Below are 63015 nucleotides of genomic sequence, written 5' to 3'. Positions count from 1 at the left end.
ACAGGTGCATGTAATACCACTCCCAGCAAAAGAAAAGTGGTGAATGTGTATTGTAGACATGCATACAATGGCCATTGAAATGATAATATTAATTGGATGGTCATTGACAAGTGATGTCACAAGTGGAAAGTTGTCTGGAAGATTTTTTTTTTGTGGGCGGATCCCAGTAGGTTGAAGAAGAAATATTAGAAAATCATAAAATGTATGTGACATATTTAGATATTCCTTTATTCACAAAGCGATTATCAGGACATTATAAATCACAACAAAAGCTGAAATGCATTTCCACTGCAGGAGACCTTTAACACTAGTTTTAGTGAGCAGAAATACTGATGTACAGGAGCCGTTATTACAAGAACTTGCTAAAAAAATACTGAAATGGCTTGAAATCCAGAGCGTGGCGAGCTTCTTGTGAGGGTGGTTTTCTTGAGTGCTGTCCTAGACTTGCCAGCGATGTCTGCATTCCAAGAATTTACTCAAAGCAATGTACTCAATGCAATGGCTTCATGGGATGTGCTTCCTGCAAGGCTCCAGATGAGACTGTCCGGACTCCTGGGGGCGGCTAGTTAGAACTGATCTTCAACACAAACTAGGCATCATGAAATGAGGACCCATGCACTAGGACATCAAGAAAGTCGGCATATATGATGCCCAATGTAGTGGGAAACAAGTCAATGGTGTGAAAGGCCATAGCTAGTTTCTCTTTGTCCCTAAATGTAATATCATAGAAAATGTGCAATAGATTATAATTTGCACGGGCTCGTATTAGGTGTTGTAAAAAATGCTAGTTTCAGTGTGGTTTGACTCGTCCCCATCATAAGAAAACCTTTAACATTTCTAAAGAAATTGACAAAGTTGATGAACGTATTACTCAAATAGCACCGCCGCACTGTATATCCAAGATGACAAGATGTATTGGGAGCCACTTGAAGTTCTGGAAGGCATCAGAGTATAGATCTTTTCTTCTATTTTATAGCACCCATGCCTCATCGGGATCCTTCCAGATGAATATTTCCAACATTTCTTACTATTGAATGAAGCCTCATTCATACTGCTTTCACACTCTATATCCTCTACATGTTTGAGGAAAGCTGATATATTACTTGTCTTAAACACTTCTGTTTAAGGATAGAGGAACTGTATGGTATTGTTGTAGTTCTAATGTCCACGGTTCACCGCACTACGTACATAAAGTGAAGCCCTTGTTCCATTGTGGGCAAATTCATGTTTTTACTTTGAAGATTTTAATAGTGACCTGGGTTCATTGTTCCACGGTACGCGCAGTATAGCTGCACACAGGGGCGTACGCAGGGGGGTGTTTTGGGTTCACCCCCCCCCCCCCTTTGGTATTTTAATGTATGTAAACCCCCTAAAAAAACCTAAAACCCCCCCCCCCCCCTTTGGGTTTTTTATTTTTTTTATTTTTTTTTTTTATTTAAAAAAAAAAAAAAAAAAAAAAAAAAAAAAATTATAACCCACGGCTAACCTAAATAAGGTGACCTTAACCCCCCCCCCCATACGTAAAAAAATGTCAAATTTTGAAATTTTGAGACCAAAAAAAAAAAAAAGTGTCCGCCCCCCCCCCCCCCCCCCCCCCCCCCCCCCCCCCCCCCCCCACTGAGCGACTTTTCGGCCGGCGCGATTTTCAAATTTTCGGGAGCAAAATATTTTAAAACCCCCCCCCCTTGAAAAAATCCTGCGTACGCCCCTGGCTGCACAAAGTATATCAAAAGTCTGTCTACAACAGGTCATTCCCAAATTTGAAATTTCTCTCCCTTGTGGATCACCCCTACATGACTACATGATTGTATCAACCCAGAAGGACCAAGTAGGAAAGATTTGTGAAAGGATTAGGAATGGTATTTTTGTTGTTGGTAGTGTAAAGCTTTCTAATTATGATTACATATCACCAGTTGCTCGGTTTACATTCCACAAGTCAACGCCTTCCACCATGCTAAGAATATCAGAACAAAAGAAGAGACAACTTCACTCAAAATGATTATGTTGTGAGCTATATGACTCCCTTCCATTTAATATCAGTATCCATCAGTTATTTAACATATAATTATCCACAAGGGAATTTAAAAAAAAAAGATTTCCCAAAGCGACGATGTATCCTTACTTTAAAAAAAATTAAAACAAGTTAGCAGATGTTTCTGCATTTATTGATGAATCAAATATTAAACATTCAAATAACAATATTAGTATATAATATAATTGCTTTACATGAAGAGTGAAAACTTAAATTCACACACATAAAAATGCATATATATACCGGTATATGTAATTGAAAACTTGAAAGTATGGAGGTAAGTAAAATAATCAAGATAAATGCAGAGGCCAACTATCATAAGCATGAATGCTTGAGTCGATAGCAGCCGGGAAGGGCGGGGGGGGGGGGGGGGTACATGGCGCTTTTATAGGAGTATGTAGGAGAATAGAGTGTCACGTAAACAAATTTCGTTCAGAAAGTGGCTAAATAAAAAGTGGAAAGAAAGTAAAGAAAGAAAAAAATTGCAAGTGTGTGCAAATGGGTACAAATGGAATGGAAGTTTGGAACAACAGGTCTTCATAAAAAAATCTTTAAAAAACCCTAAATACTCCCCACAGGATGATCATGAAAAATGGGCACTTTAAGGGCGTGAAGGACTTTTATGACTTTTACACGTAACATCATTTTGGTTCCAGCTCATCATGCAAACATGTATTTTATATGACATTGTATAATTTACTAACTCGTTACAGAAAGAACATAATTCATCAATTTACATGCACTCACTTCCCACTTTCATTGAAGTATTACATATTTCGTTCATCATCTTCATCTATTCAAAAGGTATGTAGGGGAAATAGCTCACAAAATAAGCCTCCAAGCATTTTTGCAAAATTTGATGATTTTCACACTCCCACATAAAACATATCTACAAACTTTAATAAGATACAGTGAGAGAGAGGGAGAGAGAGAGAGAGAGAGAGGTGGGGAGGGGGAAAGAGGTGGGGAGGGGGAAAGAGGGGGAGTTGAAGGGGTGGGAGGCAGAAAAAAGTGGGCCAGAGACTTCACAAAATGGAGAGTAAAATACATGTATGTATATTAATCACAGCTTTTTGTAAAAGTGTGTTGGATACCATGTATTTAAAGACATGGGGTGGTATTCTCATAAGTTAAGTCGGGACTAAGTCCAGACTAAACAAGAATTTTAGTTCACACTTCTATGGAATGCTAGGTTTCATCTTTCTTCTTTAATATTCATGACAAAGATAATCTAACAAAGACTTTGTTGAAATTCAGTTCATACTCATATTATCTTTTTCTTTGCATTTCATTGCAAAATTAATTTTTTGGACATTTTTCATTGGAGGATTAAAATAATTTGTACAGGATAAATGAGTTTGCAACAGGCATTCCATAAAAGTGCGAACTAACTAAGTATGCGCTAACTTAGTACGCGCTACCAGAATACCACCCATGATTACAAGTGGTAAAATAGACTCTTCTCAATTTAATTGCTCATAAAATTGGTTAATTTCTTTTTAAAATGCATTTGACTGTGTACCCATCAAAAGATGTGCAATGAAAAAATATACTGTACATGTGAAAAACTGAAAGGCACAGGTTTCTAACAATGCAATGCAAGTGTTGAAAGAACCAAGTCTTCTTTTACAATAAAAAAAACCTCACTAATGATTTACATACCACAATTACATGAACAGTTTGACATGTGTCAAATTACGTAAAGTTCATGTTATTTTATTTATACATAATAAAACCATATTGACTAGCTTCTAGAAAGTATTGTAACACAAATTCTCCATGGAAATGTTACATCATCTTAGAGCTACTTAAGGTTCTTTTTCATTAACTCCAGACATCAGCAACTGGTGGATGAAACAATAAAAAAAAAAATCATGTATGGACCTTGTCTGAGCCATAGATAGATGTGGAGTGAGATGTACTGTAATCCCTCAAGGTTATCTATTAGGAACTCTTTAGGCAACGGGGCAGAGGGGACGGATCTCCTTTACCTTAACCTTGAGGTCACCAGTCATGGGCATTGCAAGAACGGTGTGGTCAAGCGTGAATTTTTTGCCAGGCACATTTACAGCTTCTCCAGCCATAAACAGCATGTAGCGTTCCTCTGCACAGAGAAAAGAAGAATCATAAGTACATGAAAATTCATGCACTTTGTTTACTGTGAGTTTACAAGACATTAATTATTCACTATTTGAAAAATCCATGCCAAATGTCAAAGTTAGTAATACTGAGCAAGCAACTACAATGGCGTGTTTCATCGAAATGCATAATACAAGAGTTTAAAGGTATTTCCTGAATCCTTATTTATCCCATACCAACCGTGCAATATCAAATCATTCCAATCACATTGTCTGTTAAGAGCCAGAAGGGCATTAATTCTATCAAAAAACATTATACAACGTCTCGCGACGAGACCGATCACTTTTCTCTAACTTCTAACCAATCAGAAGGCCTTGTTTTTTTCTCTCCAGGAAGTGCCGGTGGACATTAAAGCGCCAAATGTGTTTCCCAAATTGCAAAAGGTCCCTAGTCTTGAAGGGGTAGGAGAAAGCAATTTGACGTCATATCACTCCAGGAAGTGCCTGAAAAATGCGCCTAATGTGGTTCTTAAATTGCAAATGCTTCCTACTCAGGGAAGGGGTTTCGCACCCATCCCAGACCCACCCCGCTTGGTCGGTCCGGTCCCTCGCCGCTGACGCCTCGCCGCTGTCGCTTCGCCCCATCGTTTTTCATATAATATTCACCCGGTGCAATTTTGTCCCCCCCCCCCCGCCACAAAAGCACTACACTGCAAACACTTCAGTCTCTAAAAATAAGCTGATGAAGTGTGATCGATTCAGATATATCTCACCTGTCAGTTCAACGTTACAGACATCGTTCCTGATGAATCCGACGATGGGACGATCATCTGCATACAGGTTTATCGAATTTGTCAAATCATTCAGAATCTTGGCTCGTCCATCTGGCCTTACCTTGACGATGAAAACTGTCAAACAAACAAACATGATGAGTTAAAAAATTTAGTACTTCATGCACATCCATAAACATACATACAAACAAAAGAAGTATGTGAGATCTTTGTATGTTTACTGATAAATAGTTACAAAATTTGAAGGGTTAAAATTGAACATCAATATGATTTAGTATCTCGTTCAAAGTGTCGTTGACAATGGTTGACCTAGTGATAAAGGTCGTACACAAAACCAATCAAGGAATTAGGAAGAAGTCAGACAAACTAATCTAGCATTTTTTGCAGCCAACAACAAATTCTGTAGAACGTTGCGGAAATTATGAATATATCGTGTATGTCCTATCTGTGAAATTTAAACGTTAGCAGTGTCCTAATATTCAAATTATGCAAGGAAACCCGATTACTTGCTAGACTTCACTAGACTAGACTCGACAACTAATTGTCGTTTTTTACCCACTTAAAGACATTTTCAAGCCCCTTTTTTTAGGGAAGTTCTAAATTAGTATTATCTTTCAAATGCCGTTGGAATTTAACCTTTTCATTTTTTTGGCCTGCAAATGGGACATAGTACCTTTAAGCCTCGCTTCCACATGATGTGGTAAACGCCATGGATAAATAAAACCATTTGAAGAAAAAATGTACAACAGGTGAGGGTGGAAAAAGTATCAGCACGTTATAAAGTTCCCTTACCCTACTTGAATATCTGGGGGTAAATGTTTAGAAATATAAAGCACACTGCATGTGCTGATGTAATTTCATTTTGTTGCAGCGTCTTTAGTTTTTATAGGGCGGTGTACCACTTTGGGTTTGAGTGATAATTTGACACTGGTATCAGAGTGAGTGAGAAATGGTGATAGTGAGTACTTACTGTTGTCAGAATCACAAATCTTCTGTTCGAGGTCATCCGGAGCAGTAACTGTAACCACTGGGCAAACTACTGTAGAGGAGAAAATAAAAATAAGAATAAGAATACTGAGGGATACAGAAGAAATCAATGGACAGAGTGCAAATATATAGAACTTAAGAGCAGTAATGAATAATGAAAAGGGGATGAGGAAAGTAAAAGAAAGAAAATACAGTGAAGAAATGAGAAAAACCAAAACAAATTTTGTATAGCAACTGTCTTTATTTAATTACAATGAAACATTGTGATATACAGAACAAATATGTCAGTGGATGGTGATGTGTTCATTGCATGTATTTGGATATGCCTCTTCCAAAAAAGCAGTGCCCTATCAAAATCCAGTGAGCAAGAAAACTGGGATGTGTCATTTCATCCTTGGCCATGCAGCTACAATAGATTGACATCAAACTTAATTCTATCGAGTAAGAAAAAAAGCATTCACCAAATTTTGCAAGTGCAAGTACATTTACATCAAATCTTAACTAAATCAACATTTAACAATGTAATTGTCAAACAAGACATTTTGTACATCTAAACAGATTCTTCCTCTGCTGGCGTTAGGGTATTGGTATAGTTGTATGTATAACGTACTGTTTACGTCAAGGTGGCAGCACACACCCACTCTTTAACAAATAGTCTAGCAGCACATTCACTTGGTCAGTTCTCTGTCTTCGCCTACAAACTAGCTCAGGCAGACCCCGGTTCGGAACTGGGTCACGTCTTTCAGATAGTAACGTTAGGTCCCAGAGGTAAATAATCATAACTGATCGATACACGTGAGTCTGTAAAAACCCAAACAAATTAAACCAACAAACACACACAGTCACACACGCGCATCCTCTAAATAATGATGCATTATAAAGACAAAGCATGACGTCGAAAAATGCAGTACAGCACTTTTTATATAAATTTTCAAATGAATGATTTTTTTTTAACATAAAAATTATAGCCTGATGGTCTTTGAACATATCAAGAGGTTAAAGTCACAATATGAGGATAACATGGCATTAAGTTGTTATTATTAAGTAAATATTATTTTCTTTTGAAGCAAACTCTTATTTTACAAATACGATGAAACCCCAAAGCGCTTAATAAATTTTACAATAGATATTTATATACCTGAATTACACAGATCTCCACTAAATCCGTGAGCACATGTACATGCATACACTGTAAAAAAGAATTTGTTCATTGGTAATTTTTACGTATTTTCTCCATGTAGAATTTACTTGAAAACATTAGTTTTGCCACTTACGCACTAAATTTAAGTCTTGCTAACTCAAACTTTCAATTTAGTAGAACATACGTGGAATATTTAAGTAAAATCAAATACATAAGAACTTTAAGTAATTTCAGCATGTATTAATTTAGTAATTTTAACTCAAAATCAGAAATTATACGTATTACTCAAACAATTTATGTTGATTATTCTTATCTTTTTAAAGTAAGGACCGATGCAGTGCGTAATAGAAATATTTACATAATTTATGAATACCATTAAGACCAAATTAAACTCTTTTTTTAAATAAAACAATTCTTTTTTGTGGTTGAATAAAAATTTAAGGACTTTAAAACATTTACTAATTCATTTAACATGGCTAAGCAAAGACAAGACAATTTTTAATTGTTACCCAGTTCAAAACAAATCAAAACTTGATATTTCAGAAAATTGTCAACCAATTTTCCTTTTAAGATGCTACGATCAAGTATATATAAAATTTGGAGCCTTTCATTATGTGTCGAATTGAAGCGTATGTAATAGTTTGTGATGGTGGTAGATTTTATATATATATATATACGGTTAAATCTTAAATAGAAGTAGTGAATGATTAGTGGATGTTACTTGTTAGATTAGATGGGTACCAAATCGTGCAATATGTAATCCTATCATAGCTTTTTTTTAATTATCTAAAATGATTACAATACTTAAATTATTTACGTTAATGTAACTCGATTTAACTGAGTAAAAATGTATTCAGCAAAATAAGTAAATTCTACTTAAGATGCCGTAGGTAATATTTACTTAATAAAAATTAGGCAATTCTTTTCCTCAATTTTATTGAGTTATTTCGACTATTATTTTTTTACAGTGTAGTTCTCACAGGTACCTCCGTTCAGACATGGGTTGCTTTCGCTACAGACAGCTTCAGAGAGCTCCGGTCTAACAGCTTGGAAATTAAGAAAGATGTGTTAAAGATTGTCAAATTAGAAAGGTAGACTAGTTATAAGTTAGAACAATGATCTCGAAATATATCAAGAGGTTAAAGTCACAATACAAGTATAACATATGGCACGGCAATCATTTTATTATTAATTTTTATAGTATGAAGACAAAATAACTTTTTATATTAATTTTCAAATGAATGAATTTTCAAATATGCTTTGTTCACCAAATTTAGAATGCAATAACTCATAAACCAGAGAAGGATTTAGCATGAGTCTAATTTATCTAGAAGATATCTCTCATGGGATTTTAAAAAAAAATAATTAATTGGCCATAGAGTTTGTACAGGCATTGGATGTTCTTGCCACATAGCGGATTTCTCCTTTCACATTCTATGAAAAATGTAATTACCGGTATGCTCTCGGCGTCCAATTTAAAAATAATTGTCATATGTCTTCTAGAATATACTCTCAGCTACAACATACTAAAATTGGGGGGGGGGGGGGAATTGGCCACGAATAACGGCGATATGGTCCAATGAAAATCAAAAAATATCTTTAAAAAAACATAGTCAAATAGAATGTAATCAATTGAAATCTATATATCTGACTTTGAAGGGCCATATGATTACGTCACAATAACAAATACGGTCATGTGAGACATGAAATCTTATCTACAACTCATATTCTATCCTAATATTAAAATAAATTTGGGAGTTCATGGACTTGATTAAGAACTTTAATCAATTATAAAACAAACATATTTTCGACTATTTTTAGATTTTGGCAAATTTAGGCGCGCATAGATTTTTATCTTTAACACGTATGTATGACATCATTTTAATTAATAACGGACTAAAATTTGGTAAAGTTGCTAAGATAAGTATCAGAAATCTGATCCATGCGAAAAAAGGAGTATTTCTATATTCTGTACATAATTTGCATACAAAAACGCTTGGGGATGCGAATAACAAAAATTTAAATGCGCCAAATGGCCAGAAATGTACTCTAAAAATTGACCATGAAGTGATTTTGAGCGTTTTATAATTTTGACCTGCACGTGATGATCGAGGCACACGCAGACACTTATATACGTTGATATTGACCCTTGACCTGAAATACATGTGTACCAAATTTTGTTCATTTTTATGGCGAGTTAGGAAGATATGATTGATAATACAATTTCACAAAATGGAACCTAGCTGATTTCACGGTTGAGTGATCACACAGAGAGGGAGAGGTTTTTCTATTTTTGACCAACGGGAATTAGTGGTGAACATTTTATGGTGATCGGGCGGAAAATCTGACCATATACAAAAATGTACAGAAAGATAGAATAAATAGATAAAGAATAAAGATTCTGACAAAATCAAGAGGGGATCTACAGATCTGCTGCAGATCTCCTAAAAGGAGCTTCCATGAACGAAATAATTAAGTCTTTTGACACCAGTCAAATGAAACTGTACATACACTGGAAATCTGCACACTGCTGGGATATGACTGAATACAAATGATTAAAAATAAATAAATTGAAAATGTGAACCTGAAAAGAACATTGACCCCTGTTTACAGAAGTGAAACTAATCTGGGATTGCTGGCATATCCTGACATCAACCTTGACACATGTACGTAAATATCACTCTTTGTCTTTCAATCTCTATTGCCTTATAAAGTTATGTACTTTACATGTTCCATTACCTCTTTGCTCTCTCTCTCTGCTTCTCTCTTTCTCTCTTTCTCCTTTCATATATCACTTTTCCTCGCTCAAAATCATACTTCCTCTCCCCATAGAGGTGTATTTTTGCTGTCCATCTTCAAAATCTCTCTCTCTCTCGATCATCCCATCCATCTCTCCATCTCTCTCTCTCTCTCGATTATCCCATCCATCTCTCCATCTCTCTCTCTCTCTCTCTCTCTCTCTCTCTTTGTGTCTCTATCTATCTATCTATCTCTCTTTCCCTCTTCATGTCTCTCTATCTATACACATAATTATATGTATTACTTCAATACTACTTCAACTCTCTCTTTCTCTCTTACTTTTTTATATGATATAGGCAGCAGAAAAGAAAAGATGGATAGAATGAATAACAAGAACATGAGTTGACAATAGACAGATACAAATAAAAGCAAATGGCAGTTTGACAGAGAAGATGGGTCAGTCCATTACTCAAGGCAGGAAATTCAAGGCCCATTGATAGCTCAAAATCAGCTGAAACTGCAGTTTGGACAAGCCACAGTCTGATTTCCTGGCTCCATTTCCTTTATGTTTTATTATTCTATCAGGGTTAATATAGTGCAATTACTGATATTCGCATCCAAACAAGACTTACTTAGTTCAAATCGGCAACAAATTTGTTTTTTTCCTTTAAAGGGTACTATTTAATAATTTATCAATTAATTTGAAAACAATTGTTAAAACATTAGTCTAGAAAGTTAAGGTGATAATGAAATGGTTTCTTTCAAAATCAATAAAGTTACAATACATGTACATACACTTTATTTATAGATATTACAATTATCAATAACATGGTACAAACATATTCATATTCATTCTCATTGATGAAAGAAAAAATTACACAGCCCCTCAGCAGCTTGCAGTCAGTAGGCTGTAAATTGGGATGTTCCTAGCCTAGATGCTGTATATAAACTAGTGCTTTTTTCAAGTCAACGCAAAGGGTAGCATCCCCTAGCCGGGTGCAAATGGCCTATATACGTCAGAACATAACACTGCTTCAGTTTTCATATTCAAGTTTCATAATTTCAGATAAAATAAAAAAAGAAGATAAAGATCTTCAGCTGTAATTCATGCAATAAAATGTTCCAGCAACTCACTTCTCACGGTGACTCTAGCCGAGGTGTCTATGGTCCCCAGCAAGCTCGTTGCCACACAGGTGTAGTTGGCGGACTCGTATATGTCCCCTAGCTTCAGGACATTGCGCCCGAGGGGGAGATTGTCCAAGTCGTCCAGGTCCATACCTGCTTTCATCCACCGTACACTAGGCATCGGGTAGCCGTAGGCCATACAGGTCAGGTTGACGCTGCCTCCTGGTACCACCTCCTGGTTCACAGGCAGGATGGTAAAGCGAGGCTCCACTCGACGATCTGAGGGTAGGACAAGAATGGTAATAAGTACAGTGTATCAAAGACAACAGGACACTTCTTAATGTAACTCAATGACACACAAAATTAAAAATCTCCATTGTTTACAAGTGCCAACTGTATTCTAAAATATCAGAAAGAGGATGATTCAATCCAGTATCTTGATTCTTATATATTTTCATATCTAAAATTTGTCATTAAAAGAAAAGAAGAAAAGATTCATCCAGTGACAGAACTTACCTCTGACATAGAATTGAGCACGCCAAGAGTAGCGTGTTCCCAGGGAGTTCTTCGCGGCACACTCATAGTGACCCTGGTCAGACAGCTGAGCTCTGGAAAACTGAAGGCCCGCTGGTAGTGGCAAAAGAAAGAGGAGGAACAACAAAATATGAAATTAGTTTCATTGATTGATTGTTCAAGATTCACATAATACTTGCTCTACAACAAAACAGGAAGATACGATTCCATAAATTATGTTGCTTTAGAATAAAGAAATTATAGGGAAAATATTAAGGCTTATAAAACCTTAAAGATACTATGTCCATTTTGCAGCCAACATCAAATTCTGTAGAACTTTGCAGGAATTATGAATATGTCATGCACTCAAACCATGCCAATGAAACCGTATGACTTGCCATGCAAAGACAGGGATTTAGGGGTGATATAAAAAGGCGTAAACTTAGAGCTTTTCATTAAAAAGAGAAGCATATAAGAAATGCCCTGCTGCAAAATCAAACATGAGTTCTGAAAGTTACTTCATGATGTCTAGTTGTCCTAACATCCAACGTAGTATTACAAAAGCATCGGGGAAGTGTTCCTTAACCTCTGGAAATCTTTGAAATCATCAAAATTGTATATTTCTACATATACCTCATGCTAGCATCACTTTGTCTTAAACTCCACATTTATATCAAGCTTTCATTCTTAAATATTGGTCACATTACAACTTACAATCCGTTATGGAGATCCTGTCATTAGTTTCGATGGGTACAAATTCCTTGAACCACAGGATCTCAGGCTCAGGGTTGCCGGTGGCTCCACATAAGATGGTCGCCGGTCGGTCTACCTGCACCACCACACTAAGTCTTGGACTGGACGTGATCTCGGGATAGCCCGCTGGACGACTGTCAGCTGCAGAAAATTAAATGAAGTAGAGAGAAAGAGAGGAGAAAGACAAAGCTATGGTCAATCAATTTTTTAAATGGACAGACAAAAAGTGACAAATATATTGATTTTGTACATATCTTTGAAATATATTACTCCTGCTAGGACTGGAGTGATGATGAACAAAAATCATGTGGAGAAATATTGTTTGGATTACGTGCACTCTGACCTTTTTAATTGCGTTTTTAAAGTAAACATGCCAGAGTTTGTGGCTATGGAAGATGAGCTCTTATGAATTCCTCAAACTCTTGACTTACTTTACCATCATTATCATCATCATCATCGCATTGAGGACCTTTGCAAGGTCGATACGTGCGCTTGTAAAGTTACTTTGAGTTTGTTTGGGAAATACAGAAAAGCAGGTTGTAAACAAAATGTTGTGTGTTAGGGACTATCGTCACTTTTGATCCTCTAAATGGTAATAATTGAGTCCAAATTTCACTATTTCATGGTTTTGAGGCATTATTAGTTTTACTTGACTGAAGCAAGAGTCAGAAACATATAAGGAGTGTCAAAATACTCACAATTTAACAGAAAATACAGAGTCCAAAATGCTTAGAATCCAATATTATTATTATTATCATAATTATCCTGCTCTTCTTCCTCCTCCTTTTCCTTCTCCTTCTCATCCTCTTCCATCTCATCATCATCACCATCACTAACACAACTACCATGAAGAAGAACAACATCATCATCATCATCCAACCACATTATTATCATCACCAACACCATCACTACTTAAACCTTCTACCGAAACCATAATATTCCTTCCACCCTCTCCAGCTGGCAAGGTGAAAACCTGAGCAAATAATCACTACAGTGGGAGCGAGACAACAGAAGGCTCTTCATTTTCCTCCAGTCCTCGTCAAACAGCAACGGCCACCAGGGAGAAGGATCGAAGGAGACCAGAACGGAAGGGAGAAATCAAATTTTGGAGATGATGCGATGGCACGATTCTCTGGAGTCTGGGGACCCAGGGAGAAAACTGGTGATATTATCTCAGGCTTCTGCTGATGGGAGAGGGATAACGGAGCTGAGAAAGAAAGCAGTTTGTCATCGCTCTAGTTAAGGTTGCTTGGGTACGTGTAATGATGAAATTACCAATGTTTGGCCATGCTTGTGAGGTGATCGATGGAGCTGATGAAACTATTACTTGCCTCTGGAATAAATCGTTTGAATGGTATGGTGTGTCTTCATGCTTTCCATGCACATACATACATATTTACCCAAAAGATTGAATAATAATCCTTGCAGGATTTACAATAACATCCAATCAGGACACCAATTATACTAAAATATGCTCCAAAGTCAACAATGATACGTGCACAGAATAAATAAAACAGAGCCTGATTAAGTCATTACAGCCTTCAAACAAAATTGCACAAATGCATGAACCGAATATGAACCAAAAGCAAAGCTAGCTTGAATTTGTCATGTTTCAAATTATCTTAGGCATGTACATTCGTACTAATGTTTTAATTATCTCTCTCACCGCCTCTCTCTTACTCTTATTCGCTTATTTTCCGTCTCTCTGTCTCTGTCTGTCTCTGCCTGTCTGTCTCTCTCTCTCTCTCTTTCTCTCTCTCTAATTTTCTCTTTTCCCAGTCTTTCCTAATGTTCCCAGGTAAGCCCAAAGTTCCATCATCGATCTTGCGTCATCTCTCTACGTGGCAAAGAGCTCAGATGAAGTAGGCCTATATACCCATGGAGGTGGATGAGGCCACCACGTAGAGGAGTTGGGCCATATCCTCTTTTATATCCTTTATTTACCTTTCCCCACGCTTTCTTTCCCTCTTTCTGCCCCCCCCCCCCACCTCCCTGCCATTTGCCTTTCGATTTGGGAGCAATGTCCCATATGAAGCCCATATAGCTACGCCAATTAGTAGACATATCCCTAGTTGACCTTCTACGCCGCGTAAAGAAGGTCAACTATCAACGGTCAACGGTCTAGTTCCGGGACGCGTTATTTTTTTATGCGGCACAGATTGGGGCATGGCGCGTGTTAAACCTATGGGAAGTACGTTCTTTCCCTTCTGAATAGTGTCTGCACGTACGTGAGACTAGTCATGTTTATAGCTAGCGCATTAGCGCTGCGAAGAAGTTTGTATATCCATCGCGAACTATTAGTTAAGTTTTATTGACTAATTATTGTGATGTTCTCCTTATTGACGTGCTGCCTCCTCTTCAGATTTCCAATTTGATTTTAATTGTTGATGTAATAATTTTCCATGCGGTAGTGGATTAAATGTAACACTATTAAAAACAGACCTCTACTACTTATACTGTCTAGTACGCACACGACCAGTATTAGTCTGTAAATCAAGACCCCTTTTAAAAAAAGCCCCAATCTGTGCCGCATAAAAAAATAACGCTTCCGGGACGCTTTCGAGAGGACACGAATCGCCTCTTCAGAAGTGAAAAGAACCAGCAGATAATAACGAATGATGATCGTAACCAATTGAAGAGCCCCCGGAAGGATATCGGATGCAGGTTTACAACCTTGAACAGATCACGCGATTGTGGTATAGTTTACTATAATAGTTTACTATAGAAAGTGGATTAACCAAAATTATTTTAACTTCAATAAATGACTGATTTAAAGGCTAAGAAACTGTACTCGCCTTGGCAGTATACGTGCCATTAATTGACATGACCCAAAGTGTTTAAGCAATAGTTGATCGAGGTGACTTTACTTACGAATGCATGCATTTAGCCATGTATTATCTTTTTTTTCTTCTTCTAAACCCTGAATCGGTACTTTCAAGTGCGCATCCACTATTAAAAATATAAGTCTGTTTTGAGTTTCCAGCTATCGGTTGTTTAAGGAAACATCCCAAAGCTCTACAGTGTCGCATTCATTGATGATTGAAGTCAATTCTTGGGGGATTAACAAATTAACCATAACGAATCCAGGGTTGGTTAAATTGAGGGTTTAACTTTGAGCATGATCCACTTGAAGGGCTGGATGTGAGAACCCGATTTTTAAAAATTGCACCACATAGTAGGAATTTTTTGCAATTGCATTTTTTACAGTACACAATAATGTAACAGTTCTTCTCATTTTTAAAAAATTTCATTTCATTTGCAAATCTAATCAAGAATGGATAACCTGTCTTTTATTTAAAAAACTCTAGAACATCCAGGAGCAAAATCTAGCGGGAAAATATTTAGGGAAGAGTTGGAGCAGGGAGATGTCCCTGGTTATGAGCAAGTGATTGTTGAAATGAAATATAAACTCAGGAATCATATCATAAATCATAATATACTACCTTGAATACCTTTCAATCTTAGCTTGGGAGTTATATATCTTCAGGTGCAGAGAGAATTCTATCTGATTTGTGAGTATGTCTCATATGCCTTCAAATGGCATCAATTTGTCATTCTTGTTTACAAGATGTGCATTGTCTATGTCAATGGCCCACAAGAGCAAACTGCGTGCGTGTGTGTGTGTGTGTGTGTGTGTGTGTGTGTGTGTGTGTTTTTTGGGGGGGTGGGGTAACAGCCCAACAAGGAAAAAGTACACCAAAAATATGGTAATCCGTGTCATGATAATGAATATGTATCAGATTATGCAAATGTGACACCTGTGACCTCAGGAGGTCAGATCGCATGTGCGCGATGTATATGCGATACGCGTGACTTGATACCCAGTGCGGGGAAAAAACACCAGACTATGGTTTATGGAATTCAACTACATTGTTAGTTTGTTTGCACTTAATATGTGACATTGGCGACGAGGATTAATGTTTCTTGGATGTTGAATCTGTGGCTACGAGCTGGAAAAGTTTCAACATGGCATTCGCTGGAGCGGAATTGTTAGCGCTTCGAGGAGTTCCACACTTCGATCCGACGGGTGGTGCAAGTATTGTCAGCGGCAAGCGGAAAGCTTGGCTTGAAGAGTTCGAGGCCTACGCCGATAGTCGCGGCCTGTTTCTGGACGGATGTACGCCGGCCCAGGAGGCTCAACGGAGAGCACTGTTGCTGTACACTGCGGGGCCTGTGGTAAGGGAGACTTTCAAAACACTTCCCAATAAAGGAGAGAGGAATGAGTATCAAAAAGCCACAGATGCCCTAAATGCTCATTATGTTGTCAAACCTAATGCTACGTTTCAAAGACATTTGTTCAGGAAAACAAAGCAGGAAGATGGTGAAACGGTTGCCCAATTTGTTACCAAATTACGACAGGTTGCTATTGGATGCAATTTCGTAGCTGGGGATGTAGAAAACCAAATTCTTGACCAAGTAGTTCAGTACTGCAGAGCTGATAAACTTCGCAGGAGAATGCTGGAGAAAGGAGGTGAGCTCAAGTTAAATGATGCATTGTCCATGGCTGCTGCTCTAGAAGCTGTTGAAGGTCAATTTAACTCCATGTCATTGAGAGAGAGAGAAAGGCCTAGAGCTGGTGGACAAGTTCAAGTGAACCAAGTATCGTATGAGAATGACAGAAAAAAGAATTTGGAATGCTACCGATGTGGGAACAAAGGACATTTTGGGAAGGATGCATCATGTCCAGCCAAAGGAAAGATCTGTCGGAAATGTGGAGGCCAAAACCACTTTGCGACGATGTGCAAAAGTAAGGCCAAGAGCACAAGTGAGGCGAGAGGAAAATTCAGAGATGGGAAGTCCAGAGATGGAAAGAAGTATAAGAATAGAGTTCGCCAAGTGGAAGGTGAACCCGGACATGATAGTGATGATGACAACAGCCGTGGCCGTGATCAGAGGTACTATCAATTTGCTGTGAATGGTGATCATGAGAAAGTCCCAATAATCATTGGAGGTGTCACAGTCCCAGTGATAGTAGATTCGGGAAGTGATTGCAATGTAATAGATCAGATATTGTGGGAGAAACTGAAGAAGGACAAAATCATCTGCAAATCTACTAAGAGTACCAAGAGGCTTTATCCGTACACATCACAGATACCATTAACAACTGTTGGATGTTTCACAGCCACCGTAGAAGTTGGCAAGATGAAGTCGACTGCAGAGTTTGTTGTCATCAAAGAAAAGGGAGAACCTTTACTGAGCAAACATACGTCTAGAGAGCTGGGAGTGCTCCAGGTGGGAATTGTACATGTAAATGCGGTACAGAGTTATGCAGGTTTAAAGCAGGAGTTTGAAGCAGTCTTCAAAGGAGTTGGGAAGTTGAAGGGCCGACAGGTGCGGTTAGCAGTGGATGAAACGGTGAAGCCAGTGGCCCAGCCTGTGCGAAGGACTCCATTTGGACTGAGAAAAAAGGTCGAGATGAAGATTGCGGAATTGATCGATCTCGACATCATTGAGCCAGTTGAACGCTCCACGCCATGGGTAAGCCCAGTTGTCATAGTTCCAAAGAGAAATGATGAGATTAGACTGTGTATCGATATGCGTAGAGTGAACGAAGCAATCATAAGAGAACGTCACCCCATTCCCACTATTGAGGAAGTCCTACAGGAGCTGTCGATTAGCAAAGTCTTTTCGAAAATAGACCTGAAGTGGGGGTACCACCAACTGGAGTTACATCCGGAGTCTAGAGAGGTGACAACCTTTGTCACTCATTGTGGGTTGTTCCGCTATAAGAGACTGTTGTTCGGAATCAATGCTGCTCCAGAGATTTATCAATATGAGATACACAGAGTGATAGCTGGGATAGAAGGAGCTGCGAACATATCAGATGACATCATTGTGCATGCATCGACCCAGAAAGAGCATGACAAGAGGTTGAAGCAGGTGCTTGGCAGACTGCGGGACGCAGGACTTACTGCAAATGCAGAAAAGTGTAAGTTTGGTGTCTCTGAGTTGGACTTCATGGGGCACAGACTGACTAGCGAGGGACTCAACCCAGGATTGGCCAAGGTGAAAGCAATTGCAGAGGCCCGTGAACCCCAGACTGCAACTGAGATGAGAAGTTTCTTGGGGCTAGTCAACTACTGCGCAAAGTTCATTCCGAACTTTGCTACATTGGCAGATCCACTGAGAAAGCTGACCAGAAAGGAGACGCCATTTCAATTTGGTCATGAACAGCGACAAGCGTTTAAGTCGCTAAAGGAAAGCTTGATGAGTGCAGAGACCCTGGGCTACTATGATCTAAATGCACCGACAAAAGTCATAGCGGATGCCAGTCCAGTTGGCTTAGGAGCAGTGCTGGTGCAGGTGCATGCTGATGGCCCGAGGATAGTAGCATATGCCAGCCGCTCGTTAAGTAACGTTGAAAGGAGATACTCTCAGACGGAGAAAGAAGCCCTTGGACTTGTGTGGGCTTGTGAAAGATTCCATGCGTACCTGTATGGAATAGAGTTTGATCTAGTGACTGATCACAAACCGCTTGAAGTCATTTATTCACCGAGATCTAAGCCATGTGCGAGAATAGAGCGGTGGGTTCTGAGGCTTCAACAGTACAAGTACAGGGTAGTCCACATCGCAGGAAAGTCCAACATAGCAGATCCATTGTCAAGATTGCTGAAGGATGATCAACCGAGAGAAACTTCTGTGTTGGAAACAGAAGCAGAGAGCTTTGTGCGTTTTGTGGCAGTCCAGTCAACGCCAGGTGCGGTGACAACGAAGGAAGTCGAAAGAGAATCTGAACATGATCCTGAACTCGAAGTTATCAGAGAGTGTATTCACAGTGGACAATGGGATGATTGTCCATATAAAGCATACATTCCCATCAAGGATGAACTCTGTATAATTGGTCAGTGTGTGCTGAGAGGTAGCAGATTGGTGATTCCACAGGCACAGAGGCCAAAGATGGTGTCATTAGCTCACGAAGGACACCTGGGCATTGTTGGCACCAAACAGAATTTGAGGACCAAGGTATGGTGGCCAGGATGTGAGAAAGATGCAGAGAAATTCGTCAAGACTTGTCATGGTTGCCAAATCACAAGCAGGGGTAATCCACCAGAACCAATTCGAAGTACTATGTTGCCAACAGGACCTTGGGTGGATGTAGCTGTTGATTTCCTAGGACCACTTCCGACAGGAGAATCTATACTTGTGGTAGTTGATTATTATAGCAGATACTACGAGTATGCAATCATGAAATCAACCACTGCAGAGAAGACAGTCAAAGCCCTAGCTGAAATCTTTGGCAGACATGGGTTACCTGTGACGTTATACTCAGACAATGGACCCCAGTTCATCTCAGAAGTTTTCGCAGAGTACATGAACATTACAGGAATTCACCACCATCGGGTGACTCCTAAATGGCCCCAAGCCAACGGCGAGGTCGAAAGACAGAACCAGAGTATAGTGAAAAGGCTTAGAATTGCACAGGCAGAAGGCAAGGATTGGAAAGAGGCCTTGCTGACTTACGTCGCAGTCTACCGGGCTAGTACTCATTCGACAACGGGAAAAAGCCCGGCAGAAGTGTTGTTCGGGAGAAAGATCCGAACTAAACTACCACAAATCCAGGACATTAGTGAGGATCAGGAACTCAGAGACAGGGACCTCCAAATGAAAAGTGGTGCAAAACACTATGCAGATCTGAAGAGGGGAGCCGTACATTCTGACATAGTGCCAGGAGATAAGGTGATAGTAAGACGTGATGAAAGGAGGAAACTAGACACGCCATACTTTAGCCAGCCATACACAGTGACAGCAAGAACAGGAAGTATGGTAACTGTGAAATCACCTGACGGAGTCCTGTATAATAGGAATGTATCAAGTGTAAAAAGATACATGTCCCGAGACACTCATAACGAAGCTGCCAATCCAGAGAGGACAGACGGCAATCCTGAGGCGGTGACCGGTATTCCTGAAGGGTCGGACGGTAATCCTGAGGCGGAGACCAGTACTCCTGAGGCGGTGACCAGAGATCCAGACTTAGAGGCAGCGAGCAACACATCAGGCGGTGACCAGAGACATCAAGATGGTGATACCCAAGCAGAGACAACAAACACCAACGTTCCTATGGCAGCTAGTAGACCACAACGCCAGAGAAGATTCCCTAAGCGATATGATGATTTTGTGTGATTCCAGATCAATATGGTGGGGATGAGCTCTTTGTAAAATAGCGACAGTGATATATGAAACTACATGTGCCAAGGAGAAATGTTTGGAAATCATTGGTTGAAGCCAAGTTATGATTTAAAGGGTGTACGCCTTGCGCTGCCCATATTTGTGAAATCGACATGTTGGAGAAATCACCATGGAAACCAAGCGTACGAGGAAGTTGTGTTATGTGCTAAAATAATAAGTTCTGATATATATGTTTCAATATTACACATACATTAATCAATGTAAAAGGGTGTACGCCGAACGCTGCCCTTATTGTATGTGATAGGTGTTGCGAAAAACACAAGTTTGAGTTGGAGCATCGATCAGTTTTCAAAAATGGATTCAATCATCGAAGAGAGTATTTCCAGAAACTTCAATTTCAGCTAGTCGCATGAACGCTTGGAGATAACAGATGATTTACACAAACTCAAAACTAGAACTCAAATAGTATCCAGTGAACAATTGAACTTTTATTTGGACCACAGACTGGATGCATGAAAGATATTGCATGAAAGATATTATATTGCATGTTATGTTTTATGTTGTTCAACAAAGTTGTTTGGAAGATAAAACATTTGGGAAAAGTTTATCGACCAGATAAATTTGTTGTTTGTTAGAAGTTGTTCTTAAAAAATAAAAAAAAAAAAAAAAAAAAAAAAGGAAGAAACAAAAGCAAATGCATCAAAGCATGTTTATTTCAGTAATTCACATATGGCTGAAACACAAGAACAAAAGAAATATTACAAGAATTTTCAGTGAAACTATAGTATAAAAATAGACCAGGATAAAGTTTCATTCTGGCAAAGGAGGGATGTCATGATAATGAATATGTATCAGATTATGCAAATGTGACACCTGTGACCTCAGGAGGTCAGATCGCATGTGCGCGATGTATATGCGATACGCGTGACTTGATACCCAGTGCGGGGAAAAAACACCAGACTATGGTTTATGGAATTCAACTACATTGTTAGTTTGTTTGCACTTAATATGTGACAATCCGCACTTTCTTTAGGATTGGGTGTAAGGCTGAACGTGATGTGAGGGTAAATATCATGAATTCATACATGATCTTTTTATAAAAAAACAAACACAGTCATGCGCTGATACGACTGTAAATCATCCATAAACTAAGTGTAGCATGAAGAGATATGGAATAGACCGCTAACTAAACAAACGTTTGGGATTTGACTACAGCTGAAGGAGGGTAGAGGTTGTATTTACAGAAGATTTGTCTTCTTTTATTCTGTTTAATATCACATGACATGTTGGTTGGGTGCGTATAGAACCAATGTGAGGTATTCTTGGTTATCATGTCATCTGTCATGGATATTAACTTTGTTGTACACACTGAAGGCCACATTATCTATCATTTTCAGCCATAACCATGCTTTTTTTAAATCCATTTATGTTCCCAAATTACTTAATAGACTAAAATGTGTATCGAATAGTGCCATGTTTCAACAACACGGTCGCAAGTATTTTGTAATCTCAATACCCTATACTGTACATCCCAAAGAAATAATGTTTGGATCATGTAACCTCGTTGTCATGTTCACACATTTCAATAGGTGATGCACAGAACTATTAAAAAATTGCCTTTGATTTTTCAAAAGAAGTTCCGATAGTGTTCAACGTAATGTAGCATTAGAATAAATATCAACAAAAAGAAATCTTCTTCAAGACAGACCAGAACATAAAGGTTAAGACCTAGGGACAATAAGTGGAAAGGAAAAAGGAATGAGGCAGTTCATAAAACCTAAGTGAAAGTAAACACTAACAGCAAGTGCTAACGAACACATACTTCGTTATATTTAATTTTTTCAATTTTGAAGAAAATAGGTAAAAAGCAGTCCATGATATGCAAGTTAAACTATATACCACGAGCAAGTGCTAACAAAACCATACCTTCATTTCTTTTTCTATTTTGTCCCTGTTTAGAACAGCTTTGCATTTGAGCCCCTTTCATCAAGGGACGTCTTTGAACATTTGCCAATTTTCTTTGGAGTGCCATCAGGCGAAAAACAATATAGGCCAGACTAAACGGGGTCTATTCGCTATTCATAAGGACCGCTATTCATAAGGTCCGCTATTCATAAGGACCGCTATTCATAACGTGCAAATTCCCGTACTTCCGGGTCCGCTATTCATAATGGCAAAAGAGGGTCACTATTCATAAAGAAATAAGGTTCGTTAATCGCTATTCATAACGTGAGATGAGGGTCGCTATTCATAATTCACACTAAGGGTCATTGATCATAAGGACCGCTATTCATAATATGAAATCAGGGTCGCTATTCATAATACGACGAGAGGGTCGCTATTCATAATACGAAATAAGGTTCATTACTTATAAGGGTCGCTATTCATAACACGGGAAGAGGGTCGCTATTCATAATACGAAATGAGGGTCGCTATTCATAATACGAAATGAGGGTCGCTATTCATAATAGGAGAAGAGGGTCGCTATTCATAATAGGAGAAGAGGGTCGCTATTCATAATAGGAAATGAGGGTCGCTATTCATAATAGGAGAAGAGGGTCGCTATTCATAATAGGAGAAGAGGGTCGCTATTCATAATAGGAGAAGAGGGTCGCTATTCATAATAGGAGAAGAGGGTCGCTATTCATAATACGAAATGAGGTTCGCTATTCATAATAGGAGTAGGGGGTCGCTATTCGTAATAAGAAATAAGGGTCGCTATTCATAATATGAAATGAGGGTCGCTATTCATAATAGGAGAAGAGGGTCGCTATTCATAATAGGAGAAGAGGGTCGCTATTCATAATAGGAGAAGAGGGTCGCTATTCATAATAGGAAATAGGGGCTGGTGACCGGAATGATGGGACACGTTCATTATTTAGGCACGCCTTTCTTTCTTCAGAAATGTGAGTTTTCAATAAATATTTTCTTCAAATGTTTGGGACCATGTGGCCTACCCCACCCCCCCCCGGCCTACGCTGTAGCCATGGGATGTCCAGTATGTCGCTTTCTTATTAACATTTAGTTTATTGCTTATGTAATTTTGACTTTTTCGGTATTATGAATAGCGACCCTCTTCTCCTATTATGAATAGCAAACCTCATTTCGTATTATGAATATCGACCCTCTACTCCTATTATGAAAAGCGACCCTCTTCTCCTATTATGAATAGCGACCCTCTTCTCCTATTATGAATAGCGAACCTCATTTCGTATTATGAATAGCGACCCTCTTCTCCTATTATGAATAGCGACCCTCTTCTCCTATTATGAATAGCGACCCTCTTCTCCTATTATGAATAGCGACCCTCTTCTCCTATTATGAATAGCGACCCTCATTTCCTATTATGAATAGCGACCCTCTTCTCCTATTATGAATAGCGACCCTCTTCTCCTATTATAAATATAGCGACCCTCTTCTCCTATTATGAATAGCGACCCTCATTTCCTATGATGAATAGCGACCCTCTTCTCCTATTATGAATAGCGACCCTCTTCTCCTATTATGAATAGCGACCCTCTCCTCCTATTATGAATAGCGACCCTCTTCTCCTATTATGAATAGCGAACCTCATTTCGTATTATGAATAGCGACCCTCTTCTTCTATTATGAATAGCGACCCTCTTCTCCTTTTATGAATAGCGACCCTCTTCTCCTATTATGAATAGCGACCCTCTTCTCCTATTATGAATAGCGACCCTCATTTCCTATTATGAATAGCGACCCTCTTCTCCTATTATGAATAGCGACCCTCTTCTCCTTTTATGAATAGCGACCCTCATTTCCTATTATGAATAGCGACCCTCTTCTCCTATTATGAATAGCGACCCTCATTTCCTATTATGAATAGCGACCCTCTTCTCATATTATTAATAGCGACCCTCTTCTCCTATTATGAATGGCGACCCTCTTCTCCTATTATGAATGGCGACCCTCATTTCGTATTATGAATAGCGACCCTCTTCTCCTATTATGAATAGCGACCCTCTTCTCCTATTATGAATAGCGACCTTCTTCTTCTATTATGAATAGCGACCCTCTTCTTCTATTATGTATAGCGACCCTCTTCTTCTATTATGAATAGCGACCCTCTTCTTCTATTATGAATAGCGACCCTCTTCTCCTTTTATGAATAGCGACCCTCATTTCTTATTATGAATAGCGACCCTCTTCTTCTATTATGAATAGCGACCCTCTTCTTCTATTATTAATAGCGACCCTCATTTCTTATTATGAATAGCGACCCTCTTCTCCTATTATGAATAGCGACCCTCTTCTTCTATTATGAATAGCGACCCTCTTCTCCTTTTATGAATAGCGACCCTCATTTCTTATTATGAATAATGACCCTTATGAATAATGACCCTTATGAATAACGACCCTCATTTTGCATTATGAATAGCGACCCTCATTTCGTATTATGAATAGCGACCCTCATTTCATATTATGAATAGCGACCCTCTTTCTGTGTTATGAATACCGACCCTTTTGTAATATTATGAATAGGGACCCTTATGAATAACGACCCCGATTTCGTATTATGAATAGCGACCCTCTTCTAATATTATGAATACCGACCCTCTTCTTTGATTATGAATAGCGGTCCTTATGAATAATGACCCTTATGAATAATGACCCTTTTCTCCAATTATGAAAAGCGGACCTTATGAATAGCGGTCCCTATGAATAATGGACCTTATGAATAGCGGACCTTATGAATAGCGGTCCTTATGAATAGCGACATTGACCCAGGTACTCTTCACTCAGACCTAGATCCTCCTCAACAAAAACAAAAATTCATCATTCTCGGATTGTCAATAGATTGAAAGAGGTGAATAATTCACGGTCGTAAACTCCAAAAGACCTAGAGCTGTCATCCCCCCTCCAAAAAAAGAAGATGTTCAAGGTTTTACCTTCCTAAAGTGAGAGAAAAAAAACCTGCCAAAATAATCCCTTTCCCCTCAATTGTGAAAAGAAAAGAAAATCTGTAATTTGATTTGAACTTAAGACCTTCCCAATTCAAATCATATTTCATAACCAAAGTTAATGTTCAAGTCATTGAAACCACTTGGGAGTGCTAGAGTAGGGTCATAACCCATGCAAAATTCATAAAAGCTTCACAATTGAGGAGAAGCAATTTTCATGAAATGCTCATTTCGGTGAAAGTGCTGAGTGCAAGCAGCATTAAAAAAAAATGTCTTTCCATTTCAAATTTGTCCATAAAACTCGAATTGCGATTGTTCCATGTCTGCAAGGTTATGTTCTGCAAAATCAGTCATTTTTGTGACATAAAAACTTAATGGAACTGTTAGAGAAGCCCCTTTTTTGTGGTGCTGAGTGATTCAACTATTTTGTAGCACGATACTTTCACAGACTAGACCTCTCACAAAGATCAAAACATTTCTTGTTTTACAGTAATCAAATTCTTTCAGTTGGCTTTCATGGGTAGAGAGTGGTTCTCCAAGAGTTTGCAAGCCAATGTTTTAGCAGCAGTATACGGGACACACCCCAAATCATGCTTGAAATATCACTGTTGGAGCTAACATTTCTCCATGCTCCATACAAATTTGGTTTGAAGAGCAATACCTTGTTCACTTCAAAACGAAACATACTGAAATATTTTCTAGAGATCAAGTCACAACTTTCAGTGTCGATTGAAAGTTTGGGTCAAGGTATAGAGACCAGAAGCAGAAGAAGAGATGTAAATACCCTGTAGCAGACAAGTATGGTCTGTTATGTACAGAGATAAACGGATGTCCCTTGCGGTATTTATTATTTACTCCTTGATAGGCCCTACTTGTTTTCCATCTTACTTCCTCTCTATCTCAGTATCATATTAATTGTTTCACTAAGTTGCTCAATGAAACGAAGAACCCGCTTCACTGGAAACAACTCTTTTGTTTTAAGACAAGTGCTCCTAAAGATTGGCTTGCCAGTCAATTTCTAACACTACACAGATTCCACACGCAAAACGTGGACCCTACCTAACCCTACTCACCATAATAAAACCCCAAAAGCTCTCAACTTGAACAAAAAAAAAGCCTAGAGTAAGAGAGTCACTGGAGCAATTAATGTCTGATTATTTTTTTCTTCTTCCAATCTCCTTGGGATAGTGGACAATAGGTGATCTAACATGTGCTCAAGCAACAAATGCTCTGACCTATATTTTGTCAAAAGATTTAGAGTTACGAAAAAAATTGCACATAATTAGGCTCCTCGTCAGGGCCGGGTCTTATAATAAAGTTGCAATTAATTACAAATAATTCGAAATTAAAATCAATGGCATCTCCTATCTCTTTATTAGTGGAGAGAGTTGCAATTGATATCAACTGCAAATTATTTGTAATCAATCACAACTCTTTCACAACGGGGCCCCAGGTGTATAGTAGGGTTATATGGTCGGGTATGATGTCTGTTAGTTAGTGTAGGGTCCTGACCATGGACGAATTGTCAGCGGAACATGTGTCATGAAACCTGTTTATAATCCCTATTCAGACTCTTACCTTGAGTGACAGTAAGCCTTGCCCGTGTCGTGGCTGTCCCATCGTCATTGCTTGCCTCACACACCACCGACTGGTCGTTGTCTCGGTCATTCCGAAGGGGCGATAACCTCAGCACTGACCCTCCCTCCGTGTCGATGATCAGGTAACGCATACCGCGCACCCTCTTATTGTTCTTGTACCATTCGAACGTTGGGGCGGGGTCGCCCGTTGCCTTGCAGTAGAACGTTGCTGCACCTTCATCTATAGCACCCTCATCTGTCAGACCAAGTGTGATGACCGGTGGTGCTGTAAGGTGAGAGAACAAGGAGATTGTCATTATTTTTGTGAACGTAAAACAATGATTTTCAGGTTTTTCATGTATAGACCACTAAGAATACAGTCATCATAAAACAATGACCATGCAGTGCGGTGGACTTCATCTGGCAAACCTTTCATCATCATTTCGTGGAGTACTTGGAGTGTTTCATCTTTCTGAGTCATTTCCTTTATCTTCTGGAGACGATTGTCCATGAGCCTCAACATTTCAGCCGGATTGATTTCTCCAATCTCTTAGATCATTTTCCTCTGCTGCTTCACCTTGAAGATCTCGTATGCAGAGACATCTTCAACTTTCTTCAGTGGCAGTGCTGATCTGGATAACATGTCTACTATATACATGAGTTTGCCTTGTTTGTATTGTACCTCTATAGGTTATACTTCTGTAGCCTTAGCTGCATTCGTTGGAGTCGTTTTGGTGCTGCTAGCAGTGGTTTAAGGAATATGCTCTGCAGAGGTTTGTGGTCCGATTCAACTGTAATCTGGTCTTTTCCGAAGAGGTATTGGTTGAAGTGTTCGCATAAAAAGACTATCGCCAAACACTATTTTTCAATTTGAGTATACCTCGTTGCTGTCTCTGTAAGCGCTCTAGATGCAAAGGCCACTGGTTGAGAACCTTGCATCAATGTTGCTCCCGTCCTGTTTCACTTGCGTCGCATTGTATCGTCACTTCTTCGTTGACATCAACGTAGCGTTGAACTGGTGTTGCTGTCACAAACTTCTTGACTCTGGTGTTTGCTGTCTCCTGGTCAGTGCCTCAAAACCATTTAACATCCTTGAATGTCAGTTTTCTGAGTGGCTCGCATTCTGCTGATAGGTTTGGCAAGAACTTTGCCAGGTAGTTCACAATGCCTTATACAATTCTGTCCCTGATTAAGTCATCTCTGAGACTCCCAAATTCGCAGGATTCTGTAAAGCCTTCTAGAACAGGCACATATTGATCTATGGACTCTCTTTGTTCTTGTTCTTTTGTATCAAACTGGTATCGTTAATAGATCACATTCACCTTGGGGTAAAAATGAGTTTTAAATGGAAGAGCTTGATTCCTTGTTTTCTTAAGAGAATTTGAGTGTGGTGGATGATTTGTAGCACTCTTTTCCTACGGCAACGAGTGACAGAAAAGTTGCAACCCTTATCTTATCTGGGGGGTGTTTCACAAAGATCCTAAGTCCAACTTAACTCTAAGTTGGACTTAAATATTATGGAGAGCCATTTGTAGCCTTAAAATAAAATATATTAAAAAGCAAAAATTTAAGAATTTTAGACTTCTCATTCATTCCACATCAAGAACATGTCATCTCCTTGAAAATAGAACATATTTATGATTTGAATCAGTGTTTTATGCCTTTAAAATAACTTTTACAAAATATTTTCAAAGATGCTAATGGCTTTCCATAACTTTTAAGTCCAACTTAGAGTTAAGTTCTACTTAGGATCTTTGTGAAACACCCCCAGGTGTATTGTCAAGCTCAGTTGCAACCTCATAATTTTCCAACTGGGACTGGAAAAATGACCAGTTTCCCTTCAAATCCCCTTTCATTTCCATTTGGCATGGTATTGGAAAGTTTATTAAGAGGTCATGACTAACCGACGAAGTACCCACACTTCCAACTTGCTTAGCAGTAATCTTCTGAGCACTTGTTCCAAACATTGGCTATCGTATATTGCTTGAAAATCCCTCTTCAAAGGTCCCACTCTGATACCATGTTTCAGGTTAGAATCAAGTGTGTCAAGATGGCTGACTGTCTGTATTCAAATTGTCCTTCTACTAAATGTCTTGTTGGAAATATGAATAAATTTGAGATTGAAATTGAATTGAAATTAAGAACAAACTCAGACCTTATTAGTTCCTTACTGGATGCAATATTTTGACAGATCACCAGTTCGGTTTTCGACAAAAACACTCAACCATACACGCTTTTTATTATTTATTGATAAATTTGCCAAGGCAATTGATAATAAGTCACACACGGTTGTTTTTATTTGGACTTCTCCAAGGTCTTTGACACTATTAATCTCGATATTTTACTCTATAAACTTGCTTATTATGGCATTCGAGGAACGGTCTTGGAGTGGTTCAAAAATTACCTTACCAACAGAACCCAATTTGTTTATATTAATGATTGTAACTCAAGTATTGGATCAATAACTTGTGGGGTACCACAAGGCTCTCTCTTGGGCCCGATTCTTTTTATTATTTATATAAATTATTTCATAAATTCATCCTTGGTTCTTTCGTTCCTACACTTTGCTGACGCATCGAGCATTTTTTGCTCACATCTCAATCCTAGAATTTTTCTTGATTCCCTGAATTTTGAATTGCTTTTTGTAGTTGAATGAATACAAGCAAACAAATTGTCCCTGAATCTGAACAAAACTAATTTTATGATTTTCAGCAATAAATATCTAAGCTACCAGGACAATTTCTGGTTAATGACTTACCCTTAACCCAGATAAACTCCACTCAATTTCTTGACCGTTTTATTGCCTGTAAACTAACATGGAATACTCAAATTGATCATTTATGCAAACTGATGTCTAGGAACGTAGGTGTAATAAATAAGTTGAAATCTTTTTTTTTCCATCTCATGTCTTAAAAATATTATATTTAACTCTTTTTTTACCTTATCTAAATTACGGGGTGCTAGCGTGGGGAAATTGTTCAAAAACAAAAATCAATTCGGGGATCCAAAAAAGAGCAATAAGAATAATAAATCTGGCAGATTTCCAGGCACACACTAACGTTTTATTTCTTGCAAATCGTTTCCTGAAAGTACCTGAACTAATACATTTATCTCCTCGCAATTTTCATGTATCAGCTAAGTAAGGATGATTTGCCTCATATATTCCCTCCCATGTTCGCTTTAAATAGTGTCATTCACTCCTATCCCACAAGACAAAGAGACAACTTCCATCTCCCCCCAATCCGGACAGTTTTTGCCCCAAAAGCAATCATATTATATACCGGTCCCTCTTTTTGGAATGGTTTGGATTCGGAGGTTAAGGAAGCACCATCGTTTAATTGCTTTAAACGCAAACGAGTTTTTCTTTTAAGTTCTTACATCTTATATAATTTGTTTGCCCTCCCCACAGTCCTTTTTTCTTCAATGTTAATCTTCATTGTTAATTAATGATGCCTGTTCCGGTGTTTTTAATGTATACATGAACAAACAAGTTACTTTGTGCTATGCTAACTAAATTGCTCGGGTGACTATTGGTATTGGTGCCAATGCATGATTTTGTATAAAAAATGTCCTTATTTCATTGTGTTTTAAATTCTCCCCTCTTAATTAGGTCTTTCTGTACTGCTAGTACTGTTTCTTTTATCTACATTACTTTTTTTCTTCCACGAACCTATATTATACAAGCCCTGCTTTTTAATAGGTTCCTCACATTCTACTTTATCTATTATATAAATTTAGAATCATTGACATGTGCTCATTTATACTACAATTGTAATGTATAATTTGTTATTTTACAATGTATGTTCATATTTTCTGTGAAATGTGGAACATTAAACTTGAAAACTTGAAACTAGTTGCTATAAAATATTATCCTATATATATATATATATATATATATGCACATCAAATGAAAAACTGTTTTGCTTGCCAATATGACAGGCTTGGCAAAGAAATAGGAATATTTTTTTTGTTCTAGGGCAAGAGGGCAAGTTGATACACCCTGTTATGATAAGATTGTCAACTTACATGCAGCAGACTGTCCAATGGTGAGAACGAGAACCGTGGCCAGCACCACCACTGCAACACAATCTATTCTCCACTGCTCCATGATTCAAATGATTAGATGTGTCAGTTCGTCACAGTGTGAATGCACCTTGTCTTGTGATCACTGAATCAAAAAAGGAAAAGTCCATTGGACTTTGGACGTAGTTTCTACTTTGACATAAGCTTTATTTATTCACTACTTTCATTCATGCATGTTCATTTCATTTAGTACATGACCAATTTTACTCCGTGCAATATCTTCGATTCTCATTTACGTCATTCTTATTCCGAGTCATTCATATTGCCTGACTTCACTTGCAAGTGTACAGTTTATACCTCAATAAAATAACGAAAAGGGAATACTATTTTTCAAGTGTTTAATTATTGTCTGTGCACAGGGGCGTCGCTAGACCTTTTCAGTGGGGGTAGGAGGGGTGTAGACAGGGCCGGCGATCGCGGGGGGACGGGGGGACACCTCCCCCCTCAATTTTTTAGAGGGGATCTTCCCTCCCTCAAAATTTGAAAAAGTGCATACAAAAAATGAAAAGCAAATACTGCTAAAGACTGCAACACACTTTTAGGATTTCGAGGGCCCAAGAGTGCTGCGTTTAGACAAATAAAAATGCAAAAATCTTCTCACTCGGTAGCTACGCTCCCTCGCATAATACCCTTCAAAATGTACAAATAAATACCGTGAAAATTGAAGTGTGAAAAAAGTATATTGCTTGTTTTTATACTATAGTTTTGCTAAGGAATGTAGTTTTTTAATACAACAAAACTTTAAAAACTTTGAGGGGGTAGTCACTTCCGTCACCTTCACCCCTCTCATTCACTATGCTCCCTCACACTTGCGTACTGATGGGGGGGGGGGGCATTGAGGGCAGTTGTCCCCCAAATGAAATTCAAATGTGGTTTATTTCTAATTCGATAACAGTGATTTACAAATCTTTTTTAAATGGCATGATTTTTCCCTGGGCTTCCGGGGACTCTGCCCCCTGTTCCCCACCAAGGGCCCTAAGGCGGGCACCTGGTTGCTCATCTGAGCGTAATCAAATGCCTGAGCTTCCAGGGGCTCTGCCGCCTGTACCCCACCAAGGGCCCTAAGGCGGCTCATCTGATCGTAATTTAATGCCTAAAACCCCTGAGCTTCTGGGGGCTCCGCCCCCTGGACCCCACGCCAATAAGTGACCTGCATGCCAGTGTCACAAATAAGGTATAAAAATATGCTCATTTGACCGTAATTAAATGCCTAAAACCCCTGAGCTTCCGGGGGCTTCGCCCCCAGGATGCTCATCTAACCTTAATAAATGCCTTAAACCGCTTAGCTTCATGAGGCTCCGTCCCTTGACACCCGCCGGGGCTTTGCCCCTGGACCCCACGCCAATTTACGCTCCACTTTGTTTTTCTTTGCTCTACCTGATCGTAAATACTTTAGCCCCCCCCCCCCCACTTTGAAAAACGTTCCTAAGGCCTGCGTAACATGTAAGAGTGGTGGTGATGCGGATTTTTTTCTCCCCCCCCCCCCCCCCCGACTACATATACGTTACATTACGGTTTATTTCGTCAAGACTAGTCAGCATCGTAGCTATATATTTGAATGCAGTAGCGTACGCAGGATTTTTTCAAGGGGGGGGGGGGGGGAGGGGTTTAACATTTTTAAATCGGGCCGAAAATTTCGCAACGACTCAGCCAGCCGCTGAATAAGCGGGGGGGGGGGGGGGGGAGGGGGTAAGAAGACACTTTTGGGGGGGGGGGGGTCCCAAAAAAATCGCAACGGCTCAACCAGCCGCTGAGGGGGGTTTGCTCCAAAATACACACAACTAGCGAGTGTTCTTTTCTTTGTTTTGAGCCACCGGTGTACTATACGTATTTGCTGAAGAATTTAACGCCACAGTTTATTTATTTATATATTTAGTTAATATCCAGGAGAATGTATTGTAACACAGACATCAGTATATATAAAGAAACAATACAAAGAAAAAGACAATGGGTACCAGCCAGTGCCTGTGGATTGCCTAAAGGGATTGGAAATCATATCGAGGGCTCTCCTCACTGGCTGGTGCCGAACATAAACATAAGACATAGAAACATAGGCACAAAATTAGAATTTTATTAACGATTAGTAAAGAACGATATAATGATCGTAATAATTTGACATGAGTCAGATTAGCCTATTCTGATTATTTTGAGATAGGGGATGATACAGATCTGGCAACATGATTTTTATTTATGAAAGTGATTGTAGATAATTGCAGACCCTTCTTTTTCAAATGATTAAGTACAACCTCGATGTATTGATTCAGTATTGAATTTGTTATCATTATATTTTATTTTCTACGCTTGTAAACCAACAAGTCATATATATTTGTTATGTTATTTTTAAAACACTTGCTCTGTCTTTTCCATTATACACACAGATTTGCAAAGTAGCCTTTCTTAGGTATGTGATAATTCGATTCAGTACATTAGAATCCAACTTATCGTTAGACACAGTCAACTGCAGGCCAAATATGAAACAGTACATACATGTACTTTATTTGACTAGATTATTGTAATTCCAGTACATTATGGTACATCTCTTAAAGATCTGAACTCCCTTCAACTCCTCCAAAATAAACAGCCCGGCTCTTTTAATTATTGTTAAACCAAACATTGACAATGTCTCCCCTCTCATCAGTGTTCTTCACTGGCTTCGTGTTACTTTATTTCATATAAAAGGAATACATGTGTAAATTCGAGACCAGGTCCATGTTCCCTTTCCGAAACCATGGCACTACATATAAAACAAATACAAACAATGATGAATTACAAATACAAATATATACCAATCATGCATAATTACAATTATATATTAATCATGCATAGCTACAACTATACATTAATCATTGAGCAATATACATTACAATCGTATATCAATCATACATAGTTACAATTATTAATCGTGCCGGCATTAATCATGACAAGGTCGACAACAAGATAAACTTTATTTTAAAAAAAGATCAATTAAGGGAATTATGATTTCCTGAGCATGTGTGTAAAGGCTTGGAGTAGGAAACGATGTAAGAAAATGTGAAAGAGGTGAGAAAGTAGAGGGTACATTATAGGATGGAGATAAAGTGTAAACTAGTGTAAACAAGTCATTTTACTTGGTAAAGACGAGTGGAAGAAAAGGGGAAAGTAGGAGGGGGATCAGGAGAGAAGAAGGGATAAAAGAACAAGCAGATGAAGTACAGGAGGAGGAGGATGGAGAGGTAGGCGAAGAGGAAAGGTTTAGGAAGAATGAGAGAGAGGGGGAGAAGAAGAGGACGAATAAGAAGAAAAAGAAGAAGAAGATGAAATAAGGCAAATAAGAAAAGGAAGAGGAAGAAGAAAGAGAGGAAATGTTGAGGAGAATGAAGTGCTAATTAAAGTTCAAGGCATTTCACATCCCTCCACTGTGATTCTTTTCTTGCATTTAATATGACAAAGGATGACACAACTGCGTACCTACTTTTTTCTGAAAGAAACTATTCGGGCGAAGAGGGGCTGAACATTTCCTGAGTACCCACTTTAGCCGGATGTGTTGTCCCTATTCGCCCCTTGCTCCTATCTCATTGTTTCTTACTTCGGTCACAAGTTCTTTGTACCGGTAGAGCTTTCTCTTGTGAACATCATTGGTATTTGTCTCAAAGGGCACTGTTAATTCGATCAATAGCATTTGTTTCATTGATTCCCAAATAACGACGAGATCTGGGCGTTGAGAAGTTACCAATGTGGGATGGGATGGTTCCGCCCGCAACGGTGAAACCCTGAATATCGTCATAAACTTGTTCGTGAGGGAGGGACTCTTTCACAGTTCGATAAATATACCTAAGAATATTATTTTGCCTCCATTCGTATATTTCAAGAAATGTTGAACAGTTTGCTAGAATGTGGTGAAGAGTGCCAGTTGTGAGTGGGCAAAAAAGGGCAATGAGTTAGTTACGAAGCTAATTAATACCCTCTTGGGTATTATTGATTTCCATGTGAGGTTTTCATCTTCAAGATGCCAAATATGACAACCATAAAGTAAAAGAATTGGACATATTTCGAAATACTGACAGCTGCAAACTGTAGTGTTTTATTATAATGAACTCCGAAATAAGACGACACACTTTCAAGTAGTAACATAAAGATTGAGTATTTCGTCAGGAAGATGCGAACTCTTTATTTTGAGTCCCATCACTTAGAAAATGATGTATAATTGTCAGGGGCGTCGCTAGACCTTTTTTAGTGGGGGGGGGGGGTGTAGAGGCCAACGATTACCGACAAAACTAGCCCCCAATTACCGACAAAATTAAATGTCCCAATATTTACAAATTTAACCCTATATACCCGGGGCCGAAGGCTAAATTGTTTTTCCTACGGACTATCTATAGTACTTTCGTATGCGCAAATGGTCATTTCCCTCGAAGACATAAATATACGAATTATTATTGTTAGTCAGCTCATAGCTATATATTTTAATGCAGGCGCGGAGCTAAGATCTCATTTTAGGGAGGGACGGTGGTGAGCAGGCAAAGCGCGCTCATTAGGGGGTGTGGGTGGTAGGCCTACCGCGCGAAGCACGGAAGGTTAGACGTTTCCTTAAATTATTAGGAAAAGAAGACGATTTATTGTACCGTTCTCGACTATTAAACCTTGTCTGAATGAATTCTCACCCCCCCCCCCCCCCTCCCGCGCGAAGCGCGAAAGCTTTGGCGTTTCATTAAATTATTATAAAAAGAAGACAATTTGCTGTACCGTTCTCGACTGTTAATCTTTGTCTGAATTCAGTTCCCGGCCCGGCCCCCCCCCCCTCCCGCGCGGAAGTTTTGGCGTTTCATTAAATTATAAGAGAAAGTAGACAATTCGTTGAACCGTGCTCGACTCATAATCCTTGTATGAATTCAGTTTTTTCCTCTCTCTCCCGCGCGAAGCGCGGAAGTTTTGACATTTCATTAAATTATTAGAGAAAGCAGACGATTTGTTAAACCGTGCTTGACTCTTAATAATCCCTATTTATCTGAATTCAGTTTCCCCCTCTCGCTCGAGGCGCGGAAGCCTTGACGTTTTCTTAAATTATTAGAGAAAGCAGACGATTGGGTGTACTGTTCTCGACTCTTAATCCTGTCTGAATTCAGTTTCCCCCTTCCCGCGCAAAGCGCGAAAAACTTAGACGTTTGATTTAATTATTATAGAAAGAAGACGATTCGTTGCACCGTTTTCGACTTTTATTAAACCCTATTTATCTGAATTCAGTTTCCCCCTTTCGCGCGAAGCGCGGAAGCTTTGACGTTTCCTTAAATTATAAGTGAAAGTAGACAATTCGTTGAACCGTGCTCGACTCTTAATCCTTGTATGAATTCAGTTTTTTCCTCTCTCTCCCGCGCGAAGCGCGGAAGTTTTGACATTTCATTAAATTATTAGAGAAAGCAGACGATTTGTTAAACCGTGCTTGACTCTTAATAATCCCTATTTATCTGAATTCAGTTTCCCCCTCTCGCTCGAGGCGCGGAAGCCTTGACGTTTTCTTAAATTATTAGAGAAAGCAGACGATTGGGTGTACTGTTCTCGACTCTTAATCCTGTCTGAATTCAGTTTCCCCCTTCCCGCGCAAAGCGCGAAAAACTTAGACGTTTGATTTAATTATTATAGAAAGAAGACGATTCGTTGCACCGTTTTCGACTTTTATTAAACCCTATTTATCTGAATTCAGTTTCCCCCTTTCGCGCGAAGCGCGGAAGCTTTGACGTTTCCTTAAATTATAAGTGAAAGTAGACAATTCGTTGAACCGTGCTCGACTCTTAATCCTTGTATGAATTCAGTTTTTTCCTCTCTCTCTCCCGCGCGAAGCGCGGAAGTTTTGACATTTCATTAAATTATTAGAGAAAGTAGACAATTTGTTAAACCGTGCTTGACTCTTAATCTTTTTCTGAATTCGGTTTACCCCTCCCGCGCAAAGCGCGGAATTTTTGACGTTTCATTAAATTATTAGAGAAAGCAGACGATTCGTTGTACCGTTTTCGACTCTTAATAATCCCTATTTATCTGAATTCAGTTTCCCCCTCTCGCTCGAGGCGCGGAAGCCTTGACATTTTCTTAAATTATTAGAGAAAGCAGACGATTGGGTGTACTGTTCTCGACTCTTAATCCTGTCTGAATTCAGTTTCCCCCTTCCCGCGCAAAGCGCGAAAAACTTAGACGTTTGATTTAATTATTATAGAAAGAAGACGATTCGTTGCACCGTTTTCGACTTTTATTAAACCCTATTTATCTGAATTCAGTTTCCCCCTTTCGCGCGAAGCGCGGAAGCTTTGACGTTTCCTTAAATTATAAGTGAAAGTAGACAATTCGTTGAACCGTGCTCGACTCTTAATCCTTGTATGAATTCAGTTTTTTCCTCTCTCTCTCCCGCGCGAAGCGCGGAAGTTTTGACATTTCATTAAATTATTAGAGAAAGTAGACAATTTGTTAAACCGTGCTTGACTCTTAATCTTTTTCTGAATTCGGTTTACCCCTCCCGCGCAAAGCGCGGAATTTTTGACGTTTCATTAAATTATTAGAGAAAGCAGACGATTCGTTGTACCGTTTTCGACTCTTAATAATCCCTATTTATCTGAATTCAGTTTCCCCCTCTCGCTCGAGGCGCGGAAGCCTTGACATTTTCTTAAATTATTAGAGAAAGCAGACGATTGGGTGTACTGTTCTCGACTCTTAATCCTGTCTGAATTCAGTTTCCCCCTTCCCGCGCAAAGCGCGAAAAACTTAGACGTTTGATTTAATTATTATAGAAAGAAGACGATTCGTTGCACCGTTTTCGACTTTTATAAAACCCTACTTATCTGAATTCAGTTTCCCCCTTTCGCGCGAAGCGCGGAAGCTTTGACGTTTCCTTAAATTATTAGAGAAAGCAGACGATTCGATGTACCGTTTTCGACTCTTATTAAGCCCTATTTATCTGAATTCAATTAAATTCATTCAATATAAACAACAAATTAATTCATTCATAGACTTACACAAACATCACATGCATAATTGCAGCCCTTAAATATCATCTCATCGTCCCTTAAGTTTTAGGTGTGAACAAATGACAACCAACGAGTAGGACTTGGGCAGTGCAACAGTTATCGTATTATTTATCACTCTCAATCAGATGCGTTCACAGTTTTCACCCCTCTTAAAAAATGTTTCTGGAATTCATATAATGATACATGACTTGTAGTGTGTATATATTAATTAAATCTAATGAATTCTTTAATTTTCTCAGCCAAATCCTTTCTCAAATATAAAAATAATAAGAATGTTTACAGGCTTACCTTGAAATAACTGAAGAGACAAACGGTCACTGTAAGTCTTGAACACGCCAGGTCTGGAACTTCAGTCTTCATCTACCCCCCCCCCCCCACACACACACACACTCCGGGGTCGGAGGGACCGCATATGCGCGTTCCTAAAATCTCCAGGAAAGGGGTACTTTTTCGCGCGACAAAATCCGGCCCGAGAATTGTAAAAAAAGGGGGTGTATTTGACTTTTCACCCGGAGATTTCTTTGAAAAGGGGGTGTGTTTTTTTCTCTCTCTCTCTCTTTGGACTCCTAAGAAATGTAAAAAGGGGGTTATAAAATATCTTGAATATCATAGAAAATTGATTAAATCCCGGGATCAAATTCCTGAAATTCCTGCTAGCTTTGAAAGCTCATTCAGGATTATTTCATTTTGAAAAGTAAAAACATTTACCCCCAGTCCCCCTCGATCGACTAGAGCTCACCTGAAATTGGGGGGGGGGTGGGTGGTACATTTAGCAGTGTTCCGGATTATTATTTTTTGTGGGGGGGGGGGTCTCCAAGGCAGGAAAAGCCAGCGAAAAGCCGGCGAAAGGGGGATTCAGAAATGTTGGCAGTCCTGAGATAGGGGGGGGGATGCTTTCAAAGGGAGGGAACGAGCATACGCGTACCCTAAATAACACTGAGTGGGGGGGGGGGGGGTATCTACTGTACATGATTGCACTTTTTAAGCGCTCGCGCGCTGGCGCACTTTACGTCTGGGCTATAATAATATCTTGCAAAATAACGAAAAATGATTCTGAAGTTTATGAAGTGCTTGTTTTTTTCACATTTTTTTCCCTTCTTCTTCTTCCTTTTTTTTTCTCTCTCTTTTTTTATGTTGTAATCTCAGGGGGGATATTTGTACAGGCCATCCCCCCTCCTTCAAGCGAGGGGGGATGCATCCCCCCCCGGGATTTACGCCCCTGTTTATGAGGCATTAACCCCCATTACTGTCAGTTATTACTTAAGTACGTAGGTCCCCTAGTTGAATAGCATAGTAGCACACACATGCATTAGCAGTCACGCAAAACAAACACTCCCCAATTGTCATTCAACAAAATCTAAGAATGCATACTATTATCTAGATCTATTAGGAATAAATCATTGTCAAAATCATTCAATAAATTGAGGTAGATATAATTATTCCACCATTATGACCAACAGTGTACATGTAATTTCATGCAAAACCGAGTTAGGTTCACGATATATCGCAATATAAAAACATTTGTCTCATTGCTTGATCAGTATCAGATATCAGATGATCAGTGAAAGCAATGATCTTTTGTCAAAATGATTGCGATTTTAAAGATACTATGTCCCTTTTGCAGCTAACCTCAAATTCTGTAGAACTTTGCAGGAATTATGAACATGTCACGTTTGTCCTATCTGTGAAATTTAAACGTTAGCAGTGTCCTAATATTCAAATTATGCAAGGAAACCCGTTTACTTGCTAGACTTCACTGTCAGACACTATTGAGTGACTGACTAGCTTTTCTTCTTCTGTGGTAACAAGATACATAAAATGAGCTGTAAAGGGTACATGAGCATTTGTCTACATCAATAACCCACTTCTTGTGATGGCCAAAATTAAACTGAATGAATCTTTGCGCAGCATAAAACGTTTGACCATTCGGTACAATGGTCTGAAAATCAAGACTATTACGTATTGGCTCTATAGATCCTAAGTCGATTTGACAACTAATAGTCATTATTTTTCCACTTGAAGACATTTTCAAGCCCCACCATTTTTAGGGAAGTTCTAAATTAGTATTATCTTTCGAATGCCGTTGGAATTTAACCTTTCATTTTTTGGCCTGCAAATGGGACATAGTACCTTTAATGTCGAATCTGTTTCAAACGATGACCATAATACGCATCCCAGTCGTGACCCTCTGTTACTCGTATTGGTGATGAGTCTCGTATGTATTAGTTTAGAAACATTTATTTAATAATCATAAAAACTTCATATTTATTCATGCCTGAAGTGCAGCGGCAGAGCCAAGTTCCATAATATGATGAGTCTCGTATGTATTAGTTTAGAAACATTTATTTAATAATAATAAAAACCTCATATTTATTCTTGCCTGAAGTGCAGCGGCAGAGCCAAGTTCCATAATATGATGAGTCTCGTATGTATTAGTTTAGAAACATTTATTTAATAATCATAAAAACTTCATATTTATTCATGCCTGAAGTGCAGCGGCAGAGCCAGGTTCCATAATATTTCAACGCTGGAAAAAATAATACCTAAAATGCCGGAAGCTAGAACTTTAAAGTACATGATTGTATCTCGTTTGTTAATGAAGGATTATTATTTATTTTGTTTAAATGATATTTTATTTCCTTCCTCATGAATTCAAATTACAAGAAATTATCACAATAAGTAATATAAAACAAGAATTTTGATACAAGACACTTCATGAATTACATCAATCAATGAACAACATAGAAAAAATCTCAGATTATACATGTTTGTACATTTTTTTTCTTTCATATAACAGTTTATAATCAAAATAACAATAGAGGAAGGTTGCAACCGGTAAATGTATTCTGCCCTCTTCAGTCTAGAAATTGTAAGAACTTCAAGGCTTGCTTGACAAGGAAATGCTTGTTGCATACAATACAATATCATTTAAAGTGGATCTACCGACTGTCCAAACACATACTATTACTCACTGGCGTACTGGTGGGGGGCTTGGGGGCGCCAGCCCCCCCCCCCCCCCAAAAAAAAAAAATTAAAACGTGGTTTATTTCTAATTGGATACCAGTGATTTACAAATGTTGCTGAAATGACATGATTTTCCGGGAATTGACCCCCCAAATAAATTTTAAACGTGGTTTATTTCACACTCGATACCAGTGATTTACAAATGTTGCTGAAATAATATGATTTTCCGGGATTTGACCCCAAAATAAAAATCAAACATCATGGTTTATTTCTTATTTGATACAAATGTTGCTGATTTTCTTTTTTTTTTTAGCAGATATTTCTGCATTTATTGATAAATCAAATATAAAACATTCAAATAACAATAATAGTATATAATATAACTGATTTACATAAAGAGTGACAACTTAAATACACACACATAAAACTGCACATATATATATATATATATAAGGGTGGCACCCTTATAAGAAGAAACATATTCTCAAAGTGGAAAAAGTTCAACGCCGTGCAACTAAACTCCTTCAACCTCTCAGAAGTCTTCAGTACAAGTTAAGGCTAGAGCAACTAAAATTGCCTTCATTATCATACAGACGTCATAGAAGTGACATGCTACAGGTCTATAAGATAATGCATGGAATCGACGACCTCCAGTCAACTAATTTCTTTCATCGTACCACTGTCACAGTAACAAGAGGTCACCAGTTTAAACTACAAAAGAAACATGTAAAATCTAAATTGAGGCAGAGCTCTTTTTCACAGAGAGAAGTAAACGAATGGAATGGTCTCCCATCATATGTAGCAGAAAGTCCATCACTCAATTCTTTCAAATCAAATCTTGACAAGTACTGGTCACTGAAGAAGGACAAGTTTAATCCTGATGAACTATTCAACTGTCCATGTTCATCCGTAACTGCACAACGCCAAATTCAAGAGTAACCCACTAGCAGACACCGAGGGGCAAATAAGTTTTGTATAACTTTATGCCTACTTCCAAGGTATGATTCCAAGGTATGATATAATTGAAATCTTGAAAGTATGGATGTAAGTAAAAATAATCAAGATAAATGCAAAAGCCAACTATCATAATCAAAATAGCCATACAAAAAAATCGCCTCGCCGCTATGCGGCTGGTGGACGAAGCTCTACATCGTCATTGGGTCAAATTGTTTAACTGTTACTTGATTTAAAAAGACGTTATCATGCCCTGCTTTTTATGGTCTCCATTGTGCTAGTAGATGCCAGGAAAACATCACTTACGGGGGTTCAAATTAGCACAAAAATTTTTTCTCGCCGCTTTGCGGCTCGTGGAAGATGCTCTGCATAGTCATTATTTTGGTCACCCCCCCCCTTAGCACAAAGCTAGATCCGCCCTTGATATGCTCATCTGATCGTAATTAAATGCCTAAAACCCCTGACCTTCAGGGGCTCTAAAGCGGCCCCTGAATGCTCATCTAACCGTTATTTATTGCCTAAAACCCCTGAGCTTCTGGGGCTTCGCCCCTGTACCCCAAGCCATTTAGTAACCTGCAGGTGTCACAAAATAATAGGGTATCAAAATATGCTCATCTGACCGTAATTGAATGCCTAAAACCCCTGAGGAAGGGGGGGAGGAACGAGGTAACAGAGTGGTGGGGATGCGGATTTTTTTTCTCCAGCCCCCCCCCCAAACGTTTTTTCTCATTACGCCACTTCTATTACTATTGCTAAGGAGCCTAACGAAACCAAAATTGTATATATATATAGAAAGTATCTTGTCAGTATTCTAAATTGTATCATGAAAGATGATAACTAAATGATAACTAAATGACCAACATTAAAACTTTCTCTCACAGAGTAGGCGTGAATGGATAGTTTCAGTATCGCACAGAACACGTACTGTTTTCTGTATTTCCGTGTTAGGTACTTAAATAATTTTTGTTCACATAATTGTCATAAGCGATCAGAACTGAGGATTCATACAAGCCTTCCTTAATATATTTTTCATTGCGTCGTGTGTCAAAGGTCGCAAAAGACGTAAACCCGTAAAATCGCTTCCTCGTTTCTAATGTCATGTTACAGACCGATTTAGAAATTCCGGATCAAGATGGAGTTTTATTATTTTATTTCTAATCTTTTGACAGGGTAGCCCATTCACCAACAAGTAGTGGTCTTCCATGCATGGGGCCCTGAATAAACATGAACATATTTACATCGTTTATAACGTTTATACAAAACAGATGTCTTCCGTTCCTGACGAAAGAACCTAATTATCCTGATATGTTTTACATAGTGCACACATTTAATCAATCATTTTTACAACTTGAAACATTTGTATAATCCAAAGACTGAGAAATAGCTTCTTTTAGAAATTACATAATGACAATGCATGATAGAAAAATTAGTGTTAACAATAATTAAGAGAGTAACAGTAATTGGTGACAGGTACTTCAAGAGAGTTAATATGAATATATATATTTGTAAAAACAAATTTTGCGTTTCTGGGGGAGGTAAGAGGCACTTTTCTCTTCTTTTTTTAATTCCATTGTTCAGGAATTATTTAGCGCCGATTCAGCTAGCCGGTGAATAAGCAAGGGGGGTGGAGGTTAAGAGGCACTTTTTTGGGGGTCCAACTTTTGAGGAAATATTTAGCTCCGACTCAGCCAGCCGGTGAATAATCGAGGGGAGGGGTAAGAGCTCTATTTTGGGGGCCCAATTCGTGAGATCCGCGCCTGTAGGGATGTACCATTCATTCAGAACAGCGTGATATAAGTACACCTATACAAACATAGCCATGATAGAGAAGACAGCTCGCTACTAATGCTATTTCTATGTTCATATTAAGGTCGTGCGTAATATTTACAATTGCATAGAGATTGTTTAGTTGTAATATTATCATACTATTTTGCGAATTTGCTATCGTGTAAAATTTATACTTTTGTATTTTTTGTTGGTACAATTCAGCCCCGGGTTATGATGCGAACTATATAGTATTATTTAAAGACATTATTTATTTTCTAGATTACAGAGTGAACATCGGATTTCCATCATCGAAAAGTACTGCACGATCATAGAGATTTTCAAGAAAAAAATGAATATCAATTGCCATGTGCATCACCCTTTGAATTGAGCGAACATTACAATGGCATGTTATATTATTCTAACAAGATTTCTGCAGGGGCGGTCGAGCGACTTCCAAAGTGGGGGGGCACCAACAAAAAAGGGCACTTTCTGAAGAAAAAAGGGCACCTACAGTGGGAAATCTCAAAGCGAAAATATAATTTTTTTTAGACATTGGTACATACCCCTGCATTGTGATTACATTATCAGGGATGATTTCAATATTTGTTTCTCTTCATACATCATACAAGATATCGCTTAAGCATCATACTTTACAGTTGGGTGGGATGTCTGAATATGCATTTACGAGCGAGCGAAGCGAGCGAGACAAATTTTAAAGATCTGCGAGGTCGCAGTGCGAAAAATTACATCTTATAAAGAGGAAAAAAGCCAATCGTGATGGCGTTATAAGCACATTCTCATAATGGAAGACTGAAAAGACCTTTGATAACTAACATAATTATATCATCTTTAAATGCGAGCGAGCGCAGCGAGCGAACTTTGGGGGAAATTGCTCTTAGTCGCTTTAAATAAGGGGCATGTTTAATGATTTCATGAAAAGGGGACAATTATCGAAAGGGATAAGACACTTATTAGAAAAGAAAAGGAGCACGTGTCAAAGTACAAAGGATAATTATAAGAGGTGAACATGAGGCATTTTTTTCACCTGAAAAGAGGCACTCACCTGATGAAAAAGAGGCGTTTACGAAAATGGGAAATAGGCATTTGTTGACGGAAAAAGGGCACCCATCAGATTTTGATAGGGGCATTTATAAGAGGTGAAAAGGGGACAGGTCCCTTATTAGAAAGGAAAAGGGGCACGTATCATTATTAAAAAGGGAATTATCAGAGGTGAAAAGAGGCACTGACCAGATATGAAAAGGGGCACTTATGAAAATGTAAAAGGGGCACTTATAATAAAGGAAAATGTGCATTTGTTGAATGAAAAGGGGGCACCGTTCAAATTGTAAAAAAGGGCCGTTATGAGAAGGGGAGGGAGCTTTTTCTTTTTAATGGGGGCACTTATCATAAGGAAAAGGGGCACTTATTAGAAAGGGAAAGCGGTAGTTATGAGAAGGGGAAGGAGCTCTCTCTTTTTAATGGGGGCACTTATCATAAGGAAAAGGGGCACTTATTAGAAAGGGAAAGCGGTAGTTATGAGAAGGGGAAGGAGCTCTCTCTTTTTAATGGGGGCACTTATCATAAGGAAAAGGGGCACTTATTAGAAAATAAAAGGGGCACATGTTAAAAGGAGAAGGGGCACTTATTACAAAGGAAAAAAGGGGCAGTTGTCAAAGTAAAAGGAGCACCTCTCAGTTTTGAATAGGGCAATTATCAGAGAGGTGAAGGGGGCACTTATCAAAAGTGAAAAGGGGCACTTCTAGCTCGTACCTGAAAAGAGGCACTTACTAGAGATTAAAAAGGGCACTTATTAAAGATAATTTCAAGATTTATGAGAATGGAAAATGGACACTTATTGCAAAGGAAAATGGGAACATGTCGAAGGAAAAGGGGCACGTGTCAAAAATAAAAAGGGCACTCGTCAGAGGTGAAAAGGGGGAAGGGGCACTTTTATTTAGTAATAGGGGCACTTGTCAAAGTAAAAGGGGCACTTCTTACAAAATAAAAGGGGCACTTTTCCTATGTAAAAGGGGGCACTTTTGGGCTATCTGAAAAAGTGGGGGGGCACTGTGCCCCCCCTGCCCCCCCGGGAGAACCGCCTCTGGATTTCTGCATGTAAGCAAACGATAGGCTAATTAAGTTACTCTTTAGCTGATTTCTTGAAAGTCTCTACAATGGGTCACCAGCAAACAATCAATGACTATGACTTTATAAGTAACCAGAGGCCACTTCCTTTTCTCTTGCAGAAATGTAGAAGTAAAACCGTTTCATCCGATTACCCGTTCTTTCCCTTTTTTAATTGTTTAAAACTGAATCTTAAGTACACGGCATTCTAAGACATCGGCTCTTGATTACAATTTACAACAAAAATATTGATTAGAATTCCAATCAGTCTTATCTTAATTCTCTTTTTAACTTCAATACACAGTTTAGTTTGACTTTTCATTATAACCTACATAATCATCATATTACCGTAAACACCAAAGAAAACAGTTGTACACTATATCCATTAAAATATTCTTGAATTTGTCAAACCAGCAGATAACTTTAAGGTGTTCGTATAAGAACAATTTTACAACAGCATCTCCTTTTAAGGTGTTAGTGAAAACACTTGCTATTCAAAAAGATGCTTATCACTCTAATAGCAGCCGACTTGCTGAAAAGATTTAAACACATTTTCGGGACCAGCTCCTTTCCTATCATGTTGTATGTACGATTTTCATACTACACAATGTCGCTTCAATATTAAGATAGTCAGAGCCTCCCCATTAATCAACTCCTTTTTTCAAAATGTAACCAGATATAGTTCAGTATTGATTCGAAAATCGGCTGCTTGCCTTTAGGGGCCAAATTAAAGATATTGATTTGACAAAATTAAAGTTTAAAGCAATGTACCTTTGAACAACAAGTAAATTCGAATTTGAAAAGTTTAAAACAAATAATTATAAAGACAAAAAGTAAGGTATTCGTTTCTTTTTCTTGGTCTAATCAACCTCGGCATACAACGCATCAACACTGACTACCTCATCCTCAGGCAAGGTTGGTGTCTGTCCTGCTTCTGGAGTGGCCTTCAAGGTATTCCTGGTGGGTCCTTCATCTGGCATGTCATAGAGCGGATTCTCCTCGGCATTACCCCTGTTCCTGGCATCTCGACATTTTCTAACTGGTCCCCTTTGGAATTGGAAGATCTATCAGTAACTCTTGATGACGATTTTGACTCACGACTGATGGTTACCCTTTTGTCCGGGGTGGCATAGAGCGCGTCGTCAAGCGAACCTTCTAATCGTGCGATGGAGCCATCAGCGATGTTGTCTCTAGAATCGCAGAGAATATTGTCAATCAGTTCACCATTTTCAGGAGGATCTGCACTTCGTTGATCCAAGCTGGTCTCCCTCAATTCCTTAATGGAAGTAGCATACTCTCGACCCTTCCGAGATCCATCTTCAACCGTTTCGTAACAATCTTCAGGATGCTCCTCTTTAATCGATGCATTGCCAATGTGTTTATTTTCTCGTCGATTTTTCATTTGCTTACGTCGCAGAACAATAATGACAACGATCAATATCAGAATGAAGACAGAACAAAGAATAACGATTATCAGGGTTATATTGCCACCCCTCGTGTTTTTGTCCGAGCTTACTTTCGATGGTCTAATTTGCGATGTTTGTTTCGAAGAAGATGTTGGTAGCGTAGTCGTGGGAAAGGAGGGTGGCATGGGCTGAGTTGGAAGCATGCATGTGATCATCGACCCGGTCTCAATTTGCAGATAGAATTCCAATCGAAGCCTGTTTAATGCAGTCACATTAATCGAAAAAGAAAAGGCGCTCCCTAGAATTACAGCCATCCGATGAATGGTCTCGTTCAGAATGATATAATTAGAAAGCGCCTGTCTTGTCCAATAATTATCCAGATTACAAGTCACTTTCATTTTTTCTGGATTTAAATGATTTGCTATAATGCAGTTAGAACATCCAATGACACGTAAATCATACGACTGAATTTTATCATTTGATAAAATGTGAAAACATTCGAAGGTAGCCGAATCATTCATTCTGATATTAGAAATGGTTATATTGTTAGAATCTGAATAACCGTATTTGGTAACACCTTGTGTAAAACGAGAATCATTGATTGCAACGCCGTCCCAGTTGGCAATTAATGTTCCATTTCTATACCACTTATGGGCGGAACCACCAGGTCGATTACAGCTTAGTGTGATATCATCTCCGATGTTAGCTATTCTTTGTATCATATCACCTTCCACTCTGTATGCAAGATCCTCACATAAAAGTACAACAAACACAGTCACAAAAACACAAAACACCTGCGATCGCATGAACGCCATCTTGGAGCCAAGTTTACCAACAATGATGACAAATCTCAATCTAAGAAGACTATTTTTATTGGATGCGCTTTCATCGCTACGGAGCAATGTAAGTGAAGTTTTTCTCTCGCGGTGTCAAACTAGTAACTGATGGTATTGCTTTGATTTGTTAAAGACAGTGAAGTATCACAATGACTGTTTGGCCAATGTCTGGAATAGATTATAGTTCCTGAACCCGATCGTGTATTACGGACAGTAGCGTACGCAGGATTTTTTTAAGGGGGGGGGGGTTAACATTTTTAAATCGAGCCGAAAATTTCGCAACAACTCAGCCAGCCGCTGAATAAACGGGGGGGGGGGTGTAAGAGGGCACTTTTTTTCTTCTTTTTTGGTCCCAAAAAATCGCAACGACTCAGCTAACCGCTGAATAAGCGGGGGGGGGGGGGGGGGGGGGGAGGTAAGCCCGGTCCCCACTCTGGGGTCGGAATGACCGCATGCGTGTCACCAAAATGTCCGGTAAAGGGATACTTTTCACGCACCAAAGTCCGGCTCGTACAATCGTACATACACAAACAAGACTTTACACACCGGACTTAGGGGGTGTTTTCAAAAAGAGGGAACACGCATATGCGTATCCTAAATAACACTGAGTGGGGGGCCGGGGGGGGGGGGGGGTAAGAGGACACTTTTTTTTGGGGGGGGGGGGGTCTCGAAATTTGAAAATTTCACATTTTGCTCCGTTGGGGGGGGGGGGGAAAGGTCACATTTTTTAGGTCAGGCATTGGCATAATTTTTTTAAGGCGGTTCAACCCCCAACCCCCCCCCCCCCCCCTCCCCCCTGCGTACGCGCCTGTTTGAATGTGCAACCTTTTGGAGCAATCAATCGGTGGGCGTGATTGGAAAGAGTGCGGCGCCAGTGCCCCAAAACTCTCGGGATTGCGAATTTCAAACCTCTATTTTCTTTTGTTAATATTATAATTAAGTATTATAGCAAGCGCGTAGCTAGGATTTTATTGTAGGGGGCCGTAGTGAGCACGCGAAACGTGCGAATTAGTTACAGAGCGCACGAAGCGCGCTTTCTTTAGGGGGTGGGTGCAGGGAGGAAAGCTTTCACGTTTTATAAAATAATAGAGAAATTAAGAAGACAATTCGTTGTACCGTTCTTGAATCTTAATCCTTGTCTTAATTAAGTTTTCCCCCTCCCTCGCAAAGCGCGGAAGATTAGACGTTTTCACGTTTCATTAAAGCGTATCTGCCATAGTTTACAGGAGGGATTAGACTGCCCTGCAAGGTCACTGGACAGGTGGTTATCTCATCAACTCAGCTCTCAGTTAACATAAGAAAAAGAGGATCATGGGGGACCAATGGTCACCGATTAGGCATGGTTTGTTATATAGAGGGCGCAAGTAGCTACAAGTAGTGCAGTGGGCCTTTAAACTAATAGAGAAATTAAGAAGACAATTCGTTGTACCATTCTCGACACTTAATCCTTGTCTGAATTCAGTTCCCCCTCTCTCTCTCTCTCTTCCTCCCACCCTCCTTTCTAAGGCTCTTTCACTCTCTCTCTCTCTAATCTCTTCCACCACCGTTTCTTTTGTTTTCCTTTTTTTTCTTTTTTCTTTTCGTTTACTAATGAATACTGCCTAATCATTGATCAAAAACTGTAAATTCATGTCTTTGTCACAAATTCATTTTTGCTTTTGATAAATCCTTCTTTTATTCTTATAAAAACCTGATCAATATAATTATTTATCTACATCCCTGTGATTTTTGCAAATCTCACAGATCAATTTTTCCGTTGCCGTTGCAACGAACAGAGTTGACAAAAGATTTAAAGGTAAAGACCAGTTATGGTCATGCGATTGCATTGTGAAAGAAACGTTGTGGAATCGATCAGAAAAGGTTGATCATCTAGCATCTAGCATCTGCAAGGTTCTGGAATCATCAAAATGATAAGAAATTTGGCCCATTCTTCGTAAAGTTACAAGCACTATACACAGAAAGATGTATATGGGACTACCCTATATCTCTCACAGACCATGAGAGAAACACATTTACCAAATATATGAATTAGTAGGCGGTTTCCCGGCAAATTTGTTATCATCATGTATTAGTCAAAACATATTCTTTCACATGATTGGTAATGAGAGCTTCCATTTCATTTTTTGAAATTGGGGCATTTCCAATACTGGTCTTTACCTTTAACTCCGTTTCGTTGACGATCAGCCATGCACAAAGAAGGCGAAAGACCTGATGCATGGCTGATCTTCAACGAAACGGAATTAAGCCTTTTGTCAACTCTGTTTGATGCTACGGCAGGCAACCAGTGAAAAAGAACTCGTTTGATCAAATTATGGAAATGCAAGCATTTTTTTTAAACAAACAGAACTTTGTTATTCCTGGCTCATTTTTTCCCGATTGAGGTGTCATATGAAAGGGCAGAAATTGAACTTTCTAGAAATTTGATTTTTCTCCTTGAAATTCAGATACCACCCGCCAAATGACTTTTTGTTTCCTCTCTTCAAATTGCTTTTAATCACTCATGCGTGAAATATGTATCATATGAGTTGCATCAAATGAAAGAGGAGGATCTAAGCTTTCCAAATATGTGTCATTTATTAATTATAATTGTGATTAAGTTATAATAGCACATCGATAGTTCTCGGTTTCGTTTTTTCTGGGACGCAATGTATTACGCACAATCAGCCGGCCCATTGTTGTTATTTTTAATTAAATAATTAATTAACTGTCACCGTATTTTGTTGAAAGTGGAGCTGAATTGGTATGATCGTATTGGCTAAATTTCACACATATTGGAGTCTAAAATTTCGTTCATAGCAATTTTAGGTTCTAAAAGGGCACTAAAAATGTCATAGATAAGAATAAGAGCAATAACCATGCACTTTGAAGGCATTTGCGGTCTGAAAACAGACCTCAACTATCCCTTTAAAGTTAGACCAAAAAGAAAGAACGCACACTGGAGAGAAACATTTCAAGTGCAAATATTGTGAGAATATATTTAACTCATCTGGTAACTTAACCAAACACAAGTCATGATAACTCTGTGTATTAAACTGTTACCTGATTTAAAAGGACGTTATCATGCACTGCTTTTTATGGTCTGCATTGTGTTAGTAGATGCCAGGAGAATTTCACTTACGGGGCAGGGGCGGATCTACGCAAAAAGCTAGATCCGCCCCTGACTATGTACTATACATAATTAATAATAATGTAATCACCTTACCAGAACTCAATTTTTTACCTTTAAAATCATCATAGCAACCATCTGTAGATGCACTTCAAGTGAACCCATGAAAAAATGAATAAATGTATTTTTTGCATTACTTTTGTCATGAGACTGCAATGATGCAATGCCTTAAATAATGCTTCTGGCGGTTTCTGTAATAAAAATGCCATACTTAATTAAACATAAAGTGTAGCACCTCAACCTTATCATCCGAGTGCCATAATGCATTAATAAAATCATAATGTGAGTGTGTGAAGAGCTTTGGAGTAGGCCTACCATTCTTTTTGCCTCTTAATTAGCAGACAATTTTATTTCGGAAGCTTTTGTCACGAACAGATGTTATACAACACCATGAAAACAAAAAGAAAATTGCTAAAATTTGAATCTATGACCAACATAAAATTCAAATTTTGTAGGATTTTGTAATATATTTTTTAATTATATAGGGAAATCTATGGAATTAATACGAACGGAAATAGCAGACTTAATAAGTAGCAAGATATACAATGGTAATTATATTTTTCTCTCTCTTTCCTCTTTTTCATTCTTTTCGTTCTTTCTTTCGTATTCCATTTCTTTTGATTGTAGCAATTTTTGTCTCGGAAGGGGGGGGGGGCATTGAATTTGATTTTTTCTCACTTGTGCGCTACGTGACCTCCCAAATAAAATGGGTCTGTACAGTTCATCAAAGGGCCTCACTTTTGAAGCGAATATATATATATATATATATATATATATATCAGTCTTTTCATTCAGTGTGGGAGGGGCATGGAGACCCCTCCCCCGCCCCCCCCCCATTAAACAGGTTGATAGCCGAGTCGCTTGCATTGTCTTCATTTCAGTTCTTCCTAAGTTCTTCCTTCATTTCAGTTTCATGCTAAAACTATGATAAATAAAAAGAGCACTGTCTCATGCTTTAATTAGGCCTTTCCGCTTTTGTATAACGGCTAAATTATTTTCAGGTAAAATGCATGGAAGTCTCATTTTTATATTCTTTCTTTCGCAATAAATGGCTGAAGAGAAAGATTATAAAAATAGGCCGTATCAGGACAATCACCACCTGAAAAATTACCCCCTTAAAATATTACCCCCTAGGACAAATGTGATACACCCCCCCCCCCCCAGTTCATTGAAAGGGAAGTCCACCCGGATAATGAGTAGGTTTTGATAAAATTAAAGCAGACTTTTTTTCTCGAGGGTGGTTATCCTCGGGGGGGGGGGGGGTAATTTTCCAGGGAGTAATTGTCCTATAGAACCAAAATAGGCATATTGAGGAAAGGGTCGAGAGAAGAGATATGGAGGGAGAAGAGAGAAAGAGAGAGAGAGAGAGAGAGAGAGAGAACGTGGTGAGATAGGGAAAGCAAAGGCCACGCAAAGAGAACAAATTGTACCAAACAATTTATATCTAAGAAGAATTAAATAAAAGGAGAAGGAGAATGGAAAGTAGAGAGAAGCAGCTATATAGCATTATTGTGTAGAGCGCTTAAATTCCTTTTTCATTTTGGTCTAAATTATTTTGTTTCCTTCCCTTTAGCATTAGGGCTAGATATTTTGCCTCTCTTTAAAAAAAAATAGAACCTATGTGACTTATTGATTATGAATAAAATTGTCTTTTTATATTTCATCATTGTTGTACATGTATTTGCAGTGCTTAGGTAACAATTTTAGGTTATAATATAGATCAGGTACCATCAATCTTTTGTACGTAAGCCTTCTCTTGCTATTTCCCCATATATCGTCTCGACCTTTCCTATTGCCATTCTGGGCTTTACTTTTATGTTGAGAATTGTTGACATAAGTTTCTTTTTAACTTGAGCCAAATATTTTTCCTCCTATTAATCAGAATCTACCGATGTCCGACCAAAGTACTTTTTGTAAAATCAATTAATTAAATCATTAATGTTTCTTTTAGCCTAGGCTCGGGGATTTTACATGCTCATATACTGAAGTTATTTTTCAATAAATGAACAATGTGATATAAAACGAATATATTATGCACGCCACCAGGCGCGTACGCAGGATTTTTTCAAGGGGGGGGGGGGGGGTTTAACATTTATAAATTGGTCCGAAAATTTCGCAACGACTCAGCCAGCCGCTGAAGCGGGGAGGGGGGGGGGGGGGGGGGTAAGAGGACACTTCTTTTTTTTGGGGGGGGTCTCGAAATTTGGAAATTTGACATTTTGCTCAGTTGGGGGGGGGGTAAGGTCACCTTTTTTAGGTCGTAATTAGGGCATAACTTTTTATTTTATTTATTTTTTATTAAAAAAAAAAAAAATCAAAAAAAAAAATCAAAAGGGGGGGGGGGGTTTAGGTTTTTTTAGGGGGGTTTACATACATAAAATTACCAAAGGGGGGGGGGGTTAACCCCCAAACCCTCCCCCCTGCGTACGCGCCTGCACGCCACATCCATAAGTTTGTAAACATATACAGCTTAATTGATAAGCTTTCCTTTACCTAATTACATGAAGAACAAATATTATTATCCCCCTCCCCGGCCCCACCCCGAGTAATGATATTGGTTAGATCTAGCCACTGAACTCTTCATTTCATATCAGTGCTTCTAGCACCTATTTAAATCATAGAGTAATATATTTGAAGAGTTCCCTTTGATTTAAATATATCTCTTTATATCATATGTTTTAAATAACTCTATGATCTGCAATAGCCAGCCCTCTACGTCTCCGGACTTGCTCACTAAAGACTGGAACATGTTCCCTTCTCTCGCCAACTCGCTGAATGTTATATGAGCTGAGTAGTTCAATAATAATGAGATTTGTCTGTAGCCGTAAGCGTTTCGTAGCCAGGTAGCACAACAACACTGCAGTTGACGACACGATTTCCTTGCCAAAAGGTAACATTATTTTGGTGATTCTAAGAAATGAAAATAAATGTGGATATAAAATTTAACTCTTTATACCGTAAAGCGACATTTAAACCGCATCTAAGTCTTATACAATATCAGTTATATTGTCTAAACACTATTTTCTGCAGCTGCTGCTAGCTGCTTGATATTGAACTTGACCATGGCCTTGCGCTTGCCTTGCCTTGCGTTGGGGATTATTGGATGGGTGTCGGCCGTCGGGACTCCCAATTTTGTTAGCCCTATGTTTTTGTCGTTTTCATTTTTAAGACAAAGTACACACTATTCTGTGATCAAACCTGGGGGTATTTGTAATTTATTAAATAGACAATATACCCTGTGAATGATTCATGAGAATTTACGTACCAATATCGTTCTACACTACAGTTTGACTTTGAGTTTGCGTTTGAGTACGCATCTGATGCGGATGACATTCTTCTTCTTCTTCCTGAAAAGTGCAGGCTTCATGAAATGAAGATTTACGCACTGTGGGTTGATGCGCACAGTCAATACTACGCAGATATGCACTAGTGCTGTAGTCAAACGTTTAACCGTCCGGTGTCCGACCGCACATGGCGGGTTCCGTTTTCAATTGGACGGTTCTGTTTTCCCGTTTTTTTTTTTTTTTTTTTTTTAAAAGTTTCGATTTATAGGGTCTGTAGTGACTTGACCTTTGGAGAACTTTGCATTTGTAAATATTATTGTCTTGTCTTTATTGTGTGGCTTGAAGTCTAGCCTTTTATTCCATTGTCACTCATTTCTTTAGTGACACCTGTTGCATTACTAGAGTGCCACAAATACTTACTCTGGCAAGCACATTCCATACCCTATGGGTTGGGATGTGCAACCACCTAATGTACTGGTATAGCTTATACTGTACAGGGACATTACACTTGCTTGCTTTATTTGCCACACCTATTTTCATCACTTCTCCTGAGCTGTTCATATAGAGCACACGTATTCTAGAGAGTCTATCTACAGCAAAGCTAATTCAGCTTCATCTTAATTCTTGTCCTATTTCTTCGCTTGTTTCTCTACTCGGTTCTGAGGCCTTATTACTTTATAGAGATTATAAGTTTCTTCTTCTTTACTTAATTCGTGAAGAAGCGTCATTACTTTGTACATGGTCTTACATATTCTTTCTACGGGTGCTGTGCAATATTTGAACTACTACTTGTGATATAATATATGTTCCAAGTATCTGTACTCAACAGGTGTTTCTACGAGACAAGGTAGGAAAGAAATCTATTTCTATTTCTTTTATTTAGGTGATTTAATTCCCTAAACTGGTGACCCCGACGTGATCCAGATTTTTTTTCTTCTGTTGATCTAAGCTACCTTGTCATCGTCATTATCATGCCTGATACTGATAGCAATGTATTACCTAGTGAGGCTTCTGAGCCATCCTCTCAAGTCTCATATGTTAGTTTAAAGCTTCCACCATTTTGGGCACATGATCCTGATATTTGGTTTGCTCAGGTTGAGGCTCAGTTTCAAACTAGAGGTGTCTCAGTTGAGTCTACAAAGTTTGCTTATGTTGTCGCCTCATTACAACCAGAGGTAGCTCTAGAGGTGCGCGATATTTTAATTGCCCCTCCCCAAACAGAGCCGTACAAGATACTAAAAGCAGCACTGGTTAAGCGAACTTCTGTCTCTGAGCAAAAGCGTCTGAACAAATTGCTGACGAGTGAAGAGTTAGGCGATAGGTCGCCCTCCCAACTCCTTAGGAGAATGCAACAATTATTAGGCTCTAATACTTTGGAAACTAGTATACTTAAGCAATTATTTTTGCAACGCCTGCCAACCAATGTACAGTTGATTCTCGCTTCCACAAGCGATGATGTCAGCTTGGTTGCGCTAGCGGCATTAGCCGACAAAATTGTTGAAGTTGCTGGTCCGCCTACTATTTCTCATGTCTTACCTAAAGAAGTGCCAGCGCAGACTTACGCTTGCGCTACTCCCAATGACTCTGGTGAAGTACATCGACTTTCTACCCAGGTTGCTCAACTGGCTGCTCAGGTGCAAGCCTTGACTTGTTCTATACAGGAGGACCGCAGAAGTCGCAGTCGACAGCGAGGCCCGAAGAATTCCGGCCCTCGCCAATCAGCTTCCCGTAGCCCGAGTCGGCATCAACAACATGCTGGGGCTGAATGTTGGTACCACTGGAAGCATGGCAAACGAGCCCAGAAGTGCATAAGTCCTTGTTCATACTCAGCAGGACAAAGCCGCCCTGGATATGTCCAGGGAAACGGGCCCGCCAAGGAATAGCGGCGACTAATTCACTTGGCACCATTCAACCCAGTCGCCTTTTCTTTGTTCATGATAAACAATCAGGCACGCGTTTTCTTGTTGATACTGGGGCCGAAGTTAGTATTTTCCCTCATTCCATGTTAGGAAAATCGGCAATGGTAAGTGCAACAAATATCCAACTTCAAGCTGTTAACAAGTCACCCATTAAGACTTTTGGCCAGAGATCTTTCACTCTTGATCTTGGGTTGCGGCGAGTTTTTCGTTGGATTTTTGTTGTCACGGACATACCTACACCTATCTTGGGAGCCGATTTCCTTGATAACTATGGACTATTAGTCGACATCAAACATCGACGGCTGATAGACACCACCACCACTCTTACAGTACAGGGAGTCGGTACATACACAGGCATCATTAGCCCGGTGTATGTCAAGCAAGATACTTCAGAGCGTTTCCACTCCCTTCTTCGTGAGTATCCTGACATCACCCGGCCAGTGTACAAGCACTCAGAAGTCAAGCATACAACCACCCACCATATCCAAACTCGAGGCCCACCTGCTTCAGCTCGCCCTCGTCGGCTTGCTCCAGATCGGCAGCAGATTGCCAAGGCAGAGTTTGAACACATGCTTGAACTCGGCATTATCAGACAATCTGATAGCAACTGGTCAAGTCCCTTGCACATGGTTCCGAAGAAGACACCAGGGGACTGGCGACCTTGTGGAGATTATCGCATGCTTAATGCTCGTACTATTCCTGATAGATACCCTATTCCTCATTTGCAAGATTTCTCTGCGTCACTTAGTGGCAAGACAATCTTTTCCAAGATTGATCTCATCAGGGCATATCATCAGATCCCAGTCGAGCCTAGCGATATCCACAAGACAGCTATAACCACCCCTTTTGGATTATTCGAGTTTGTTAGGATGCCGTTTGGCCTTCGCAATGCAGCTCAGACATTCCAAAGATTGATGGATGATGTCACTCGCGGTCTTCCTTTCGTCTATGTTTATCTAGACGATATTCTTGTAGCTAGTACTACCAAAGACGAACACGAGACACATCTCCGTTTACTCTTTGACCGCCTGCAAGAGTATGGAATCATTCTCAACCCCGCTAAGTGTCAGTTCGGAGTACCTTTACTGTCCTTTCTAGGGCATAAAGTTGACTCGGAAGGAATACAGCCACTTAGTGACAAGGTGAAGATCATCCGTGATTTTCCGATACCTACATCCCTTACCAAACTACGAGAGTTCCTCGGGCTGATCAATTTCTACAGACGATTCATTCCGCGGTGTGCAGAAGTACTCCAGCCTCTCACGGATCTGTTGAAAAATAGATTGAAGAAGAACCAACCAATAACCCTAGGTGAACAAGAACTTTCTGCTTTCAATCAGGCTAAAGATCAGTTAGCTAACGCTGCAGTTTTAGTTCATCCTAGAATTGATGTTCCTCTATGCCTGTTGGTTGATGCATCTGATGTGGGAGTTGGGGGAACTATCCAACAGCTGGTAGATGGTATTTGGCAACCGTTGGCTTTCTTTTCTAAGAGACTACAGCCTGCCGAGACTAAGTACAGCACTTTCGGTCGGGAACTGTTAGCAGCCTACCTCGGTGTAAAGCACTTTCGACATCTACTTGAAGGTCGCACATTTACCATCTACACGGATCACAAACCTCTCACCCATGCTTTGAATTCAAAGCCTGACCGACACTCACCTCGTGAAATCCGCCAGCTTGATTTCATATCCCAATACACATCTGAGATACACCACATAGCAGGAAGGGAGAACACAGCAGCAGACGCTCTCTCCCGTCTGTGTATCGACAGAGTTGATTCATCCTCGGTCATAGATTTTGCAGCCATTGCGAAAGATCAAGAGGATGATAGTGAGGTACAGGACTCCTCGCTTCAGCTCAAGTCTATATCGCTTCCTGGTTCTCTTACTACCATGCTATGTGATGTTTCGACAGGTGTTGCTAGACCCCTTGTTCCAGTCAAACACAGACGAGCTATTTTTGACGCCCTCCACGGACTATCCCATCCTGGGATCAGGGCCACTCAAAAGCTCATCACGGAACGTTTCGTTTGGCCTGGTATTAATCATGATATCAGGAAATGGGCCAGAACATGTCTTGAATGCCAGAGATGCAAGGTGCATAAACACACAAAAGTTCCACTTGGCACTTTTACCTCACCTGATGCGCGTTTCTCTCATGTGCACATCGATCTTGTAGGCCCACTTCCTACTTCAGAGGGTAACACGTACCTTCTTACTTGTGTGGATCGTTACACCAGATGGCCAGAAGCTATACCTATCCCAGATATCACTGCGGATACTGTAGCACGTACTTTTGTGGCCAGATGGGTAGCGGTGTTTGGTGCTCCAACTACTCTTACTACAGACAGGGGTAGACAATTTGAGTCAGCACTCTTCCTTGCTCTCACTAATCTCCTTGGCACTAAACGCATTCGCACAACAGCATACCATCCAGCAGCCAATGGGCTTGTTGAGCGTTTTCACAGGCAACTCAAAGCCTCTCTCAAGGCGCATAACACAGTCCGTTGGACTGAGGTCCTTCCCTTGGTATTGCTGGGTATACGTACAGCTATCAAGTCTGATCTGGGATGTTCCGCAGCAGAACTCGTTTTTGGTACTACGGTCATGCTACCGGCCCAATTTGTGTCTCCTTCACAGACTGACTCTGCTGGCGATCCAGCTAATTACGCCCACAGACTGAAGAGACTGATGCGTGAATTACATCCCACCCCTACTCGCAAACAACGAGCTACCCCTACACAGGTACACCCAGAGTTGCATTCCTCATCCCACGTCTTTTTGAGGGTTGATGCAGTCAAGGGGCCCCTTCAACCTCCTTACAGGGGGCCTTTTCGAGTCCTTCAACGCTCTGACAAGTTTTTTACTATTGATTACAATGGTAAACGTGAAACTGTCAGTGTTGAGAGACTTAAACCAGCTTTCATGGAGCAAGATCTCCCTGCTCAATCTAAGAAGGGTCACGATCCACCTATCCAAGTCCCTCGGCAATCCAACTCCGCAGACTTAGCACTAGATCCTGCTCCGTTAGCACTGGATCCTGCTCCGTTAGCACTGGATCCTGCTCCGTTAGCACTGGATCCTGCTCCGTTAGCACTGGATCCTGCTCCGTTAGCACTGGATCCTGCACCGTTAGCATTGGATCCTGCACTGAAGCAGAACACTCCTGAGATTCGAAAGACCAGGTCTGGTCGTCAAGTTAGATGGCCAGTGAGGTTCGTGGATTTTTTCGAAGTCGGGTGAAGCATATTAAACTTACTGTGTTTCAACAGTATTACCATATTTTCGTATTTTCAAATCAACATGCATGTAGGTCTATTTTCCTCATCGATTTGTTGCTACTTTTCATTCGACAACAAATCTAGAGGGGAGCTACTGTAGTGACTTGACCTTTGGAGAACTTTGCATTTGTAAATATTATTGTCTTGTCTTTATTGTGTGGCTTGAAGTCTAGCCTTTTATTCCATTGTCACTCATTTCTTTAGTGACACCTGTTGCATTACTAGAGTGCCACAAATACTTACTCTGGCAAGCACATTCCATACCCTATGGGTTGGGATGTGCAACCACCTAATGTACTGGTATAGCTTATACTGTACAGGGACATTACACTTGCTTGCTTTATTTGCCACACCTATTTTCATCACTTCTCCTGAGCTGTTCATATAGAGCACACGTATTCTAGAGAGTCTATCTACAGCAAAGCTAATTCAGCTTCATCTTAATTCTTGTCCTATTTCTTCGCTTGTTTCTCTACTCGGTTCTGAGGCCTTATTACTTTATAGAGATTATAAGTTTCTTCTTCTTTACTTAATTCGCGAAGAAGCGTCATTACTTTGTACATGGTCTTACATATTCTTTCTACGGGTGCTGTGCAATATTTGAACTACTACTTGTGATATAATATATGTTCCAAGTATCTGTACTCAACAGGTGTTTCTACGAGACAAGGTAGGAAAGAAATCTATTTCTATTTCTTTTATTTAGGTGATTTAATTCCCTAAAGGTCTATGCCCCTCCACCTGGCACTATGCCATTGCCTGGTATTGTCTCCCATCTCAGTATTCTGTGTGTTGACTCACCACTCCGAAACTAGAACAACACTCCAATTTGTCTGTCATCTTGGTTTGAAAGTAATCTTCGTAATAATAATAGATCTCAATATGTAGTTAATAATAATAATTCATCCAACTTTTACACACGGCGTACCACAAGGTTCTATCCTAGGTCCTCTACTGTTTTTGATTTACATTAATGATCTTACACATTCTTCTAAAAATGACATTGTTACCATTATTTGTGACAAGTTCACAAGCACAAATCGGCGCCTTCAAATGCACCTCGCAGTTAAATGAAAGTCCTTCCCGCTCGGTCAAATCGTAGCAATTTTAGGGCCTCGAAGGGCACTATAAATGTCATAGATAAGAATAAGAGCAATAGGAGAGGCTGGAACGTTTACTTTGAAAAAATTGGAGTGTTCAAAGCAGGCCTCGCGCTAGACCGAAAACTTCAGTCTCTCTAATCGTCGGTTGTTCCACTGAGACTACGTCTGGCTCCACTAGACCTCCGATTATAGAGACTGAAGTCTGGGGACCTCTTTCTGTGAGGCACTGTACGGAACAAATGGTTCGGTTCGACCGGAACGCGATGAATGAGATATGCAACGAGATTTTCACTCTTTACATCCTCATAACTGCTGCAATTACAACACAAATTAAAAATAACATATATATAGGTTATTTGACTTACGATAGCTTGCTCATTTAGATCCTAAAATTAATCCTAAAATCCTAAATTAATGATTAATCCGAGAAAGTCTCGTCGTCAACATTATCCGTCTTGGTTTTAGTTGATGAATATTCATTTTTTCTTTTCGAACGTCCAATAGCTACCGTAGCTACGTACGAGTCGGCCCAGCTTGACCAACGAACTCTCACAAAACGAGTGCTCTGATTGGCCATTTGGCTATGTTTTGGTAGGTGGACCCGGAAATATATCGGCCGCCGGGTAATATTTCGAATGCATGAACGTACTGCTTCGCGGATTTGAGATACAAATTGGATAATTCATATAAGTAAGTCTGTAAATTGTCTATTTAATATTAAGTTATCAAATTTTGATAACTGTAATTAGGACAAATGACATACCGACCTAATTTACATCTGATTTAGAAATCAGAAAATTAGATCTAAATAAAGAAAATCGGGGAGAAAATGTTTTGACATAAAAAGCTGCCATTGTTGGCTATAGCTACCCCCACGGTACGAGATCTCTGGGTTGCCATCTGTATTGGGGAATGACAACAAATGTCAGTTTTATTAAAGAAATGACCCAAATCAGATGGTTATTGCTGTCTAGCCTCGCGCCTGCTTTGAAAAGAATTGGAGATATCCGTGATGTTACAGAATAATAAAAATAAAAAGTAACAGGTGGCGAGCTGGCTCAGTCGATAAAGCGTATCCCACCCAGGCGGATGACTGAAGCCTGCGTTGTGTGCATGTGTTAACGTGCCCCTCCCCTTGTTCATAGACGCAGGAAAACACTCTGTCCCTCGGATAGGACGTTGAATTGAGCTAAATTGTGGGTTTAAGGATTCAGTGTCAGTGTGATGACTGACTGACTTGTGAGTCTGTGACAGCAAGGTGCCTGCATATCAATCATCATCATATGGGGGTATTCATACAACCCCCTGAAACCATCCCGTTTCCAAATGTTGTTAGACAGCTAAGATTAAGAAAGCAAGCATAAAGACACTTTACTCTTTAGTCTTTGCTCAACAGTATAGACACTTCCATTATCATTAATGTTTACTTGCTAATCAAAATGTAACACTGTTAAAGTGTATAAATCTTTCTTCTATAGTACATGTTCTTCAAACTTTAACTTACTGTATGCTCAGGATGATTCGTCGTAACCTGTCTGGCTTCTCTACCAAGAAGATCAGAGAAGCTGCATTCATCTATCTAGTAAGGCCTCATCTAGAATATGCCAGTAGTGTGTGGGACCCTTACTTAAGTAAATATATCAACAAACTTGAGGGAGTCCAGAACATGGGGGCTATCGATTTGTCACTGGCAAATATGGAATAGACGTCCATGTATCAGACCTGAAGAGTGATCTTAAATGGCAACCGCTACAGAGTCGACGTTTTGTGGCTCGACACTTGCTCTTCTTCAAATCCATCAAAGACCAAGTAGCCATACCCAGACTTGAATACATCACACAACCCAGAAGATACTCAAGGGACATCATAATCTCTCCTTCTCTAACATAAGATGCAAAACGGATATTTATCGGCTCACCTTCTTTCCAAGAACCATTCGGGCCTGGAATTTACTTCCCCCAGGATCTTTGCCTGCAACTCAGTTGAAACCTTCAAAACCAGGCTATGGGAAGCTGTCCAAAGAGGTAATAATCATAGTCCCTCCCCACAACTGCAATGTGATGGGACTCAATTAAAAAATGTTCTAGACGCAACAAACTCTCTCGAACGATAACGTTCTTATTGGTCATCTATATATCCCTCTTGAGGATCAGGATCAGAACAGAATCAGAATTATGTATGATAAATGCATGTTCCATAGCCTTGTTCATTCTTACCATTTACTATAGGCACAGGATGGATCAAGAGTGGCCAACATGAGCAGACGATCCAATGCGTCCAACGCACGGAATGCTCCGTTTGGGACGGACATCCAACCAACGGTCAAGACAAGAATCATTGGTGGGAAAA

General features: G+C 39.4%; 2 protein-coding genes and 1 long non-coding RNA gene across 3 annotated transcripts in view; 1 reads left to right on the top strand and 2 right to left on the bottom strand.

Moving 5' to 3' along the window:
* Positions 1-3987: 3987 nt before the first annotated feature.
* On the bottom strand, positions 3988-11249 carry LOC115918966 (receptor-type tyrosine-protein phosphatase S-like). Its single transcript, XM_030995857.1, has 4 exons — positions 10903-11249; positions 5872-5940; positions 4884-5018; positions 3988-4136 (listed from the first exon to the last, which is right to left on the bottom strand). Exons 1-4 carry the CDS (start codon positions 11090-11092, stop codon positions 3988-3990), a joined length of 543 nt encoding a protein of 180 aa, XP_030851717.1. The 5' UTR covers positions 11093-11249.
* Positions 11250-11415: 166 nt separating this feature from the next.
* LOC115928609 lies at positions 11416-26926 on the bottom strand. The gene is made up of 3 exons (XR_004066107.1): positions 26790-26926; positions 12121-12300; positions 11416-11520 (listed from the first exon to the last, which is right to left on the bottom strand). It is a non-coding gene; the product is annotated as an uncharacterized LOC115928609 (long non-coding RNA).
* A 35968-nt stretch (positions 26927-62894) lies between these two features.
* The window catches only part of LOC587488 (uncharacterized protein C1orf87), a 9984-nt gene continuing 9863 nt past the window's right edge, over positions 62895-63015 (top strand). Inside the window, exon 1 of the mRNA XM_030995856.1 lies at positions 62895-63015. This exon is cut by the window's right edge and continues 34 nt beyond it. Coding sequence (XP_030851716.1) covers positions 62922-63015 — 94 coding nt within the window. The 5' untranslated portion in view covers positions 62895-62921.

Source organism: Strongylocentrotus purpuratus, unplaced genomic scaffold, assembly GCF_000002235.5.
Source record: "Strongylocentrotus purpuratus isolate Spur 01 unplaced genomic scaffold, Spur_5.0 spur5_scaffold_3, whole genome shotgun sequence".
NCBI lineage: Eukaryota > Metazoa > Echinodermata > Echinoidea > Camarodonta > Strongylocentrotidae > Strongylocentrotus > Strongylocentrotus purpuratus.
This window is presented reverse-complemented; position numbering and strand designations above follow the sequence as displayed.

Excerpts from the sequence above, each read along its gene's own strand:
- LOC115918966 (XM_030995857.1), bottom strand. The coding sequence starts at position 11,092 with ATGGCCTACGGCTACCCGATGCCTAGTGTACGGTGGATGAAAGCAGGT. Across the intron at positions 5,941-10,902 it reads GGCTAGAGTCACCGTGAGAA|TAGTTTGCCCAGTGGTTACA; the intron begins GTGAGTTGCTGG and ends TCTCCTCTACAG. Across the intron at positions 5,019-5,871 it reads GATTTGTGATTCTGACAACA|TTTTCATCGTCAAGGTAAGG; the intron begins GTAAGTACTCAC and ends TTTGTTTGACAG.